Source organism: Heterodontus francisci, chromosome 9, assembly GCF_036365525.1.
Source record: "Heterodontus francisci isolate sHetFra1 chromosome 9, sHetFra1.hap1, whole genome shotgun sequence".
NCBI classification, from domain to species: Eukaryota; Metazoa; Chordata; class Chondrichthyes; order Heterodontiformes; family Heterodontidae; genus Heterodontus; species Heterodontus francisci.
The window spans coordinates 59,858,014-59,930,102 of NC_090379.1; positions in this window are offsets into that span (position 1 = coordinate 59,858,014).

The following is a 72,089-nucleotide window of genomic DNA, read 5'->3' on the forward strand; positions in this document are numbered from 1 at the left end:
GAGTTTTCCCCTGATTCCCATTGACTTCAATTTTGCTAGGGCGCCTTGATACCTTATCAAGGCAGCATTTGGCCAAATGTCATCAAAGACAATCACTCTCACCGCACCTCAGTAACCTGTTCACTAGTTGTTTATTTATCTCATTTTCTATCCTAATCTATTCATCCTTGGTGGTACTTTGCACAATTGTATGTTGCCCCTTCCCCAAATCTGTCTCTTAATTAAAATAAAGGTCAATATAAATTCTACAGTTGGGGTCTACTGTCTCTGGCATCGAGGTTTGGCCTAGACCACAATGATTACAACATCCAACTGATTATAAGAGTCCTAGGTGAAGGCAGTTTGGGCAGCCTCACTCCAGTACTTGATGGGCTGAACTACACGACACCAAAATGCCCACCATTCAGCACAAATTGTCAATCTGCTTTAAAATTGCTACAAGTATGACTGAGACTGGAAAAGGAAATATCAGATGGGTGCACTAGGATGTATTTTTCAAAATTTGTGATTAAGATACTTCTCTAGAATAGAGTAGAGAAGCTTTATTTCATATCTAACCTGTGCTACGTTAAACCTGGGAGTGCTTGATGATGAAACTAATTGTATTCCCCTGTGACTTAATTTGTGAATGTGAGTAAGCAAGGAAGCAAACCACGTGGAAAGAAAGAACAGTGCCTTATCCATTACAATTACTACGCTGAGACTTTTGCACAAACTAAATAGATGCAAATAAATTGTTGGAATAAAACCCCCAATAATTGCTTGTAGAATTGTGAACACCTTGTTTAACAAATAACCAGATAAACCTGAGCAGAATTACACAGTAGGTAACAGAAACAAGAGAAACGTGTTTCAAAGTTCCTCGCAAAGGTTAATTATTGAAAGAAAGGAGAAGATTTGAATGGATCACAACAGAACATTTTCCAGTTCCACCTGGGTGCAGCTGTCACTATCACCTATTTCCATGGTGTAGAGTAGAGGTTGGGGCTGACCAGGAGCACAGATGCCTCAGGAGGTACAGTGCTGGAAAAAGAAAAGATCTCAGGGAGCAGATCTAATGCACCTACTTTATTGTGTTGGCCATGACAGCGCATGACGAGGCTCAGCCTCACCAAGGGCACCATGAAAAAAAAAATGACAGGTACACAACCTGGTTCATGAATATCTACAGCCTCAATCAAGCATCCACAATCCATTACCACAGGCACTTTTCAGGTAATCACAGAGAACAAAACAGCTGTTAGTCATTATGTCATTTACTGCTGCATTAATCAGGTAACTGAAGCTCTGCTTTGTCATGCACCAACCTACATGCATGAACAGAAACATTGAGACTTTTTCCATTATTGGTAGCTTTTCCAATGTAAAGGTCATTGTCTGTATGCATTTAGTCATTTAGGCTCTCACCAAGAGTGTTGACCACAATAGGAAGAGCAATAATTCCCTTAACATGCAAATTGTCTGTGAACCGCACCAGCAAATAATGCATGCTTGTCACAAAGTATACATGGTGCTTTCATTCTGAGGCAAACAAAGATATTACAGATCTTTGAAGAAGGTTCAATGGAGGCTGGGCTCCTTGGAGAGATGGGCTGTGCAGTACGTCCATTCTTGACACCTCTACCAAATTTCCATACTCCAGCAGAATATAGATACAGCAATGTAATGGTGAATGAAGTTCCTCACGCAACAGATATTTGAGGCTCTAAACACTGCAAAGGGACATTTTGATGTCTTCGAACTCATCCTTCTGTATTAGAACAAATCTTTTCTCATGTTCAGTTAACACCTTCTGGGAAGCTTCACCGTCAGTTGCAAACCGTACCACTTTTAACTTTAAGAATAAGAGCAATATGGATTAAGGCACAAATTGAAATTCAGACATTTTGGAGGAAAAACTAGCTCTATAAATTTTACTGAATTTTTAATATGTTAATCATATCAATATTAAGAAAGGTCAATTTGGCAATACTAAACTCACACATTACTAGCATTAGTAAAGAAATACTAAACTTGTAATCTATGTATGTCCTTATGTCCATACCTGTCATTAAAAGAATGTAACCTTTTCCTGGTGGCCTTTTAAAACAGATTTTATGAAGTTCTGGATTTCCTTCCAGTATCTCATTTATTGCAATCAGAATCCATCTACTCCACTCTGTTTCGTCATGCTCTTTGCCCCTGTTGTGTAGCAGCTGTCTGCTCTGTGCTACCAAATATATCATTTCTTTTGTTGATCACTGCATCACTTATCACCTTCATATCCCTGTCAGCAGATTCAGTTCTTCAAATTGGATGGTAAGCTTTTACAACAAAGTGATGCTCTTTCTTTCTCACTCCACAGCTGACTGTGTGCATTTTTCATCATTTATATCAACAGCTGGCTGAAAGCATGAAAGGGATTATTACAGGTGTGATAGGATTGGCTTGTTTCTTAACAGGCCCACTACTAAATTCATGTTTCATGGAGTCAACTAGAGAAAATGTTTGATTGGTGGTCGCTAAACTTACAAGAGAAATAACAAAATAGAAAAATATTCTCTTCAGTGTCAAAATTGGAAGGATGTTTCATTTTTCAACACTGGGACACTTCATCAAGATTAGTACAAAAAGCAATTCAACTAAAAGGGGGACTTTATATGGGTTTTCTTCAAATAAAATCAATTACTGTAAAAAACAAATCTTGCCCGCCTGTCACTGGACGAGTAATCAAGAGACCTGGTCTAATACTCTGGCGACACCGGTTCAAATCCCACCACGGCAGCTGGTGGAATTTCTTTCTTTTGGCCTCCTTGTCTCGAGAGACAATGGGTAAACGCCTGGAGGTGGTCAGTGGTTTGTGAAGCAGCGCCTGGAGTGGCTATTAAGGACAATTCTAGAGTGACAGTGGAATTTAAATTTAATTAATTCCTAAAAATCTGGAATTGAAAGCTAGTCTCAGTAATGGTGACCACGAAACCACTATCGATCGTCAGAAATACCTATCTGGTTCATTGATGTCCTTTAGGAAAGAAATCTGCCATACTTACTTGGTCTGGCCTACATGTGACTCCAGACCCACAGCAATCTGGTTGAGTCTTAACAGCCTTCTGAAATGGCCTAGCAAGACATTTAGTTTTACATACCGCTACACAAAAGTTAAAAAGGAATAAAACTGCATGGAACACCCAGCATTGTTGTAGGTATCAGAAGCGACAATGGCAAACCCAGCCCTGTCAACCCTGCAAAGTCCTCCTTACTAACATCTGGGGGCTTGTGCCAAAATTGGGAGAGCTGTCCCACAGACTAGTCAAGCAACAGCCTAACATAGTCATACTCATGGAATATACCTTGCATCCAATATACTAGACACCACCATCACCATTCCTGGGTAGGTCCTGTCCCACTGGCAGGGCAGACCCACCAGAGGTGGCGGCACAGTGGTATACAGTCGGAATGTAGTGGCCCTAGGAGTCCTCAACATTGACTCTAGACCCCATGAAATCTCATCGCATCAGGTCAAACATGGGCAAGCCAACCTCCTGCTGATTACCACCTACTGCCCTCTCTCAGCTGATGAATCAGTACTCCCTCATGTTGAACACCACTTGGAGAAGCACTGAGAGTGGCAAGGGCACAGAATGTACTCTGGGTGGGGGAATTCAATATCCACCACCAAGAGTGCCTCGGTAGCATCACTACTGAATGAGCTGGCTGAGTCCTGAAGGACATAGCTGCCAGACTGGGTCTGTGGCAGGTGGTGAGGGAACCAAGAGGGAAAAACCTACTCGACCTTGTCCTCACCAATCTACCTGTTGCAGATGGATCTGCCCATGGCAGTATTGGTAGGAGTAACCACTGCACAGTCCTTGTGAAAACAAAGTCCTGTCTTCACACTGAGGATACCCTCCATCATTGTGTTTTGTAGCACTACCACCATGCTAAATGGGATAAATTCAGAAAGATCTGGCAGCTCAAAACTTGGCATCCATGAGGTGCTGTGGACTATCAGGAACAGCAGAATTGTATTCAACCACAATCTGTAACCTCATGGTCTGGCATATCCGCCACTCTACACCATCAAACCAAGGGATCAAACCTGGTTCAATAAAGAGTTCAGGAGAGCATGTCAGGAGCAGAACCAGGCATAGCTAAAAATGAGGTGTCAACCTAGTGAAGCTACAACACAGGACTACATGTATGCCAAAGAGCAGAAACAGCATGCGATAGACAGAGCTAAGCGATCCCACAACTAACTGATCACATCAAAGCTCTGCAGTCCTGCCACATCCAGTCGTGAATGGTGGTGGACAATTAAACAACTAACAGGAGGAGGAGGAGGAGGCTCCACAAATATCCCCATGCTCAGTAATGGAGGAGCCCTGGACATCAGTGCGAAAGAAAAGGCTGAAGGATTTTCAACTATCTTCAGTGTTACGAGAGTGCTTCTATTTTTGTAAAATATGTTTTAAGGACTTATCGTTGAATTATGGACATTGATTCATCTCGAGGCTTGAAGAAATGCTGAAATTTGTGTTTTTTTTAAAGAGGTCACCAGAAGGTTTCCTGGACTTGGCTCATAAACAAGCCCTTACTGGAAGGCACCTGTTTTCAGATAAAATATCAGCAGGGAGCTTGTTGTTTTGACTTGGAGAAGATGTTTGCAGAGAAGTGATAGGTCAAGATTTATAGCGGTCAGGAGGCTTGATTCTTGTGACATTGTTTTGGTTTTGCTTTGGACAGTGAGTTGGAGTGTAAATTGCTTGGAAGACAGTTGGTTTTGCCTGCCAAGGAAACCCAGCTCATCTCTTTCTCTCCCTTTGAAAGAAACCCGGCATGTCCAGTGTGTCAGTCTCCTCTTTCTTCCTGTATTTGAAGACATCCTGCATATCAAATGTGTGGGAACTGAAACCCCTGTTGCTGCATTTCTGCTGTAAGGCCTATCTGAAGCCTCTGTAGTTGCATTTCTTGGAAAGCCAACCCAAACTGATCTTCAACATTGCCTGGAAAGAGCTGTACTAGGAAGATCCCGGTGACAGACATCCATACAGATTTGGGACACCAAACCAAAGCAACAGACATCTTTCCATATCTTCTCTTTTTCTTCAAGAATGAGCAAGTATTCAGTCTAAGTGTTTTTTTCTCTGTTTTCTTTATAACAGAGCTCAAACAAAAATCTCTTTTATCTCTTTGTGGGGCTAAAGTAAAAAAAGGAGATTTTATATTTAATTCTGTGTGTTTATGCTTTACTTCGTTACTGGTTAGGACTTGTTTTATAATCTTCTTCTTCTTTGGCTTTGGTGGACATCCGATCTTTTCTAGTAGTCTGAAGAGACCACATCTGCTGACGAGGTCAAAGGATTTGGTGAGATCAATGAAAGCAATGGAGAGGGGCATCTGTTGTTCGCGGCATTTCTCCTGTATCTGCATAGACTCAGCATAGATGCTGAGTAGGTGTGCTGGACCAGAGGCGGTGAGCAGTCGGATGGACAGTATGCATTCCGAGCCATTTGAGGGAGGCTCTATCATGCTGAGCAAGGAGTTTCTGATGGCGAAGCCCACTCCATGCTGTCTTGGTTCTTCAGGATCCCTACCCTGCGAGAAGAAGGTGTAGTCTTGCTCTGTTAGAGATCCACTCGCAGGGAGGCGTGTCTCCTGAAGTGCTGCAATGTCTACATTGAGTCTACTGAGCTCGTTGTTAATGATGGCGGTCTTCCGAGAATCGTTGATTTGTGTAAGGTCTTCCGACAGGCCAGGACACATAGTTCTGACGTTCCAGCTTGCAAAGCGAAGGCCTGGTACCTTCTTTCCTTTTTCGTGCTGTTTGGTGTGGTGTTGCAGTCCACTTTTCGGGCAATGAACCTGAGCTCCAAGCACCCATTGAAGCAGGTGGACTGTGGCGGGACAGAACCTTATTGACTGGGGGCTGCCCAGTTTGAGGCGGGCGGTAGCTGTCCAGTGAGGTGCGATGACCTCTCCCACCGACAAAGGCAACCTGTGGCGCCCATCTGTACGCCAATTGAGCTGGACATATAACCCGTAACTGCTGCCTTCCGTGTTGTTTTGGTCGCTGTGAGGCGACTATGGAGTGACCTCTCCATGGCGCATGCCTGGGCGAATGTATGGAGGTTGAGAGTTGCCCAAGCATCAAAACCCCCCTCTCGGCCTTTCTGGTGGGGTCCAAAGGAGTGCAGAGCACGACGTTTGGCACTGGTATGGCTGCAGGAACTGCTGGAAACATGCCAAAGGTAACACATGACCGCCTATGGGGTTCCGCTCCGGATTTTCTGTTAGGGTTTACTCCCTTTGTTTTATAATAAACTGATAATTTTGTTGTTTATTTAAGAAACCTGGTTGGTGTGTTTTATTCTGGGAAAAATAGAGTATATGATTGACCATTTAAATATATGTTGTGACCTGTGGAGAAGTGCAACTCCTCCCGCTCGGTCGTAACATCAACCAGAAGTGCCGAGTGGATGATCCATTCTGGCCTCCTCCTGAGGTCCCCAGCGTGACAGATGCCAGTCTTCAGCCAATTCGATTCATTCCACGTGATATCAAGAAACAGCTGAAGATACTGACTACTCAAAGGCTATGGGTGCTGACAGCATCCCGGCTCTTGTAGTGAAGACTTGTACTGCAGAACCAGCCGCAGCTATAACCAAGCTGTTCCAGTACAGCTACAACACTAGCATCGACCCGACAATGTGGAAATTTGCCCAGGTATGTCCTGTCCACAAATAGCAGGACAAATCCAATCAGACCAGGTACCGTCCCATCTGTCTACTCTAAATCATCAGCAAAGTAATGGAAGGTGTCGTCGACAGTGCTATCAAGTGCCACTTAAATAGCAATAAGCTGCTTACTGATGCTCAGTTTGGGTTCTGCTCAGCTCCTGACCTCATTACGTCCTTGGTCCAAAGATGGGCAAAAGAGCTAAACTCAAGAGGGGTGATGAGAGTGATTGCCCTTGATATCAAGGCAGTATTTGACCGAGTGTGGCATCAAAGAGCCATAGCAAAACTGAAGTCAATGGGAAGAGGGAAAACTCTCCACTGGTTAGAATCATACCTGGCACAAAGGAAGATGGTTCTGGTTGTTGGAGGCCAAACCTCTCTGCCCCAGGACATCACTGCAGGAGTTCCTCAGGGTAGTGTCCAAGGCCCAACCATCTTCAGCTGCTTCATCAATGACCTTCCCTCCATCATAAGGTCAGAAGTGGGGATGCTCGTTGATGATTGCACAATGTTCAGCACCATTTGTGGCTCCTCAGATACTGAAGCCGTCTATGTCCATACACAGCAAGACCTGGACAACATTCAGGCTTGGGCTGATAAGTGGCAAATAACATTCATGCCAAACAAGTGCCAGGCAATGACCATGTCAAACAAGAGAGAATCAAACTATCTCCCCATGACATTCAATGGCATTATCATCGCTGAATTCCCCCACTATCAACATTCTCAGGGTTACCATTGACCAGAAACTGAACTGGAGTAGCCACATAAATACTGCGGCTACAAGAACAGGTCAGAAGCTGGGAGTTCTGCAGCAAGTAGCTCACCTCCTGATTCCCTAAAGCCTGTCCACCATCTACAAGGCACAAGTCAGGAGTGTGATGGAATACTCTGCACTTGCCCAGATGAGTGTGGCACGAACAACACTTAAGAAGCTCAACACAATCCAGGACAAAGCAGCCCATTTGATCAGCACCCCATCCACCACTTTAATCATTCACTCCCTCCCCACTGATGCACAGTGCCAGCAATGTGTATCATATACAAGATGCACTGCAGCAACTCAATTCGCCTCCTTTAACTGCACCTTCCAAATCCACAACCTCTTCCACCTAGAAGGACAAGGGCAGCAAACACGTGGGAACACCTGCGAGTTCCTCTCCAAGCCACACACCATCCTGACTTGTAAATATACTGCCGTTCCTTCATTGTCGCTGGATAAAAATCCTGGAACTCCCTCCCTAACAGCAGTGGGTGTACCTGCACCAGATGGACTACAGCAGTTCAGGAAGGCAGCTCACCACCATCTTACATAGGAACATAAGAAATAGGAACAGCAGGCAGCCATTCAACTAGATCATGATTGATCTTCTACCTCAATGCCATTTTCCTGCATTATCTCCACATGCCTTAATATCTAGAAATCTGTCGATATCTGTCTTGAATATACTCAATGACTGAGCCTCCACTGCCCTCTGGGGCACAGAATACCACAGATTCACCACCCTCTGAATGAAGAAATTCCTCCTAATCTTAGTCCTAAATGGCCTACCTCTTATTCGGAGACAGTGTTCCCTGGTTCTAGATCTCCCAGCCAGGGGAAACATCTTTCTCTGTTAAGCCCTGTAAGAATTTTGTATGCTTCAGTGAGATCACCTCTCATTCTTCTAAACTCTAAAGAAAATAGCCCAGTCTCCTCAATCTCTCCTCAGAGGGCAATCCCATCATCCCAGGAATCAGTCTGGTGAACCTTCATTGCACTCCCTCTATTGCAAGTATATCCTTCCTTAGGTAGAGAGACCAAAACTGTACACAATACTCCAGGTGCGGTCTCGCCAAGGCTCAATACAATTGCTGAAAGACTTCTTTACTCCTGTACTCAAATCCTCTTGTAATGAAGGACAACATACCATTTACCTTCCTAATTGCTTGCTGCCACCTGCATGTTAGCTTTCAGTGACTTATGAGCGAGGACATCCAGGTTCCTTTGGACATCAACACTTCCCAATCTCTCACCATTTAAGAAATACTCTGTATTTCTGTTTTTCCCACCAAAGTGGATAACTTCACATTTTCCATATTATATTCCATCTGCCACATGCCTACTCACTTAGTCTAAATCCCCTTGAAGCCTCTTTGCACCCTCCTCACAACTCACATTCCCACCTAGTTCTGTGTTATCGGGTAAAGCCGGCACCCGACGATATGTGTTGGGCTTGGGCCGGATCCGACACACTCCATCACCACCTCAGGTAAGTGACTTCATTGCTAATTTACTTTTTTGATTTTAAAGGTGGTTTTGCTGCAGTTATTTTAAGATTGTGCAGGTAAGGAACAGTGAAAAATGGAAGGTAAGTTAACTGATGGTCGGGTCGGTCAGGCGCGGGAAAAAAATGGAAGGACTCAGGCCGGGTCGGGCTCGGGGTCAAATGGAGTTCTGTCGGGCTAGGGTCGGGTCTCATTTGCAGACCCGAACAGGTCTTTATTATTAGGGAACTTGGAAATATTGCATTTGGTCCCCACATCCAAACCATTGATACAGATTGTGAATAGCTGGGACCAGAACACTGATTCCTTGCTGTACTCCGCTAGTCACAGCCTGCCAACCTGAGAATGACCCATTTATTCCTTCTCTCTCTTTTCTGTCCATTGAACAATTCTCAATCCATGTCAGTATATTCCTCCCAATCCAAACTTTGCTTACTAACCTCCTGTGTGGGACCTTATTGAAAGCCTTCTAAAAATCCAAATACACCACACATACTGGTTCCCCCTTATCTATTCATAACAAGTCTGTTAAACCCGATTTCCCTTTGATAAATCCACGTCGACTCTGCCCAATCCTACCATCATTTTCTAAGTGTCCAGTTATCATGTTTCCCTACTACTGATGTCAGGCTAACAGGTCTGAAGTTCCTCATATTCTCTCTCCCTCCTTTCTTCACAAGGGCAATTAGGAATGGGCAACAAATGCTGACCTGACCAGTGTTGCCCACATCCCATGAAACAAAAAAAAAATTATCTTTCAGTTAGGAGGAATGTATTCATCTTTTTCTGGTCCTTATCAGCTGCTACATAACTCATAGGAACAACAGAAATACATGTGAGCAGTGTTTCATCTATTTCCTGCTGCAATTTCAAGGAACTTCACTCACAAAATAAGCAAATCATTTCGTTAAATATCACTATATACAGATTAGAGAGCAGAGTTTGTTTCTGAAATCCATCTTTTGTTGCCCTACAGCTAGAAACTGCACAGAACCACTGGCAAAAGAAACATTCACTTGCATTTACATTAGATGTTGTTCAGAATAATGTAGGTATAGTTTCAGAGTTTTCTTCTTAAACATCGACTTCCGGTAGAACTTTGATACTCACTTTCCCAGTCAGCTAATGCTTACTTACTAAAAGTACGTACTTAACTAAATAAACAGTTGTATTGGATTTGTTATATTTAGAGTATTACAATGTTTGTTTTCTGACCATCAAGTCAGTAAAAAAGCAGGGTTATCTGTCGCTATAGTATTGCACTGAGACGTGCCAAGTTTATTACTTCCATTCACAATTCAAATAAATATTGCTCCACTATTTAAAATTAGTCTGCTCCACATTTCATGCTCAGGATTATTCTAAATTTAACTCATTATTTTTCCTTCATCATTGCAAGTCATCTTTATAAAGGAGAAAGGTCAAATCTTTAGGCACCGGGTACTTAATATTTTAATCAGTCACGTTTAAAAATCATTACCTCATCAAGCCTGCGAGGCACTAAAAGATGCAATCAAATTTACATAATATACTCTGCAACTTAGTAAGAAATCCTTTAGGGTACTTAGAACAAATGTGTACAAAGATATACGTAATCCAATCTCATTTCAGCCTTTGCTGTTTTAAATCTGTAAAATTAATGAATCATGATACTATAAATTACTGTGAGAGTCATGGCCATAATTTTGTTACTTTTAACCTAATTTTTTCAAAATTGCCTATAGGCATATGTGTTAATGAACAAGCAATAATGCAAAAGTTGAAAAGATGTCCTACTTGACAAAGAAATGTAAAATCCTATTAGTAAGATCAAATACATGCACAGACATTCTTAAGAAATGGATAATTCAAATAAAGGAGAAACTGTAAGGCTAACAAATCAATTGACAATGCATTGAATGTAATCACCATTGTACTCCAGGTCAGTACATAGGATTAAACACATTGGTTCAGAAATGTAAGAGGAAGTAAGGCACTGTCATAACATTAAAGCAGGAGAAACATCATACAAAATGGTTACCTTACCACTATGATTTTTGTAGTGGTTATTCAAGCTTATTTAGTTGCAGTTCAATTTTACAGATAATTATGAATCTGTGTTTTAGGAAGATAGTCAGGAATGTATAAATTAATGGGATACATGGAGATAATTCAGCGGATAGGTTTTGAAAATCTTATCCTGAACATTTTCTGAAAGAATCACATGTTGAAGCAAAAATTACTTTTGTTATTTTTTATGTCAACATTTGAGCTTTGAAATCCACAGCTGCTGATACAAGATCTCTCATGACAGAGCATCTTCAAAAGAATGTATAATTTGTCATTTTTCCCCTTTAATCATGGTACAGCAATATTAGTTCAGTCTTTGCATTTTAGAGCTTTTCTGGAGTCAACATTTTGTTTCACTTGAAAAGTGAACTGAAATATCATTCAAACCACAATATTGTTTGAATTTTTGAGATCTGGTCTCATATTTTAATCAACTATGGTGTAGATTGGAGCTGGGGAGGTACAGGTATGAGCACTCCAGGCACAGACCCTGACTTGTTAGGAGTCCATAATCAGGTAACAGCACATATGCATTAAATTAATAAATGGATGAGCATGGGCTGCATACAATTTCCCATCACACACTCCTGAAGAATAAACCTCTGCATCTGGAGTGCACAAGTAGAAAATTTATCCTCTGATCGGATCCTTAGCAAAAGTAGTTCAGGCTAAGATAATTGAATCAAAATCTAATTGAGGTAGATATTAACTAAGATAAAATACATCCACAGGATGTGTCATGCAAGCTAGAGGGAGCGGAATGGAGCGTTGTACAAGGGGAGATTTTCTGGGGTTGAACTGAACTGGCGTGCCTGTAAAGGAACCTGTCCAATATGCCTTCCATTTAAATTAAATTAATTAAAGAAAATGGGGGCAGGTTTCTTCACAGGCATGCACTCTAGCTTGTCCTATTTGCCAATATTAATTGCGCCCAGACCAGATGATCCAGACCCAGGAATATCTCCCTTGCTATCTGAAGCACAGCAGGTCAGGACTGAATATGGGAAATAGTAAGATGGATGAACATTCTCCTCTTTGATTTTATTTCCAAGGGACCAGCGAGTCCCCCAAAATTGGATTTTTGTGCATTCCTACTCTTTTTACCTTCATAGCCTTCAGGCACTTTGGTTCCTCTCTCTGGACTTTCCTTTTTGTCTTTGCACTTCTATGCTTTTAAAAACTTTTACAAATTTTTTTTATAGTCACCCCTCCTAATTTATCCCTTTAATACTTCACACCTACTTACCTATCTATTTCCATTTGTGAAGTGCCTTGGAAGTTAAATTAAAGAGTTATATAAATGCAAGTTGTTGTTGCTATTGTTGCAGATGCCTATTTAAATGAGGTGAATCAGTATCTGATGCAGTCCAACACATGTTGACATCACAGAGCGTTATGGTTCTTTGAGACCTCACAAGACCCAATCATGGGGCTATTTTCACTGCATAAAACTGATAATGTCATTAAAAGTGACTTTCAAATGGCTCAGTTATTATATCTGCTTGGAGTAATCAATGAATACAGTGTTAAGTCTGTTAAAGGTTTTATTTCAGTTTTTTGCATCAACATACTGACACAGACAGACACCAGGGCAGTGAGCACTTTTAGGCTTCATATTTGTTAAAGGATAGAAATACGGATAGAAAAATATGATATGGATAGAAATTCCAGAGAAATGCTCTTAATAGAAACACTTTAGTAATAAGCAAACCATTCCTTTTATCTAATTGATCTCAGCCATTGTAAAGTGTAAAAGGAACCAGGCATGCCTCAGGCACTCCAATTAACCCTTTGAGTAGCAAGAGCTTTTCAGCTTTGTAAGATAACTGTGCTCCACTCCTATCATACCTCACTTGTGCTCATTCTCCAGGCCTTTCTGCTCTGATCAGCCTCAACCCCCATCTACCATTCACTTCTCATATGCCCCAAACCCATCCCCCCCAGCCTAAATATAGACTTCCACTCCTTTCTCTAAGTAGCAACATGGAAGATTTCCTGATTTATGTTTAAATTATGAATAAATTGAGTCAGTAATCCAGCAAGTCTGGTCAGCTGGAGTGGTGGATGTGATGGTGAATTTAGCATATCTGTCAATCTGGGAACAAGATCAGGCTGCAGGTGGGCAGAAATACACAGCTGTCAACAGCTGAGTCAAAATGGAGGGCATTGTGTGGTAAGTGAAACATTACACAAAATGCAATTTAACAGTATTTTTAATTCAGTATTTTATTTGGAAAAGCACATTCAATAACAATGTCAAATCAAGACATTTGGAGGTGAGATTCCTCTGTAGTAAAATAATTGACACAATATAAACAATGCCTTTATGAAATCTTCACTATTTCTTTTAATGTTGAAGAGTTTGACTCAGATCTTTCGGTTTGTGCACACGTTCCATTCCACACACATGAAAGGTTAACAGCTGCACAGAGAACAGTTGCAGTGCAAATTTTGCCAGAAGTTTGTGTCACCCTGGAGGCAATTTATTCAGATCTATACATAGGATTTCAACGTAAAAGGATTAGAGGAGCAAAGAAAATTGACTATATCTCTAGGTTACAGGGAAGGCAGCAGATTCCAGGAACAAAAACACTTGATAGTGTTATGCCTCCACTGAGCCACTCCTCGAATTTTTTTCTCAGATACAAACACCATATGCATCACAGCCAGAGCAATGGCAAGAGCTTCACATTGCGTCATGATGTGTGTCATTCCACAGTCTCTCCCTGCATCCATATTGCCTAGTCATCCCAGAATGGTGAAAATATAATTAAATTGTTCAAAAATATTCAGCCAGCATTATACAATATAAACAATATATTTTCAGCACCAGAAAAATGAACAATTTGTGTTGTGCCGTCACGTATCTGACAAATACATATGATGCATTCACAAGAGTGTTAAACATAACGTAGCATCACCTTACCCCAAACCAGAACAACCAACCAAGGTCTGCAAGTTCAGTCTGTAGAGCCTGTGTCTCTGCAGTTATGTAAATTAGAAGCCTGCAGTCAGTGTTACTTTATATTTTCTGCATGTGTTGAATAGCTTTTCACCACAACAGTTAACAAGACTTTCAGTTAAGTGGAACAATGTGTTTAAATAAAAGCAAGTGCTCAATACTAAAAGAGGCAATTTATTCCTTTAAGAGAACATTGCAGGAACCAGCTGAAATAGATTGCCGTTATCTCCAGGAGGATAATTAAAAGGTACAACACAAACTGCTATGCAGTACTGCTGCCAAATCTTCCACAAAATGACTAGGGAAGCAATTCAATAATTAAATACATCAATAAGGAGAAATAACACAAAAATATTAAAAACCCAGTGAACTCAATTATTATTGGATAAATCATAACCCAGTTCTTGTATTGCAAGTCAATGCCCAGATGCTGTCAAATTGGATGATGAAAGATGCCTGTGCTCTTTACCCAGGTGACTCTGAAGCACACAAATAAATTGAGACATGAGTTGCATGGCCTCCATGGGAGGAGTTGTCAATGCTGCAGTCTGGAATGTACACAGCCTTACACTCATCTCAGCATGGGATGAGAAATATTGGATTTTATTTTCTGCCCTGCGCAAATAAAAATTAGGAAGACAGAAAGCTGGAATGAGGCCCTTGCTTCGTCCTGGTGAAGTGTACAGAGTCAGTGGCACAAGTGTTTGGAGCTGCCGTCTCTCTCCAGAGGCTGCCATTCATTTCTGTGGGAAAAGGACCTCTTACGTGATGATTGTTTCTGCTCAAATTAACAAGACATGAATAATAACAAAAACTAATACCCTGCTAAGTGTTTGAACTTTTATGCTGAATGCTAATACAGCAGTCACCTATGAGCCTTTTGCTGCCTGAAGGAAAGTGATGGGGCAACAGAGAGGCAGGCAGACAGACAGAGAGAGAGATGTAGTATGGCACCGTTCACCTTCACAGTCAGCAGCTCAGATCTGAGCTTTACATCTGTTTGTGTAAACATGGGGTTGGCGCACTGTTTCACACTGGTGACAGCTGAAGGCAGCATTTCTCACTGGCCTTTTCATGACTCAGACCCAAAAAAAGATTAAAGGGATAGGCACTGATCAGCATTTGGTTTAATATTAATTTACCCCCAAACTGTAAACTCTAATAAAGACAACATATGCTGATGGTTTCACTAAGTAAAAAGCATGCTTTCATTCACTTAATCTGTAACTTTGACTATAGCATTTACCGAGTGTTTACAACACAAAAACACAATTTTATACTCTGCCTTTTCAAGCTGTTCCAAAATATATAATTGTAAAGAAAATGGACCCAAATCCATGCAAACAGGTATTTTGTCTTTTGATTAAAATTCACAAAATAATCAATAACTGCTTCAGTTTTCTTATTCAGTATCAAATTATGGCTTTTCACACATCAACCCCCACCAACCCTACACAATGCAGAGTTTAAAAAAAATCTTTTTCCTATTATAAGAGTTCATATGTTTGTTCAATCAGGTACATTTTGAGAGATGCGCTGAAACACACAACCTTTATTACTATGAACTCTTCATTTGACTAGAAAACATCTGATCCAAAACGGACAAGGCAGTGGCATCTTCTAATACACTGCCTTGAATTTCATTCCTAATACCAGTGTTTTGCACCTGAGAGCCACCACTGTGCTCTTGGAATCTGACATGATTTCTTATCACCACTGCTTCCCCCCTCCCCCTACAACTCCAATCCCCTAGTATCCTTCCAAATATAGCCCAGACCCTCACAAGATAGGCACAAACCAGGGAGATCATTAAATTCAACTGAGCTCATCCATCCAGTAAGAACTCTTCGTTGTAAAATCCAGGATTCCTGAAGTGATTCCAAGTATTTACCTTCCCCTGTATTATCTGGAAGTCCATTCCATGTGTTGATCACTGTATGGAATCTATCTTGACTTTAGGCTGTTCCAACAGCATGAGTTTGATTTAAATTTGACAGGTGACCTGTGGGGCTCCAAAAAATGTATTTAATTTTTATTTAGAGATACAGCCCACCGGGTCTGTGCTGACCAATAACCACCCATTTATACTAACCCTGCAGTAATCCCATATTCCCTACCACCTACCTACACGAGGGGCAATTTACAATGGCCAATTTACCTATCACCTGCAAGTCTTTGGCTGTGGGAGGAAACCGGAGCACCCAGCGGAAACCCACATGGTCACAGGGAGAACTTGCAAACTCCGCACAGGCAGTACCCAGAATCGAACCCGGGTCCCTGGAGCTGTGAGGCTGCGGTGCTAACCACTGCGCCACTGTGCTTCCCTTGTCCCGATGCATCTCACTGGATTGAGGCCTCAAAATCAGGTAGAATAGCTGCCAGAAAGTTCAGTTGTGGGAGGTAACAATCGCAGAAAGTGGCCCAGATTATTTTTGTAGGCTAAGAACCATGGCTTTGGTTCCAGCGTGGTTAAGAAAACCTCCTACTCATCATCACCTAACAGCCTCCTGTCCAACTGATAAATCAGTACTCCTTCATGTTTAAGATTATTTAGAGGAAGCTCTAAGGGCATGCAAGGGCATGGAATGTACTCTGATTGGGGAGTTTAAACATCCAACACAAAGAGTGGCTTGGTAGTACCATCACTAACCAAACTGGCTGAATTCTGAATGATATAGTACCAGATTGGGCCTCCAACAGATGGTGAGGGATCTAACACAAGAAAGTAGCCTACCAGAGTCATTTATCGCATAGAAGGAGACCATTGATAGAAATCTTTGCATCCTCATTGGCTACAGGTGAGGTCCCAGAGGACTGGAGAATAGCCAATGTTGTTCCTTTGTTTAAGAAGGGTGGTAAGGATAATCCAGGAAATTATAGACCGGTGAGCCTTACGTCAGTGGTAGGGAAACTATTAGAGAGGATTCTTCGGGACAGGATTTACTCCCATTTGAAAACAAACGAACTTATTAGCGAGAGACAGCATGGTTTTGTGAAGGGGAGGTCGTGTCTCACTAATTTGATTGAGTTTTTTGAGGAAGTGACGAAGATGATTGATGAGGGAAGGGCGGTGGATGTTGTCTATATGGACTTTAGTAAAGCCTTTGACAAGGTCCCACATGGCAGACTGGTGCAAAAGGTGAAGTCACACAGGATCAGAGATGAGCTGGCAAGATGGATACAGAACTGGCTCAGACACAGAAGACAGAGGGTAACAGTGGATGGGTGTTTTTCTGAATGGAGGGATGTGACTAGTGGTGTTCTGCAGGGATCAGTGCTGGGACCTTTGCTGTTTGTAGTATATATAAATGATTTGGAGGAAAATGTAGCTGGTCTGATTAGTAAGTTTGCGGACGACACAAAGGTTGGTGGAGTTGCGGATAATGATGAGGATTGTCAGAGGATACAGCAGGATATAGATCGGTTGGAGACTTGGGCGGAGAAATGGCAGATGGAGTTTAATCCGCACAAATGTGAGGTAATGCATTTTGGAAGGTCTAATGCAGGTGGGAGGTATACAGTAAATGGCAGAACCCTTAGGAGTATTGACAGGCAGAGAAGGCATTCGGCATGCTTGCCTTCATTGGTCGGGGCATAGAGTATAAAAATTGGCAAGTCATGTTGCAGCTGTACAGAACCTTAGTTAGGCCACACTTAGAATATTGCGTGCAATTCTGGTCGCCACACTACCAGAAGGACGTGGAGGCTTTGGAGAGGGTACAGAGGAGATTTACCAGGATGTTGCCTGGTCTGGAGGGCATTAGCTATGAGGAGAGGTTGGAAAAACTCGGATTGTTTTCACTGGAACGACGGAGGTGGAGGGGCGACATGATAGAGGTTTACAAAGTTATGAGCGGCATGGATAGAGTGGATAGTCAGAAGCTTTTTCCCAGAGTGGAAGAGTCAGTTACTAGGGGACATAGGTTTAAGGTGTGAGGGGAAAAGTTTAGAGGGGATGTGCGAGGCAAGTTTTTTACACAGAGGGTGGTGAGTGCCTGGAACTTGCTGCCAGGGGAGGTGGTGGAAGCAGATACGATAGTGACGTTTAAGAGACATCTTGACAAATATATGAATAGGAAGGGAATAGAGGGATATGGGCCCCGGAAGTGCAGAAGGTGTTAGTTTAGGCAGGCATCAGGATCAGCGCAGGCTTGGAGGGCCGAATGGCCTGTTCCTGTGCTGTACTGTTCTTTGTTCTTTATTCAGCCCATCGAGTCCATGCCAGCTCTCAGCAGAGTAATCCAGTCAGTCCCACTCCCCTGCTCGATCCCTGTAGCCCTGAAAGTTTATTTCCTTCAGGTGCCCATGCAATTTTATTTTGAAATAATTAATTGTTTCTGCTTCCTTTGGAAGGTGCTGTCAAAGGAGCCTTGGCAAGCTGCCGCAATGCATCTTGTAGATGGTACACACTGCTGACGCTGTGTGCCAGAGGTGGAGGAAGTGAAAGTTTAAGGTGGTGGATGTGGTGCCGATCAAGCAGGCTGTTGTGTCCTGAATGGCATCGAGCTTCTTGAATGTTGTTAGAGTCAGTCCATGATAAGATTGATAGCAGTGACTATTGCATAGTCCTTGTGAAGACAAAGCCTCATCTCCACTGTGAGGACAACTTCCACCATGTAGTAAGGTGCTATCACAATCCTAAAATTAAAGACAATTTGTGGTTCATCAGCAGCAGCAGAATTGGAAACCACAACCTGTTACCGCAATGTCTGGTATATCCACACTCCTTGATCATCATTAAGGTAGGAAACCAATGCTGGTTCAAGAGAGAGTGTAGAAGGGCATGCAATGAGCAGCACCAGGCATACTTTAGAATGAAGTACAAACATAGTGAAACTACTACACAGAGCTACCTGTATACTAAACATCAAAAGCAGCAGGCTTATAGGTAAAGCAGAGGAGCCAAACAGCCAATAACTCAGAGCAAGTTGAGAAGGCTCCATGAACACTTCCATCCTCAACCATGGCAGATCCCAGCATGAGTGCAAGGGGCAAATCAAAGTGTTTTGCAAATGTTTTCAGTCAAAAATTTCAAGTAGACAACTCTACTCAGTCTCCTCACAAGGTCCCACAATCACAAATGCTGGTGTCTGATGAATTTGGTACAACACGGATATATAGACTTTGGGAACAATCAAGGTACATTCCCAAGAGGGGAAAGTTAGGACAAACAAAGCTGGAGCTGCCTGGATGATGAGAAAGATAGAAAGTAAGATGAAGCAGGAAAAGGGTGCATATGACAGATGTCAGGTTGATAATACAAGTGAATTATAGGCTAGATACAGAAAGTTCAGAGAAGTGAAAAAAGAAATAAGAGCAGCAAAGAGAGAGTATGAGAAGAAACTGGCAGCCAATAAAACAGAATCCAAAAGTCTTCGATAGGCATATAAATTGTAAAAGGGTGGTAAAAGGAGGAATAGGGCCAAATAGAGAGAAAAAGGAAATTTATGCATGGTGGCAGAGGACATGGCTGAGTTAAATAAGTACTTTGCACCTGTCTTGACCAAGGAAGAAGATGCTGCCAACTTCATAGTGAAAGAGAGGTAGTTGAGATAGTAGATGGGCTAAAAATTGATAAAGAGGAGGTATTAGGCTAGCTGTACTTAAAAGTTGATAAGTCACCAGGAACAGATCAGATGCATCCGTAGATACTGAGGGAAGTAAGGGTGGAAACTGTGGAGGCACTGGCCACAGTCTTCCAATTCTCCTAAGATATGGGGTGGTGCCAGAAGACTGGAGAATTGTACATGTTACAGCTTTGATCAAAAAAGTCTGTCAGAATAAACCCAGCAACTACAGGCCAGTCACTTGAATCACAGATGCTGCCAGACCTGCTGAGTGAATCCAGCATTTCTTGTTTTTGTTTCAGATTTCCAGCATCCGCAGTATTTTGCTTTTACTTGAATCACGGTGGTGGGAAAGCTTTTAGAAATGATAATCCAGGAAAAAATTAGCAGTCACTTGGACAAATGTGGATTAATTAGGGAAAGCCAAAGGCAACTCATGTTTAACTAATTTGATTGAGTTCTTTGATGAGGTAATATAGAGAGCTAATGTGGGTAATGCAGGTTGATGTGGTGTACATGGACTTCATAAGGCATTTGATAAAGTGCCACATAACAGGCTTGTCAGCAAAGCTGAAGCCCATGGAATAAAAGTGTCAGTGGCAGCATGGATATAAAGTTGGCTGAGTAACAGGAAAACAAGAGAAGAGGTGAACAGTTGTTTTCAGACTGGAGGATGGCATATTGTGGGGTTCCCTAGAGGTCGGTATTAGGACCACTACTTTGCTTGATCTATATCAATGTGGTTGACTCTGTGTTCTCTGAAATGGCCTAGCAAGACACTCAGTTGTATCTAACCACTTCTCTTCTTTTGGGCCTCCTTATCTCGAGAGACAATGGATACGCGCCTGGAGGTGGTCAGTGGTTTGTGAAGCAGCGCCTGGAGTGGCTATAAAGGCCAATTCTGGAGTGACAGGCTCTTCCACAGGTGCTGCAGAGAAATTTGTTTGTTGGGGCTGTTGCACAGTTGGCTCTCCCCTTGCGCCTCTGTCTTTTTTCCTGCCAACTACTAAGTCTCTTCGACTCGCCACAATTTAGCCCTGCCTTTATGGCTGCCCGCCAGCTCTGGCGAATACTGGCAACTGACTCCCACGACTTGTGATCAATGTCACACGATTTCATGTCGCGTTTGCAGACGTCTTTATAACGGAGACATGGACGGCCGGTGGGTCTGATACCAGTGGCGAGCTCGCTGTACAATGTGTCTTTGGGGATCCTGCCATCTTCCATGCGGCTCACATGGCCAAGCCATCTCAAGCGCCGCTGACTCAGTAGTGTGTATAAGCTGGGGGTGTTGGCCGCTTCAAGGACTTCTGTGTTGGAGATATAGTCCTGCCACCTGATGCCAAGACTCTGTGTTCTCTGAAATGGCCTAGCAAGACACTCAGTTGTATCTAACCACTACGAGGACAATAAGGCATGAAACCGGACGGACCACCAGGCATCAACCTAGGCACCAGAAATGACAACTGCAAACCCAGCCCTGTCAATCCTGCAAAGTCCTGCTGACTAACATCTGGGGGCTTGTGTCAAAGTTGGGAGAGTTGTCCCACAGACTCGTCAAGCAACAGCCTGACATAGTTATATTCACCGAATCATACCTTACAGACAATGTCCCGGACACCATCCCTGGGTAGGTCCTGTCCGACCGGCAGGACAGACCCAGCAGAGGTGACAGCACAGTGGTATACAGTTGGGAGGGAGTTGCCCTGGGAGTCCTCAACATCGACTCCAGACCTTATGAAGTCTCATGGCATCAGGTCAAACATGGGCAAGGAAACCTCCTGCTGGTTATCACCTACCGTCCCACTCAGCTGATGAATCAGTACTCTTCCATGTTGAACACCACTTGGACGAAGCACTGAGGGTGGCGAAGGCGCACAATGTACTCTGGGTGGGGGACTTCAATGTCCATCACCAAGAGTGGCTGGGTAGCACCACTACTGACCGAGCTGGCCGAGTCCTAAAGGATATATCTGCTAGACTGGGTCTGTGGCAGGTGGTGAGGGAACCAACAAGAGGGAAAAATATACTTGGCCTAGTCCTCACCAATCTGCCTGCCGCATATGCATCTGTCCATGATAGTATTGGTAGGAGTGATCACCGCACAGTCCTTGTAGAGACATCCCATTGAGGATACCCTCCACTGTGTTGTGTGGCACTACCACCGTGCAAAATGGGATACATTTCAAACAGATCTAGCAATGCAAAACGGCATCCATGAGGTGCTGTAGGCCAACAGCAGCAGCAAAATTCTACTCAACCACAATCTGTAACCTCATGGCCCAGCATATCCCTCAATCTACCGTTACCATCAAGCCGGCAGACCAACCCTGGCTCAACGAAGAGTGCAGGAGGGCATACCAGAAGCAGCACCAGGCATACCTCAAAATGAGGTGTCAACCTGGTGAAGCTAGAATCCAGGATTATTTGCATGCCAAATAGTGGATGCAGCATGCGATAGACAGAGCTAAGCAATACCATAACCAACGGATCAGATCTAAGTTCTGCAGTCCGGCTACATCCAGTCATGAATAGTGGTGGACAATTAAACAACTAACTGGCGGAGGTGGCTCCACAAATATCCCCATCCTCAATGATGGAGGAGCCCAACACATCAGTGCAAAAGATAAGGCTGAAGCATTTGCAACAATCTTCAGCCAGAAGTGCCGAGTTGATGATCCATCTCGGCCTCATCCTTAAGTGCCCAGCATCACAGATGCCAGTCTTCAGTCAATTCAATTCACTCCACGTTATATCAAGAAACGACTGAAGGCACTGGATAATACAAAGGTTATGGGCCCTGACAACATTCCGGCAATAGTACTGAAAACTTGTGCTCCAGAACTTGCCGTGCCCCCAGCCAAGCTGTTCCAGCACAGCTACCACACTGGCATCTAGCCAGCAATGTGGAAAATTGCTCAGGTATGTCCTGTACACAAAAAGCAGGACAAGTCCAACCCGGCCAATTATCGCCCCATCAGTCTACTCTCAATCAGTAGAGTGATGGAAGATGTCGCCGACAGTGCTATCAAGTGGCAATAACCTGCTCACTGATGCTCAGTTTGGGTTCCACCAGGGCCACTCAGCTCCAGACCTCATTGCAGCCTTGGTTCAAATATGGACAAAAGAGCTGAACTCGAGAGGTGAGGTGAGAGGAAAGAAAAGGAAAGACGTGAGGGCATTGGAGAGAGTACAGAAAAGATTCACAAAAATTATTCCAGGATGAGGAATTTCAGTCATGAAGATAGATTGGATAAGTTAGGACTGTTTTCCTTGGAGAAGAGAAGGCTGAGAGGTGATTTGATAGAGGTATTCAAAATCACTCGTGAAAGAATTGAGAATGAGAGGGCACAGATTTAAAGCATTTGGTAAGAGAAGCAAAAGTGACATGAGGAAAAAGTTTTTCACGCAGCGAGTGGTTAAGCTCTGGAATGCGCTGCCTGAGAACGTGGTGAGGCAGGTTCAATTGAAGCATTCAAAAGGGAATTAGACTGTTATATGAAAAGGAAGAATGTGCAGGATTATGGGGAGAAGACAGGGGAATGGAACTGAGGGAATTGCTCTTTCAGAGAGCCAGTGCAGACATGATGGGCCGAATGGCCTCCTTCTGCACTGTAACAATTCTGTGAGAGTGACTGCCCTTGACATCAAGGCAGCATATGACTGAGTATGGCATCAAGGAGCCCTTGCAAAACTGGAGTCAATGGGAATCAGGGGGAAACCTCGCCGCTGGTTGGAATCATACCTAGTGCAAAGGAAGATGCTTGTGGTTGTTGGAGGTCAATCATCTCAGCTCCAGGACATCACTGCAGGAGTTCCTCAGCGTAGTGTCCTAGGCTCAACCATCAGCTGCTTCATCAATAACCTTCCTTTAATTATAAGGTCAGAAGGGCGGCACAGTGGCGCAGTGGTTAGCACCGCAGCCTCACAGCTCCAGCGACCCGGGTTCAATTCTGGGTACTGCCTGTGTGGAGTTTGCAAGTTCTCCCTGTGTCTGCGTGGGTTTTCGCCGGGTACTCCGGTTTCCTCCCACCACCAAAAGACTTGCAGGTTGATAGGTAAATTGGCCATTATAAATTGCCCCTTGTATAGGTAGGTGGTATGGGAATATAGGGATAGGTGGGGATGTGGTAGGAATATGGGATTAGTGTAGGATTAGTATAAATGGGTGGTGGATGGTCGGCACAGACTCGGTGGGCCGAAGGGCCTGTTTCAGTGCTGTATCTCTAAATAAAACATAAAATAAATAAAAGTGGGGATGTTCGCTGATGATTGCACAATGTTCAGCACTATTCGTTACACCTCAGATACTGAAGCAGTCCATGTATAAATGCAGCAAGACTTGGACAATATCCACGCTTGGGCTGATAATGGCAAGTAACATTCGCGCCACACAAGTGCCAGGCAATGACCATCTCAAACAAGAGAGAATCGAAGCATCTCCCCTTGACATTCAATGGCATCACCATCGCTGAATCCCCCAGTATCAACATCCTAGGGGTTACCATTGACCAGAAACTGAAATGGAGTAGCCATATAAATACTGCGGCTACAAGAGTGAGTAACTCACCTCCTGACTCCTCAAAGCTTGTCCACCATCTACAAGGCACAAATCAGGAGTGTGATGGAATACTCTCCACTTGCCTGGATGGGTGCAGCTCCAACAACATTCAAGAAGCTTGACATCATCCAGGACAAACCAGCCTGCTTGATTGGCACCCCATCCACAAACATTCACTCCCTCCACCACCGACGCACAGTGGCAGCAGTGTGTACCATCTACAAGATGCACTGCAGCAATGCACCAAGGTTCCTTAGACAGCACGTTCCAAGCTCACGAGCTCTACCACCTATAAGGGCAAGAGCAGCAGATGCATTGGAACACCACCACCGGCAAGTTCCCCTCCAAGTCACACACCATCCTGACTTGGAACTATATCGCCGTTCCTTCACTGTCACTGGGTCAAAATCCTGGAACTCCCTTCCTAACAGCACTGTGGGTGTACCTACCTCACATGGACTGCAGTGGTTCAAAAAGGCAGCTCACCACCACCTTCTCAAGAGCAATTTGAGATGGGCAATAAATGCTGCCTAGCCAGCGACGCCCACATCCCCGGAGCGAATAAAATATAATTAATGACCTAGACTTGGGTGTACAGGGCACAATTTCAAAATTTGCAGTTGGCACAAAACTTGGAAGTATTGTGAACTGTGAGAAGGATAGTGATAGACTTCAAGAGGACATAGACAAGCTGGTGAAATGGGCAGACACGTGGCAGATGACATTTCATGCAGAGAAGTGATACATTTTTAGTGGGGAAAATAAGGAAAGGCAACATAAAATAAAGGATACAATTCTAAAGGGGGTCCAATAACAGAGAGACCTGAGGGTATAAGTGCACAAATCGTTGAAGGTGGCAGGGCAGGTTGAAAAAACAGCTAATAAAGCATACAGGATCCTAGGCTTTATAAATAGAGGCATAGAGTACAAAAGGAAGTAAGCTATGATAAACCTGTATAAAACACTGGTTCGGCCTCAACTGGAGCATTGTGTCTGATTCTGGGCACCACACTTTAGGAAGGATGTGAAAGCACTGGAGAGGGTGCAGAAATGATTTTTGGGAATGGTTCTGGGGATGAAGGACTTCACTTACGAGGATAAATTGGAGAAGCTGGGCTTGCTCTCTTTGTCGAAGAGAAGGTTGAGAGGAGATTTGATAGGGGTATTCAAAACCATGAGGAATCTGGACAGAGTAGATAGGGAAAAACTATTCCTACTGGTGGAAGGGTCGAGACCCAGAGGACACCGATTTAAAGAGATTAGCAAAAGAACCAGAGGCAACATAAGAAATATTTTTTATGCAGCAAGTGGTTAGGATCTGGATGGCACTGCCTGTGAGTGTGGTGGAGGCAGATTCAATCATGGCTTTCAAAAGTGAATTGGATAATTATCTGGAGAAATGATTTGGAGGGCTATGGGGAAAAGGGAGGGGAGTGGGACTAGCTGAGTTGCTATTGCAGGGAGCAGGCATGAACATGATGAGCCGAATGACCTTCATCTATGTTGCAACCATTCTATGATTCTATATAGTGTCGTTCCTTTATTCCTTATCTCTGGGGAAGAACTTTACCACAAGGACTGCAGCTGTTTAAGGAGTAGACCCACTCCCACTTTCTCAGGGCAACTAAGGTTGGTCAATTTATATGGCCTTGCCAGCATCATCCACATTCTGAGAACAAAAAGACTATCTCTACAACACAGCAACTTTCCCTCCCCACCCACACATCCAATTTGGTATCATCTGCAATCCTCCCACACCTTGCTATTAGCTTTTTCTCCAATCAGCAGGGGTGATGAGAATCTGCATGATGTGATCTCAACTTCAAAATTGAAAAAGCAGGTCTGAAGATGGAATTTGAAGGAGTTTGGAGTTGGGAAGAAGAGAGGAGGAACTGTGAAAGTACATTCCAGACAGTCAATGATGCCTCCCTAGATGTGTTGCTGAGGTCAGTGAGGTGCTGGAGAAAGATACTCCTCACACCCATTTTTCTTGCACGCACACCCATCCTTCTCTGTCTATACATTTCCTCATATCCCCTTCTATCCATCTGTCACTGCCACTCACCGTCATCCTTATGCAATTTCATGCCACTCCCAGATAGACACAATCACCAAATGCACTCTATTCATCAGGTGAACACGTCAATATGGTTACTCTTAGGTCTGCTCTTTCCCCTGTTGAAGGAGAAGAGAGCAAGGAACATGAAGGAGAGGGACAGAACCAAAGGTCGGACTCTACAGATCTGAAAGCTCAGAACTGCAGAGGAAAAGACACTGGGGATTAGTGGCATTTCGGTGTCGCTGGCCATCAGAAATGGGAAGATGGGGACCTCCCAGCTTCCAAGTGGCACAAATATCAGTGACCCACCTGTCATACAGCACATGGTGACTTGATTTCAACAGCGAGCATGGCCCTCATCTCTGCTCCCTTAAGTCCAGAGGACACAGATATAGCAGACAACTGGTTTAGCCATTCATTGCCAGATCTGGCTGGACTATTTAGAGCACTATTGGGTCCTGCTGTTATCTGCCAAAACTGCTCTATTCCAGGATCATCCTGGAATGCAAAGATAAATCCCGCCTTCTTTTCTGTACTACACAAAGTATTCTTAAACCCCTCTCCCCTGCCTCCTCCACCTTCACCTCCAACAAGTGCGAGGAGCTCATTCGACCTCCTGCTCTTTCGACCTTATTGCCACTAAACTGCTGACCATCCAACTTCCCTTCCTGGTTGCCACGTTAACTGATTTTGTTAATGGTTCTCTATCTTCAGGTGCTGTCCCTCTGTCCTTCAAATCTGCCATCATCACCCCTCTCCTCAAAAAATGTACCCTTGACCCCACTGTCCCATCTCCAATCTCTCTTTCCCCTTTAAAGTTCTTGAATGTGTTGTTGCCTCCCAAATCTGTCCATCTTTCTTGAAACTCCCTTTTTGAATCCCTCCAATCAGGTTTCTGCCCCACCACAGTACTGAAACAGCTCTTATCAAAGTCACAAATGACATTCTGTGACAAAGATAAACTATCCCTCCTCATCCTTCTCGACCTGTCTGCAGCTGGGTGGGACTGCAATCGCCTGGTTCCATTTTTTTCTATCTCATTGTAGCCAGAGAAACACCATCAATGGCTTCTCTTCCCAATCCGGGACCATTACCTCTAGTGTCCCCCAAGAATATCTCCTTGGCCCTCTCCTATTTCTCATGCTGCCCCTCAGCGATATCATCTGAAAACATAGCATTAGTTTTCACCTGTACACTGACGACATCCAGCTCTATCTCACTACTACCTCTCTCGACTCCTTCATGGTGTTTACACTGCTTGGCATACATCCAGTACTGGATGAGCGGAACCTTCCTCCAATTAAATATTGGGAAGACTGAAGCCATTGTTTGGGGTCCCTGCTACAAACTCTGTTTCCTAGCCACCGACTCTATTCCTCTCTCTGGCAACTGTCTGAACCAGACTATTTGCAAACTCGGTGTCATATTTGACCGAGGTGAGTTTTTTGACAATATCTGCACCATCATTAAGACCACCTATTTCAACCTCCATAACACCGCCCGACTCCAACCTGCTTCAGCTCATTGGCTGCTGAAAACCTCATCTGTGCACTTCCTATCTTCAAACTTGACTATTCCAATGCATTCCTGGTGGCCTCCAACATTCTACCACCCATAAACTTGAGGTTATTCAAAACTCTGCTGACCATATCACACTAAGTCCCATTCAACTATCACCCTGTGTTCACTGATCCACATTGGTTTCCGGTTAAGCAATATCTTGATTTTAAAATTCTCATCCTTGTTTTCAAATCCCTCCAGGGCCTAGCTCCTCCCTATCTCTGTTATCTCCTCCAGCCCCACAATCTTCCGAGATATCTGCACTCATCTAATTCTGGCCTCTTGAGCATCCCCGATTTTAATTTCTGCACCCTGGTGGCCGTGCCTTCAGCTGCCAAAGCTATGCCTGAAGCTCTAGAATTTCCTCCCTAAAATCTTGCCTCTCCACCTCCCTTTTCTCCTTTAAGACACTTCTTAAAAACTATCTCTTTGACCAAGTTTCGGTCATCTGCCCCAATATCTCCTCATGTGGCTCGGTGTCAAATTTTGCTTTATAATGCTCCTGTGAAGTTCCTGTTTTATTACATTAAAGGCGCCATATAGATACGTTGTTGTCACAAGTGAAATATAATCACCTTCATAATGATAAGTTGCAACATTCTTGCCATTACTGATGCATTTTTAATTTCTTCACACAGGCAGCAGCATTCAGTGGATATTGTGGACAACAACCCCTCAGAGGATGTTATTCTCATGCTTATCATGCATACCATGCAGCAGCTCAAATACACACACTTCTGTGGGGCCAGTTAGGCAGATACTTGGGTTTTCACCTGGTGGCTCACACTCCACAAGTGAGCAAGAGCAGAGTATGGCAACACACTAGCAGTGTGGTAGCAGTAAAATGCAACTCAACCACAAGAGGGATGATGGCGAAAGGAGACATGGAAATTGGAACTCCACTCAAAACACATTCACTTCTCATCCATTGCCCCCCCCCCACCCCACCCCCTTATGTCCTAATGGCTGAGTCTGCACCTGCAAAGGTGTAGGTGGAGCAGCCTTTGGCAGGACACTCATGGGTTCCTATATCCAGAGGATGTTAGACAAAGCATCTCAGCAGTCAGAGCAGGGATCTGAGCAGCCTGATTCTACCCCTGCTGAAGCCATAGGGGTTGCACCCAATAGGAGCAGAAGGAAAAGGAAAAGCAAAGCTTTGCAGTTGCACAAAGGTTTACACATGGGTGTGTGAGAAAATGTTATGTTGTGAAGCTTCTGTTCTTTAGTTCAATCACATAAATTACATTCTTGCCCATTTGTGATTGCTGGGTGGCAAATCACCTTTTAACTTGTTTGATGATGAACGGGATTACATCAATTGACAAGGACCAACAGGGGGATGTGAAAGGGGTGGTTTATTGTTTGCAGGACTGCTTTGTGTCAGTGGCATTAGAGGGGATGGGGAGGGTGTTCAGGAAGAATGATCATTGTATGTGCATGTGACATTGGTAGACTGGTGCTACCTAAGTGAACCTTGGATTAATAAGGTCATTCCTGGTGTCCCAGGCAACAATGTGAGGAGCTGTAACTGCACTGTCCTCAGGTCTGAAGATGTCAAGGAGCTTGGACTGTCTCAGGATGAAAGCATCATGGCAGCTGCCCGGGTACCATGCATACACCTGCAGAAATATCTTTTTATGGTTGAACGCCAGCTACACATTGATGGAGTGGAAGTGATTGCAGTTGATGAGTACTTCTGGTTGATCTGGGAGTGCCTGAATTGTCACGTTTGTAGAGTCAGTGATTCTCTGCACCTGTGGGAAGCCAGCAGAGACATAAACCCAAGCGCCCCCTCATTCTGACTGGCATCACCGCTGGCAAGGTTCACATAATTGCCAGCCCTGTCAAACAAGCCAGTAATCAGCTATCTTATACAATTGTGGTCCACCAACTGGGAGATCCTGGTTATGTCTCCAGCAAAGTCCTGGAGGGATCTGGAGGCAAAAAATGTTGAGGATGCTGGTCACTTTGACAGCCACTGGTAACGCTTGCTCACCAGGTTCAGCAGGCAATCATCTGGGAGGCTGCAGATGTCTGCCATCACCTGACACAACAACCTGAGCCTCCTGAAACTATGCTGTTCAGTCAGGTCATGAAAACTCAGCCTCTGGGCTGGATTTTATGGTGGGCAGGGGGGGAGCCATCCACTGGCCGAAAAGTCAGTGGCAATCCCGCCTCCACCAGTCCTGGGGATCCAGACCGGATTTTACAGTCCCCAGGTCCTTAATTGGTCTTGGGCAGGACTCCCACCTCATTGAGGCAGCAAGTCCCACCTAATGGAGCAGTGGTCACTGCTGGGACTGCAACCCAGCTTCAGGATGAAGATGACGGAGAGCACAGGAAAAGAGGTAAGCCTTTGGGGCCTCGCTGGGGTCAATCGATTGGGCCCCGGCGGGGCAAGGGAGGGTCAGTTAGGGGGGTGGGGGGGCGTGTTGGGCATTGGGAGTGGTTGGGCTTTGTGGGCAGCCCTCCGTGGGGCACAGGGTGCCTGATCAGGAGGACCCCCTCCAGCCCACCAGAAGGCCACCTAGTTTTATCAGACGGCTTAAAGGGAAGGTGCTGGAACCGTTTGTGGAAGAGAGTCTGAACAGGAAGAAGAGTGAATTATGATGCAACAGGGAAGACAGAATACTGCAAGGTTCTCTCATGCTGCACTGGACACCATGGTGGAGGAGCAGCAGAGGAGGTGACTAGGAGGCCCTACAACCAAAATGAGCAAAGACATTGGGAGCAGATAGCTATGGTGATCAATGCCAGGAGTCAAGCCCTGAAGATCTGGGAGCAGAGCTGCAAGTGGATAAATGACCTCACACAAGTGGTCAAGATCAAAAAATGTAACTTCAAATGCCACATTACCAACAACTGCGCCACTAGCCTCACACACTGCTTAATGTACTACACACACATCACTCTATGACCCACAATCTCCATCAATTTTGACTCATAACTAACATTCATAGCTTCACCTCACCCACTTAGCACTGCTACAAGCCCCACACCCATATCTCACAAAATATACACACTGCCAGCTATTCAGCCATGACAGCCACATCATCCAAACAAATTGCACCACATTCACTGTCTGTTAAGAACGCTGGACTTTTTAGCATGATTGTTTTAAAAACTGTGATTTTTAATGTGGTTTAAGATGCAGTTAGAGAAGTCAGGTGACCTCACATCAACTCTGCTTAAAGACAAGACAGGGATCTTGGTTATCAGGACAACAAAGAACCCAGATCAAAGACCTTTTTGAAAAGCAGAGACTACAGGGATATTGCACCTGAAGATCAATGGGTGTCACTCTCCCAGAATTTCAGATCATAAACAAGGAGTCAGTGACTCTGAGAATGGAAATGTGAAATGCATTGCTAACACCTGGAAACAATAGAAAGGCTGAGTGGCTCTGCTGTACCCAGACTTGTGGACTTCACATATTGGAAAAGACAATTGGCAATTGAATTTTGATTCCAGCTAAATTCAACAGATTTTCAGAAGATAAGCAGGCTGGAAGGAATACAGTGGTGGCAGCCTCAGAGAGGAAGAGAACGAGAGAGAAGGAACCCCTGCTCTCAGAAGACACATACAGTGAAAGGCTGCAAAGACTTGAACCTGTTTTGAAAGTTGAGGTTTGTGGAGAAGAAAAAGACCAACAGGATCACAAGGCATCGCCTTATTCATGGAAGTCCAGGTCAAAAGCACTCAGAAAAAGTGAGTGAAGAGTACATTGACTTTGACAAAGGTCTGGGAGATCCAACACATTGCAACTGGGAGGAGTTTGGGACTTTTAACTGCAAAGATTTTGCTATCAAGGAGGACTGCGTCACGTATAAGTATGGTGTGAGGTTTTCAAGTGTTTTAAAAAGTGAGAAAAATGCCTTGCTCTGTAATTTGGGGTATCAGCTACTTACAAAGTAGTATTTAGTTAATGGCTATTTCTTTCAATTTAGTTGTTATAATAAAAGTCTTAAAATGTGAAATCTTGTTGTGTAATTCTTTAAATTGGTCTGGGGAGTTCATATCTTGTGTTTTAAGATTAATGGTCTTTCTGAGGTTGTAACAAACTTGGGGCTCGGGTCTGGGATATGAATTCAGAGGCTGTAAAATGGGTACATCGGAATTTGCTAGAATTTAAACGAACAAGATTTCACCATTACTTTTGCTGTACTCAAAGAAAGGTCAGCATGTCTACTTTTAATGCTCAAGCCTTTGTGGAACACAGTTAACAATGGATGCGTTAATGGCTGTAGCAGAGCAAGTGGGGGTTAGTTTAAAATCAAAAGCCAAAAAAGCAGAAATTATTGAAGTATTGGCTCGGCATTTTAACCTTGTGGCAGAAAAGGGTGATCCTGGTAACTCTCAGATTGAGTTAGCTAGCATTCAGTTACAAATGAGGCAACTAGAACTTGAAAACGAAGAAAGAGAAAGATACAAACAGTTATGACCAGAACTGAGAAAGCTTGAATTCGAAGAGAAAGAAAAAGAGAGTTACAAAGAGAAAGAGAAGCCAGGAAATTTACACTGGACAAAGAAAAGCTTAGATTATGCAAACAGGGAGTGGCAGGAAGGTTGGAGGATGAATCTGATTTAACTCCTGGTTTTGATTTGGCAAGGAATATTCATTTAGTGATTAACTTCAGTGAGGAAGGAGTTGAAATGTACTTTGTGCCCTTTGAAAAAATTGTTACTTTTGAAATGAAAGAAGGAATGGGAATTGGCCGAAAGAAAGTTGGACAATTTTATTGGAAGTTGTGTTAGTGGGGAAAGCGTTAGAGGTATATTCAACACTTTCAGAGGAACAGTCAAGTGTTTACAAAATGGTTAAAACTGCAGCTCTCAATGCTTATGAGTTGGTACCAGAAGCTTACAGACAAAAATTCAGGCAGCTAAAAAAGAAACAGGGCCAGACATTTATATAATTTGCGAGAGAAGGAAATGTTATTTGATTGATGGTATAGAGCCATGAAGATTGAGCAAGACTTTGAAAGCCTTAGGGAAGTAATCCAAATGGAGGAATTTAAAAATAGTATCCCTTCAGGAATAAGGTCCCACCTGGAAGAATGTAAAGTTAGTAAAATAAAGACTGCCGTAGCAATGGCCAATGATTATGAATTAATTCAAAAAAGCAGTAGTTACAGGATCCAATTTGGAAACTTTCAGAGGTGGTGAAAAGATAGGAAGGTGGATAATGAAAAGAGATTTGTTTTAGTAAGAGAAAGGGTAAAGGAGAGGGTACAGGAAATGCTCAGAGTGGTAAAAAAGATAGTCAGGAGACTAGGTTGTATCAAAAGGACCAACATGTCATTTTTGTTGTAAAAGAGGGCATATAAAATCAGAATCCGGGAAGTCAAAAGGCAAACAGGTAGCTGTGGTAGGTTTGCCAAAAGCCTGTCCTAAACAGGATGCCCCAATAGATGGCATTGCTGAGAAGCCAGTGGCTTTGGCGATGGTGAATAGTGAGTAGAGGTGTGCTCTCCTGTGTGCTAATGAACTAGATCAGGTCCCTGAATGTTATAGAAGTTTTGTGTTCAGGGGTAAGGTGTCCTCATATTTGTCAGATGAGGTAGGCAAGGTGACTGTGCTGCTTATAGATACAGGGGCAACCCAGTCATGAATGTTAGCAAAGGATGTAGATTTTCTCCCCAGGTAGTGCAATGAATGAGAAAGTCATAGTTCGGGGCATTGATCGGGGTTATTTTTCCATTCCATTGCATAAGGTTAATTTGCAATGTGATTTAATCCCAGTCTGGAAACAGTGGGAATCGTCCCTGATTTGCATATAGAAGGGGTGGATTTGTTGCTAGGGAATGACTTAGCTGGGGATAAACTACTGGCCTCTCCAGTAGTTTCAGAAAAGCCAGCTGAGGTTGTTGAAACTGAGGTTTTGCAGGAGGAATTTCCTGGAATATTCCCAGATTGTGTAGTAACAAGATCCAAGGCTCATAGGATTAAACAGGATAAGAAAGACTCAGGTGTTGTGGAGGACAATTCAGATGTTTGGTTGGCTGAAACTTTTTTCAAGGATTTGGATGGGGACGTTGGTGGAAAAGGCTCTAAGGCTAACAATGGTGAATTGTTTAGCAGGTCGTCTTTGATTGAGGCACAACAGGCAGACCTGATTTAAGAAGTTTGTCTCAAACAGCATGTTCTGAAAAGATCCCTGAGTGTTATTATATTAAGAATAAAATTCTAATGAGAAAGTGGACTCCTCCCCAGAGGTCCACTGATGAGAATTGGGCTATAGTTCATCAGGTTGTTGTGAATTGCCTATGAGATCCCAACGGCAGGTCATGTGGGTATTTGAAAGACTTAGGCCAAGAAAAGATAGCATTTTTACTGGCCAGGTTTGCATAAAGATGTAGTTGAATTTTGTGGAAGTTGCCATACATGTCAGGTGGTCAGGAAGCCCTATTGATACCAATACATGACTTTTGACAAACTGTTTAGTTGGGTTCTTGTGAATTGTGTCGGACTCCTACCCACAACACAGTCAGGTCACAAGTTTCTCCTAACCATCATGGATTTGTGCACAAGATTTCCAGAGGCAATACCTTTGAAAAAGATCACAGCATAAGTTGTGATTGAGGGATTAATTCAGTTTTTCACTAGATATGGATTACCAAAAGAAAGTCAGTCAGACCAGAGCCCAGATTACATGTTGGGGTATTTCAAGAGGCCATGTGTAATTTGGGTGAGACAGCTCAAAACATCTTTGTGGTGTCAGTCTCAACAGAGCTTGCTGAGTGCTAGGGCCAGCAGTGATATTCCCTTCTTTAATATGTTACTTGCAGCCTTGGTAGTTTTCACAGCAGATTCCTTCTTGGTAACGGCCTTGATCAAGCCTACAACCACAGTTTGTCTCACATCATGGACAGCAAAAAATCTACAGGTGGGTATTCAGGGAAGCTCTCCACAAACATGGGCTTGGTTGGAATTGTATCTGCAATGGCCCGCAGATCACAAAGTGTTTTGGAAAGGTATCACAAAACCCTAAAAAGTATGATAAAGGACTCCATTCCATTCTCCCAGTTTCTCCGTCTCCGTCTCATCTGCTCTGATGATGCAACCTTCCACAACAGCGCTTCTGATATGTCTTCCTTTCCCCTTAACCGAGGAGTCTCCCCACTATGGTTGACAGGGTCCTGAACCATGTCTAGCCCATTTCCCGCACCTCTACCCTCACCCTTTCCCCTCCCTCCCAGAACCACAACAGGGTTCCCCTTGTCCTCACTTTCCACCCCACCAGCCTCCACATCCAAAGGATCACCCTCCGCCATTTCCGCCATGTCCAGCGTGATGCCACTACCAAATGCATCTTTCCCTCATCCCCCCTGTCAGCATTCTGAAGGGATCGTTCCCTACGTGACACCCTGGTCCACTCCTCCATTACCCCCAACACCTCGTCCCCTTCCCACGCAATCGCTGGAAGTGTAATACCTGCCCTTTTACCTCCTCTCTCCTCACTATCCAAGACTCCAAACACTCCTATCATGGGGAGCAGCGATTTACTTGTACTTCTTTCAATTTAGTATCCGCTGCTCACAGGGAATTCATGAGGGAACTCCTCTTTGCTGACGATGCTGCACTAACATCTCACACTGAAGAGTGTCTGCAGAGACTCATCGACAGGTTTGCGGCTGCCTGCACCGAATTTGGCCTAACCATCAGCCTCAAGAAAACGAACATCATGGGACAGGGTCAGAAATGCCCCATCCATAAATATCGGTGACCACACTCTGGAAGTGTTTCAAGAGTTCACCTACCTAGGCTCAACTATCACCAGTAACCTGTCTCTCGATGCAGAAATCAACAAGCGCATGGGAAAGGCTTCCACTGCTATGTCCGGTCTGGCCAAGAGAGTGTGGGAAAATGGTGCACTGACACAGAACACAAAGGTCCGAGTGTATCAAGCCTGTGTCCTCAGTACTTTGCCCTACGGCAGCGAGGCCTGGACAACGTACATCAGCCAAGAGTGACGTCTCAATTCATTCCATCTTCGCTGCCTCCGGAGGATCCTTGGCATCAGGTGGCAAGACCGTATCTCCGACACAGAAGTCCTCGAGGCGGCCAACATCCCCAGCTTATACATACTACTGAGTCAGCAGCGCTTGAGATGGCTTGGCCATGTGAGCCGCATGGTAGATGGCAGGATCCCCAAGGACACATTGTACAGCGAGCTCGTCACTGGTATCAGACCCACCGGTCGTCCATGTCTCCGCTTTAAAGATGTCTGCAAACGCGACATGAAGTCCTGTGACATTGAACACAAGTCGTGGGAGTCAGTTGCCAGCGATTGCCAGAGCTGGCGGGCAACCATAAAGGCGGGGCTAAAGCGTGGCGAGTCGAAGAGACTTCGCAGTTGGCAGGAAAAAAGTCAGAAGCGCAAGGAGAGAGCCAACTGCGTAACAGCCCTGTCAACCAATTTTATCTGCAGCACCTGTGGAAGACTCTGCCACTCCAGAATTGGCCTTTATAGCCACCCCAGGCGCTGCTTCACAAACCACTGACCACCTCCAGGCGCTTACCCATTGTCTTTTGAGACAAGGAGGCCAAAGAAGATCCGCTGCTCACAATGCGGTATCCTCTACATTGGGGAGCCTAACGCAGATTGGGTGACGGTTTTGCGGAACACCTTCGCTCAGTCCGAAAACATGACCCCGAGCTTCCTGTCACTTGCCATTTCAACACAACCCCCTACTCTCATGCCCACATATCTGTCCTGGGCTTGCTGCAGTGTTCCACCGAACATCAACGCAAGCTCAAGGAACAGCATCTCATTTACCGATTAGGCATGCTACAGCCAACTGGACTGAACATTGAGTTCAATAATTTCAGAGCATGACTGGTCCCCCTTTTTATTTTTCCATTTTTATTTTTTATATTTATTTTATTTTAGTTTGTTTCATCATTCATTTTTTTACTATGTGCCAGCCCACTGTTTTTTTTCATGTTTTTGCTTTTGGCCAGGGTTGTTCATTATTCTGTCATTTAACACCCTCTCTGCACTAATGCTTGTCTTTCACCACACCATTAACACACCCTTTGCCTTTGCTCCATGACTTTCTGGTCAGCTATTCTCTGTGGCCCTTTGTCCTAACAACACCTTCCCTTCTGTTATCTTTAGCTCTGCCCCTGCTTTATTTGCTTAAAACCTATTACATTTCTAACCTTTGCCAGTTCTGATGAAAGGCCACTGACCTGAAATGTTAACTCTGCTTCTCTCTCCACAGATGCTGCCAGACCTGCTGAGTATTACCAGCATTTTTTGTTTTTATTTATGATAAAGGCCTATTGTTTTGAGTATCCTCATGATTAGGATAAGGGGGATATCATTTTTATTATTTGCCACCAGGGATACACCAAATGAGTCCACTGGTTTCAGTCCATTTGAATTGATCTATGGGCATGAGGTTAGGGGTCCCCTTAAATTCATTAAGGAGAGATTTTTAGCACAGGAAGAGGAAATTATTCTCTTAGATTATGTGTCAGAATTTCGAGAGAGATTCACAACAGCGCACCAGAAGTGTACGTGCCCACCGCAGACAGCATTTTGGAGCCAAAATGCCACTTGTAGCACTAAAAAACAGGTGTTAAACAGCTGAATTTTGCGGCCTCATTTTTTTACATATCATCCCATAATCTGTTACTCTTATATATATGCTAGTAATAGGGGAAAACCCAAATCAATTGCATGAAGCTTACTTTGACTGATTAGATCCATTATTCAGGAGTAAAACGATACATCTAATATAGTGACAGAAGCCAGTCAGTAACAGAGAAATGACAACTGAGCTACATTTATGTGATATTAAAGTTCATCATTATTATAATTTGTATTCAATGACTTAATTTATGTACTAATTATTTTTAATTGCAAAATACCACGGGAGGATTAAGTGTGACCACTTCTAACCTTGGACACTAGTAATGTCATCCAATATGTAACATCTGTGACTCCTCCCTTAATTGTTTGCATAATGAGTTTGAGCAGTTTCATTCAGCTACTAGTGGGAGCAAGACTCATCTGACAAAATAGCCAATAATCCAACAAAATGATACCAGAGAAAATAGCTTTACAATAGAAAGCTTAACTGAATCCAAGATTTGTGGATCAGAAAATGGGGCTGGGATTCTTGCTACTGGCTCCAGCTAACCCTATAAATCAATGGATCAGTGGATTGGGTAGTCCTGCCTGTACAAGTGAAAACATACCAGTTCTGTGTGCTGGTAAGCTATGCAGTTTTAGTTGGTTAAACTTCAGCAGTACCTCTTGCGTGTGCCTAGGTCTTGGCTCTTATCAACCTGTGCCCAAATTCTTTGGGCTTAGCTAGGTGGGGTCTCACTGCATGGAGAAGGTATTGAATGCATATCAGCCATATGGAAACACTAATTCGGCAGACTTCTCTCAGTAGTTTGTTTCAGAAACTCTTTTTAGCACAGTGGTGGATTTCTATGTATATCCAACACTAGGCTGACTAAACATAAAAGGAGATAAGGGCATTAAAGAAATAAGAACAAACCTGTAGCATCGGACCAGGAATAGACCATTCAGCCTCTAGAGCCCATTCTGCCATTAAATCAGGTTTATGGCTCATTTGTACCTCAACTCCATTTACTTTCCTTTGATCCATATGTTTGATATTCTTCCCTAACAAATCTCTATTGATCTCAACTTTGAAAATTTCCATTGACTCCCACCATCCAGTCTTTTGAGAGTGAGAATTCCAGGTTTCTAGTACCCTTTGTGTGAAAAATGCTTCCTGATTTCACTTCTAAATGGCCAGACTCTAATTTTAAGTTTAAGCCACCTTGTATAGGATTCCCCCATCAGAGGAAACAGTTTCCCTGTATTTACCACAATGAATCTTTTTTATCATTTTAAACAACTTGATTAAATGACCCCTTCATTTTCTAAACTTCTAAACCTAACCATGATATGCAATCTATCTTCATAATTTAACCCTTTCAACCCAGTATCATTCTGATTTATCTGTATTACATAGAATTACATAATATACAACACAAAAATGGGCCATTCAGTCCAACTAGTCCATGCTGGCATTTATGCTCCATTCAAGCCTCCTCCTCTCTTTCCTCATCTCATGCTATCAACATAACCCTCTATTTCCTTCTCTCTCATATGCTTATATAGCTTCCCCTTAAATTCATATATAAAAGTATTTGCCTCAACTCCCAGTGGTAACGCATTACTCATTATACATTACTCTCTGGGTGAAGAATTTTCTTCTGAATTTCCTTTTTAATTTTTCTGATGACTATCTTATATTAATTGCCTCTAGTTTTACTGTCTTCCACAAGTAAAAACACTCTGTGCCCACTGTATCAAAGCCTTTCATCATTTTAAAGACCTCTGTTAGGTCACCCCTCAGTCTTTGTTTTTCAATAGCATACAGACCCATCCTTTTCATCCTTTCCTGATAGGTATAACCTTGCAGTTCTGGTATCATCCTTGCAATTTTTTTCCAGTGCCTCTACATCCTTTTTTCTATAATACGGCAACCAAAACAGTACACTCCAAATGTGGTCTAACCGAGGTTTGATGCAAGTTTAGCACAACTTTTCTACTTTTCAATTCTATCTCTCTAAAAATGAGCCCTAGTGCTTGGTTTGCTTTTTTATGACTTTATAACCCTGCGTTGCTACTTTCAGCAATTTGTGTATTTGTACTCCAAGATCCCTTTGCTCATCTATTCCCATTTAGGTTCTTATTTTCCAAGTAATATGTGTGCTCTTTATTTTTCTTAACTGAAATCTAATACCTCACACTTATCTATGTTGAAATTAATTTGCCAATTATGTGCCATTCTTCAAGTTTATTAAAGTCTTTGTATAATTGTTGCAGACTTCCTCAATATTGACCATGCCACCATCCACACACCCCACCCCCCAACACACACCCCATCCCGACCCCTATAATTTGGTGTGTACAAATTTAGAAATTGTGATTGATTTCAAAGTTTAAATCATTAATATAAACAACAGTGGTCTCAGCACGGATCCTTGTGGGACCCCACTTTCTGCCTTCTGCCACTTTGAATAGCTACCTTTAATCCCTACTCTCTGTCTTGCAGTCAACTAGCTATCCATTCTGCTACTTGTCCTCTGACTCTACATGCTCTGACCTTATTCATTAGATTTATGTGTGGTCTTTATCAAAGGCCTTTTGGAAATCTACATACAATACATTTATTACAGTAACAGAGAGTCATAGAGTTATATAGCACAGAAACAGGCCCTTCGGCCTATCATGTCTGTACTGGCCATCAAGCACCTATCTATTCTAATCCCATTTTCCAGCACTTGGCCCGTAGCCTTGTATGCTGTGGTATTTCAAGTGCTCATCTAAATACTTCTTAAATGTTGTGAGGGTTCCTGCCTCTGCCACCCCTTCAGGCAGTGTGTTCCAGATTCCAACCACCCTCTGGGTGAAATTTTTTTCCCACAAATCCCCTCTAAACCTCCTGCCCCTTACCTTAAATCTATGCCCCCTGGTTATTGACCGCTCTGTTAAGGGAAAAAGTTTCTTCCTATCTATCCTATCAATGCCCCTCATAATTTTGTATACCTCAATCAGGGACCCCCTCTGCCCTCGCTACTCTAAGGAAAACAACGCTAGCTTATCCAGTCTCTCTTCAGAGCTGAAATGCTCCAGCTCAGGCAACATCCTGGTGAATCTCCTCTGCACCCTCTCCAGTGCAATCACATCTTTCCTATAGTGTGGTGCCCAGAACTGTACACAGTACTCCAGCTGTAGCCTAACTAGCATTTTATACAGCCCCATCATAACCTCCCTGCTCTTATATTCTATGCCTTGGCTAATAAAGCCAATTATCCCATATTAAAGCAAAATACTGCGGATGCTAGAAATCTGAAATAAAAACAAGAAACACTGGAAATACTCAGCAGGTCTGGCAGCATCCATGGAGACAGAAGCAGAGTTAACGTTTCAGGTCAGTGACTCTTCTTCAGAACTCCTGAAGTACAAGTATCTCATATGCCTTATCTACCTGTGCTGCTGCCTTCAGTGATATATGGACAAGTACACCAAGGTCCCTCTGACACTGTACTTCCTAGGGTCCTATCATCCATTGTATATTCCGTTGCCTTGTTAGTCCTCCCAAATGCATCACCTCACACTTCTCAGGATTAAATTTCATTTGCCACTGCTCCGCCCATCTTACCAGCCCGCCTATATCATCCTGTAGGCTTTCCTCCGCACTATTTACGACACCACCAATTTTCGTGTCATCTGCGAACTTACTGATCATACCTCCTATATTAACGTCTAAATCATTAATGTACACTACAAACAGCAAAGGTCCCAGCACTGATCCCTGCGGTACTCCACTGGCCACAGGTTTCCACTCACAAAAACAACCCTCGACCATCACCCTCTGCCTCCCGCCACTAAGCCAATTTTGGATACAATTTGCCGAATTACCCTGGATCCCATGGGCTCTTCCTTCTTAACCAATCTCCCATGCGGGACCTTATCAAAAGCCTTGCTGAAGTCCACGTGGACTACATCAACTGCTTTACCCTCATCTATACATCCAGTCACCTCCTCGAAAAATTCAATCAATTTTGTTAGACACAATCTTCCCCTGACAAAGCCATGCTGACTATCCCTGATTAATCCCTGCCTCTCCAAGTGGAGATTAATCCTGTCTCTCAGAACTTTTTCCAATAGTTTCCCTACCACTGATGTTAGACTCACTGGCCTGTAATTACCTGGTTTATCCCTGCTACCCTTCTTGAATCATGGTACCACATTCGCTGTCCTCCAATCCTCTGGTACCTCTCCTGTGGCCAGAGAGGATTTGAAAATTTGTGTCAGAACCTCTGCTATCTCCTCCCTTGCCTCACATAACAGCCTGGGATACATCTCATCTGGGCCTGGGGATTTATCCACTTTAAAGCCCGCTACAACAGCTAATACTTCCTCCCTTTTAATGCTAATTTGTTCAAGAATATCACTATCCCCCTCCCTGATCTCTACACCTACATCGTCCTTCTCCATAGTGAACACAATGAAAAGTAATCATTTAAACCCTCACCTATGTCCCTCCAGCTCCACACACAGATTGCCCTAATGGGCCCTACTCATTCCCTGGTTATTCTCTTGTCCTTAATATACTTATAAAACACCTTTGGATTGTCCTTTATCTTGCACACCAGTGTTTTTTCATGTCCCCTCTTTGCTCTGCTAAATACTTTTTTAAGTAGCCCCCTATACTTTCTATATTCCTCTAGTTCCCCAGCTGTTTTCAGTGCTCTGAATCTGCCATAAGCCTCTTTCTTTTTTCTTATCCAATCCTCTATATCCCTTGACATCCAGGGTTCCCTGGACTTGTTGGTCCTACCCTTCACCTTTACGGGAACATGTTGGCCCTGAACTCTCACTAACCTTGTCTACTCTCTCTGATACCTCTTCAAAGAATTAAATGAGGTTGTTCAAGCAAGACTTTCTTTTTTGAAATCTGTGCTCGCTTTTCATGATTATATTTTTGGTTTCTAGATGTTTTTCTATTTTCTCCTTTCATAGGGATTCCATTATCTTACCTACCATTGATGTTAAGATGGCTGATTTATAATTCCATGACGTGTTCTATCTCCTTTCTTAAATGTAGATATAATGTTAGCTATCCAACAGTCCTCTGGTGCTGCACCTTTTCTAAAGAATTGTTAAATATGTGCAATGATGCCTCTGCTATCTTTTCCCTAGATTCTTTTAAAGTGCATGGATGCAATACATCCAGAGCAAGATTTTATTATCTTTGAGTTTATTATTTTATTTATTATTTCTCCTCTATTTCAAATGCGGTTATATCATTTCTAATCTCATCTTCCGATGTCATGTCCATCTAATCCATCTCCCTGGTAAGTACTGAAGCAAAACAATTATTTAATATTTCTTACACTTTGCAATCACTGCCTCTTATTTAACCCTGCCCATCCCTTTGTGGCCCTATTCTCATCCCAACTTCTTTTATTTATTTATGTGCCTGTGGAATATTTTACTGTTTTGTTTATATGTTCCTTGATAATTTAATTTTATAGTTCCTCTTTGCCTTCCTAATCTTTTTGACTTCACTCCTAATCTCTTCATATTCTACCTGCATTATATCCCCTCCAAGGCCAATAGATCTTTCCTGAGATGCAATGCCCAAAACGAACTGCAATATTCTAGATGGGGGTCTGACCAAGCTCTGTGCAATTGAAGCATAAATTCCTCACTTTTGTATTCTAACTCCCTTGAAATAAAGGTCAACATTCCATTGTCCTTTTGATTACTTTTTGTACATGTACAGGTACATTTGTGTAGTTGGACACCTAAATCCCTTTTCTTCTCCATCCTTTCACCATTAATAAAATATTTTGATTTTCTTCCTCAGAACCAAAGTAAATGGCCTTACACTTCCCCACAGTGAACTCTATTGGGCACAGTTTTTTTTTCTCACTTAACTAGTCCATCCCTTTGTAACTCTCTGCTTCCTGCTTACTGTGCTTCCTAACGTCATGACACTTGCAAATTTCAATATACAACACTGTTCTTTCATCCAAATCATTAATAAATGTGGTGAAAGGTTGAGGCCCTAGGACAGTCTGAGTAACTCTTTCCTTAAAGTCTCACATGTTACATGGCACATCTGACAGTTTAGCACTCCCTCAGTACAACACTGAAGTGTCAGGCTTATTATATGCTCAAGTCCTGGCAACCTGCAACCTTCGGCCTCAAAGGCAAGAGTGTTACCAATGAACATACGAAGTAAGAGCAGGAATAGGCCATTCGGCCCCTCAAGCCTGCTCCGCCATTCAACTAGATCATGCGGATCTTCTGCCTCAACATCATTTTCTCACACTATCCCCATATCCCTTAATATCTTTACTATCTAGAAATCTATCGAACTCCGTCTTGAACATACTCAATGACTGAGACTCCATAGCTCTCTGGGGTACAGAATTCCACAGATTCACCACCCTCGGAGTGAAGGAATTCCTCCTCATCTCAATCCTAAATGGCCTCCCTCTTGTTCTGAGACTGTGTCCTTAGGTTCTGGAACCCCCCCTGCCAGGGGAAACATCCTTCCTGCATCAACCCTGTCGAGCCCTGTAAAAATAGTGTACGCTTCAATGAGATCACCTCTCATTCTTCTAAACTCTAGAGAAAATAGGCCAGTGTCTTCATGCTTTAAAGCTTGCACCTCAGTTGGTGGGGGAAAGGTGGTTGCTGAGGAAACAATACTATAAAGAGTTGCTGAGCATTTTGTCAAAAAAGGTCAGCTCAGCTATTTCAGTTCACAAAATACTCTGGATAATTTCATTAAACTAAGCAAATTAAGCATTTCTTTGCAACTCTTTTGGAGTGTTTTTAAAGCTTCCAAGGCATGCTGTTCAACCTGTACCCAACTTCTAACTCATCTGTGCATTACTGATAGTCAGGCTTAAATAATGCAGCTTTTAAAATTAGACTAATATCTTGTTTTTAACTTCAATTCCTTGCAGGACTCAGCAAAACTTTACAAAGTTTTCTATCCTTGGAAGTTTTACTTTCAGTTATTCACCTTCCCCAATAAATTAAATAAGTCGGGTAATGGTGTAGGTCGGTGCCGTTTACTTAATGGGTCGAGTGGCCTTTTTGCATTCCATACTTTACAGGTGTTGCAAGACTCCATGCCTTGGGCAGGGCCTCATTTGTCAAAGCACGATTGGAGAATTAAACAAGGAGGTACTCACACCCCATTCATGGTGCCCCTTAATTTCCAACAAATAAAATGAATTAGTGGAAAATTGGGAGGATCTGAAATTGTGCACACAGAGCTCCTATTCATGCTCCCTTCAAGCGAGGCTACACATCAGGAATGGACCCTTGCAAAACTTACTCTTATGTTTTAATTTGGCACTCAGTTAACAATCTCAGAGGAGTTACATGGATGGGTGATGTGAGAAATGACAATGCTGAAGTGACACAGAAGTGCCAACTGAGGGTAAAGAGAGCTTTACTTTACATCTGATCATGCTTTATCTGACCTATTTCTTACATTGGATGACAAAAGGGATTGTAACTGCTCCTTAAAACAGTTTACAACTGTTTTTCAGGATGTCACACTTAACATTAAGCAGTTAACTATAAAAGCAATGAAATGGCATGCAACTTGGGGGGAGTGGGGGCGGGTTATGAGAAGCCTTAGATTGACTAAGATTGCCATTTACCTTCATTGAATGGGACTTCTAAACAATATGCAATAAAATCAAAGAGGGTTTTCAAGATTAGAAAGGGATTCTGTAAACATTGAGTCATGATTATCAATCACCAGCCAGAATGAAGGGATATAGATACAAGACCTGAAAGCAACATTTCCCTCTAGCTCGCACTCTGACCAAGGTTTTGAATTTTTGCCCAATGCAAATACACATCAAAACAAGACTGCCTCCAGCCTGCCGTCATATGTAAATACAAGTGTAAAAATAAAGTTCTCAGAAAACAGCACAAAATGGGTACAAACATTTCATATTTTTTCTAATATTCATAAAATCCTTTTATTATAGTCCATTGCAAGTATCATTTACCTCCAGAATATTTTGCACTGCTCCATTTTAATACTGCTCAAATGTCTTTAGATTACAGCATAGAAATTCGATCACTCTATACCTCTATTACAGGCGTAAAATGAGTGCCAAAGTCCCATTATGGCCCCATGCCTGGGCTAGAACTGTGCTGTCACGATTGTATGTGTGGGTTTGAGTATTAGAGAATATATGGTACTTGGAAGGGAAATGGAAAGTAGCTTTGTGGTTTGGGGTAAACACCTGACCTGGGGGTTGTTGTAAAGTCAGATAAGCCTATGCTGCTGTAGTGAGAACAGTGAACAGAACTCTACAGAAGTCTTTAATAAAATATTTGTTAAAGTTAAAGTTGTGATTTTAAATGTGATTCATTTCAGCCTAAGATGTGACATTGGCAACGACGTAAATTCGGAGATATTTAGGATTGTGTAATGGCATCTGATGGAGCCGATATGTCTGCAGTCCGGAGAATTGAGCCATTTGATCCGACGGGTGATGCCAGTTCTGTCAGCGTGAAATCGAAAGCATGGCTGGAGGAGTTTGAAGTGTATGCTGACAGATGCAGTTTATTTTTGGATGGGGTGACAGAGGTGCAGAAAGCCTTATTACTGTTCAGTGCATCAGTGCGGGTGCATCAGTGAGGGAGACTTTCACGGGAGAAAAGGCGGATTATGAACATGCAGTGAAAGCTTTGAAGGACCATTATGTGGTGACGCCAAATGCCACATTCCAAAGATATGTTTTCCATCAAATGAGATAGAAAGAGGGGGAAACAGTAGCCCAATTTGTGACTCGTTTGAGGCAGGTGTTGGATGGATGCAATTATGTTGCAACAGATTTGAATAACCAGATAATGCATCAGGTGGTCCAACATTGCGAAGCTGTGGTTACAAGTGAGATTCATTTCAGCCTGAGATGTGACATGCGCTACTTGCCAAATTGGATAAGTCTCCTCTATTGGGAGTCTAGCGCATGTACCAGAATGTTTCTGGAAGCTCAGTATAATATTAAAGTGAGATACTCTGGCTATACCCTCGGAATATGGTGGAAGCAGTTGGCATTGATTCACTCCAATGCAAATAAGATAGATTTCTTTCAGAAAATAACATTTTGGGATAGAGTAAGCTGAATTTTATTATCCTACCGCTGGGAGCACAAAATGATGTTTTCTTCTATTTATTCATGGGATGTGGGCATCACTGGCTAGGTCAGCATTTATTGCCCATCCCTAATTTCCCTTGAGAAGGTGGTAGTGAGCGGCCTTCTTGAACCGCTACAGTCCGTGTAGGGTATAGGTCCAACCACAGTGCTGTTAGGAAGGGAGTTCCAGGATTTTGACCGCACGGCAATGAAGGAACGGCAATATAGTTCCAAGTCAGCAGGGTGTGTGACTTTGAGAGGAACTTGCAGGTGGTGGTGTTCCAATGCATTTGCTGCCCTTGTCCTTCTCGGTGATAGAGGTTGCATATTTGGAAGGTGCTGTCGAAGGAGTCTTGGTGAGTGCTGCAGTGCATCTTGTATAAGGTACACACTGCTGCCACTGTGCATCAGTGGTGAAGGGGGTGAATGTTGAAGGTGCCAATCAAGCGGGTTGCTTTGTTGCTGGATGGTGTCGAGCTTCTTGAGTGTTGTTGGAGTTGCACCCATCCAGGCAAGTGGAGAGTATTCCATCACACTCCTGACTTGTGCCTTGTAGATGGTGGACAGGCAGTAGGGAGTCAGGAGGTGAGTAACTCGCCGCAGAATTCACAGCCTCTGATCTGCTCTTGTAGCATTTATGTGGCTGCTCCAGTTCAGTTTCTGGTCAATGGAAACCCCCAGGATAGTGGGGAATTCAACGATGGTAATGCCATTGAATATCAAGGGGAGATAGTTAGATTCTCTTTTGTTTGAGATAGTCATCGCCTGGCACTTGTGTGGCACGAATGTTACTTGCCACTTATCAGCCCAAGCCTGGATGTTATCCAGGTCTTGCTGCATCTGGACATGGGCTGCGTCAGTATCTGAGGAGTCATAAATGGTGCTGAACATTGTGCAATCATCAGCGAACATTCCCACTTCTGACCTTATGATGGAGGGAAGGTCATTGATGAAACAGCTGAAGATGTTTGGGCCTAGGACACTACCCTGAGGAACTCCTGCAGTGATGTCTTGGGACTGAGATGATTGACCTCCAACAACCACAACCATCTTCCTTTGTGCTAGGTATGACTCCAACCAGTAGAGGGTTTACCCCCATTCCCATTGACTCCAGGGGCTATGGCTCCTTGATGCCATACTCGGTCAAATGCTACCTTGATGTCAAGGGCAGTCATTCTCACCTCACCTCTGGAGTTCAGCTCTTTTGTCCATGTTTGGACCAAGGCTGCAATGAGGTCAAGAGCTGAGTTGCCCTGGTGGAACCCAATCTGAGCGCCTGTGAGCAGATTATTGCTGTGCAAGTGCAGTTTGGTAGCACTGTCGACGACGCCTTCCATCACTTTGCTGATGATCAAGAGTAGATTGATAGGGCAGTAACTGGCTGGGTTGGATTTGTCCTGCTTTTTGTGCACTGTACATAACTTGGGCAATTTTCCACATTGCCGGGTAGATGCCAGTGTTGTAGCTATACTGGAACAGCTTGGCTAGGGGTGCGGCAAGTTCTGGAGCACAAGTCTTCAGTACTATTGCAGAATGTTGTCAGGGCCGATAGCCTTTGCAGTATCAAGTGCCTTCAGCTGTTTCTTGATATCACGTGGAGTGAAACGGATTGGCTGAAGTCTGGCATCTGTGATGCAGGAGACCTTAGGAGGAGGCTGAAATGGATCATCCACTCAGTACTTCTGGCTGAAGATTGTCACAAATGTTTCAGCCTTGTCTTTTGCACTGATATGCTGGGCTCCCCCATCATTAAGGATGGGAATATTTGTGGAGCCTCCTCCTCCTGTTAGTTGTTTAATTGTCCACCACCATTCATGACTGGATGTTGCAGGGCTGCAGAGCTTAGATCTGATCCGTTGGTTGTGGGATCGTTTAGCTCCGTCTATTGCCATCTGCTTCCGCTGTTTGGCATGCAGGTAGTCATGTTGTAGCTTCGCCAGGCTGACGACTCATTTTAGGTATGCCTGATGCTGCTCCTGGCATGCCCTCCTGCACTTCATTAAACTTGGGTTGGTCTCCCGGCTTGATGGTAGCGGTAGAGTAGGGGATATGCCAAGCTATGAGGTTACAGATTGTGGTTGAATACAATTCTGCTGCTGCTGATTGTCCACAGCACCTCATGGATGCCCAGTTTTGTACTGCTAGATCTGTTTGAAATCGATCCCATTTAGCAGGTTGGTAGTGCCACACAACACGATGGTGGGTATCCTCAATGTGAAGACGGGACTTTGTCTCCACAAGGACTGTGCGGTGGTCACTCCTACCATACTATCATGGACAGATGCATCTGTGACAGTTAGATTGGTGAGGATCGAGGTCAAGTAGGTTTTTCCCTCTTGTTGGTTCCCTCACCACCTGCCGCAGACCCAGTCTAGCAGCTATGTCGTTTAGGACTCAGCCATTTCGGTCAGTAATGGTGCTACCGAGCCATCCTTGATGATGGACATTGAAGTCCCCCACCCAGAGTACATTCTGTGCCCTTGCTACCCTCAGTGCTTCTTCCAATTGGTGTTCAACATTGAGAAGCATTGATTTATCAGCCAAGGGGGGCAGTAGGTGGTAATCAGCAGGAGGTTTCCTTGCCCATGTTTGACCTGATGCCATGAGACTTCATGGGGTCCGGAGTCAATGTTGAGGAAACCCAGGACAACTCCCTCTCGACTGTATACCACTGTGCCGCCACCTCTGGTGGGTCTGTCCTGCCGGTGGGACAGGACATACCCAGGGATGGTGATGGTAGTGTCTGGGACACTGTCTGTAAGGTATGATTCTGTAAATACGACTATGTCAGGCTGTTGCTTGATTAGCCTGTGGGACAGCTGTCCCAGTTTTGGCACAAGCCCCCAGATGTCAGTCAGGAGGACTTTGCAGGGTCTACAGGACTGGCTTTGTCTTTGTCATTTCCAGTGCTTAGGTCGATGCCGGGTGGTCCGACCAGTTTCATTCCTTTTCTTAGACTATATAGTGGTTTCATACAACTGAGTTGCTTGCTAGGCCATTTCAGAGGGAATTTTAAGAGTCAACCACATTGCTATGGGTCTGGAGTCACACGGCCAGACCAGGTAAGGATGGCAGATTTCCTTCCCTAAAGGACTTTAGTGAACCAGATGGGTTTTTTACGACAATCGACAATGGTTTCATGGTCACCATTAGACTAGCTTTTTAATTCCAGATTTATTAATTGAATTCAAATTTCACCATCTCCCATGGTGGGATACAAACCCATGTCCCCTGGGTCTCTGGGTTAGTAGTCCAGTGACATTACCACTGCGTCCTCCCCCATGAAGCCGTGATTATACGACGGGCAGCCATTTAACATAATGGCGATGGCCATCTCCCATTCATGTGGTGAGGCGGCAGTGGAGACGACGTTCACGACGTTACCTTATGTTGGAGCAGGCGCTGGCTCCATATTTAAAAGGCTGCCAGCCCTGCATGTGCCATCTCTATTCTCCTTGGACCTTTGGCTCTTTCAAAGCTCAAGTAAACTTGTCTGGGAAAAGAAGTGTGTAAATTTTGGTTCTGCCGGATGCCTGCATTAGCTCTGTAGTCAGCTAGAGTAGTCTGGCCTATACACTCTGGAGTGGGGTGGAGGGGGGGTACCTATGCTGCATGCCATTCACTTCCTGTGGAGCCTAACTAGCTTGGGCTCCCTCTGTTGCTCCACGTCCAGCAGTAAACAAAGGTACTAAGAGAAACCTATTGCAGCTTTTTTAGAATTAGGTGGAGAGTGGAGAGAGGGATCACAGCACTGCCTTTATAAACAGCCTTTCATGTCTTTGGTCACTGGGGAGCTCCCCACCTTTCTTCAAGTAATAACATGAGATCTGTTATATTCACCTGAAAAAGTAGATGAGGCTTCAGTTTAATGTCTCAGCCAAACGACGGTGCATCTAACAATGTAGAATTCCCTCAGTACTGCACTGCAGTGTCAGCCTAGATTGTGTGGACAGGTCCAAGAGTAGGACTTGAACCCACAACCTTCTGATTCAATAGCAAAATTGATACCAGAGTCAAACTAATGATAGTAAAACAGTTTCCAGTAGTGGGAAAAATAATTAATCACATCATCTGAGAGGTAATCTTGTGATTAAGCACCTTATAGTGTTCCAGACTCAATATTGAGTTCAACAATTTCAAATCATGACCTCCACCCCCATTTTTGCAGATGTCAGCTGTCGGTGATGATTCTGCTACTTCCATTTACACCTCCTATAGATACATCTTGTGTTTCTTTACTTGTCCCATTACCATCTCCTTTTGCCCTACACCATCATCCCTTTTGTCATTTAATCTCTCCTGTCTTCCACCCTATCACAGACCTTCCCTTTTGTTCTTTACCCTCTCTCCCCTTCCCCTGTCTCTGTATCTCCTTAAAACCTGTTACAACTCTAACATTTTCCAGTTCTGACAAAAGGTCATCAGCCTGAAATGTTAACTCATTTTCTTTTCTCTCTCCAGAGATGCTGCCTGACCTGCTGAGTATTTCCAACGCTTTCTGGTTTTGTTTCAGAGTTCAGCATCCACAGTATTTTGTTTTTGTATTCATGCTAATTCATGGCCACTTTTCTTCCGGGGATGCCCAGCTTAAAGATGTTCTGCTCCTACAGGATTTCCGTATGTCTCTTTTACCATTGCTTTTGGTTTCCCTTCTCATGTTTGATCAGTTATTGTCCAAAACTTACTTTCATAGCCCCATCTCTTTCCTCAGCAACTGTCTCCTGCTCTGACTTATTCCATGTGGATTTCAACAGAAGTTACACCCTTCATGTTTCCAGATATCTCCAAGATATTCAGCATTCCTCGAACCACTGCTCTCTCCACATCCTGAGATCCACGCTCAACTCCATGCGCGTGCTCTCGATCTCTCTCTTCAGCAGCACCAACTCACTGACTCAACGTTGTTCTGGTCCATAGTTTCATTTCATCCTTCATCTCTTTAACCAAAAACTTATTTCTTCCTTTCATGCATCAAGGATCACAAGCTTCAATAAGTCTTGGTTACCACCCCAGATCCTTCTTCCCCTTCAGTTCCATCTGACACCATCCCTTCTCGCTTTCTCACCCCTTACTGTGTTTTCACAATCCCCTCTGACCTTCCCATTTCTGATGCTGAAAGATCTGTCTTCAGCAAAAGCTCAGCTTCATCCCCTCTCACCCCCACCTCAATGAATTTTCAGCTCAGCATGATGCTGAGCCCTTCTTCCATAGCTTTCACCTCAGCACCCACTTCTTTGACCAGGAGTCTTCCCCTAACCCTGTACAATGGACCCTTTCTCCCATTTTCAGAATTTGCGTTCCACCTGGACCCCTCCCTCTGGCCTCTTATCCTCTCGAGAGCTTTTTATCGGGAACTTCTGGTGTAACATTGGCCAACTCAATTTTTCTGCTCCCCTCACTTACTCCAACCCATCCCCCTTTGAACTTGCTGCACTCTGTTCTCTCAGGTCCAACCCTAACATTGTAGTTAGAACTGCTGACAAGAAAGGTGCCAGACTGTGTTTGGTGAACTGACCTCTACTTAGCACAGGCCGCACACCAATTCTCTGACACCTCCTCCTACCTCCCCCTGGACCATGACCTCACCACTGAACATCAAGCCATTGTTTCCAAGACTGTAACTAACCTCATGTCCTCTGGAGATCTTCCCTCCGCAACCTTCAATCTCATAGTCTCCAAATCCAAACAGCCCACTTCTACCTCCTTCCTAAAATCCACGAACAGGACTGCCCTGGTCGACCCATTGTTTCAGCCTGTTCTTGTCCCACAAAACTTATTTCTTCTTTCTCCCCTTATCCAGTCTCTTCCCACCCACATCTGCAACTCTTCAAACACCCTCTGCCATTTTGTTCTTGCCTCCTCCCTGCTATCCCTGCCTCTGTCCTTATTTAAAACCTGTTACATCTCTCAATTTTCCCAGTTCTGACAAAACCTTGAATATTAACTCTTGTTTCTCTCTCCATAGATGCTGCCCGAGTTGCTGAGTATTCCCAACATTTTCTGTTTTTATTTCAGATTTCCAGCATCCGTAGTATTTTGCTTTTGTAGTCAAGAAATAGGTTTTTGGTGAATTCTCCCAAAATAACTGCTGAGCTTTTAAAAGCAACCTTTCCCTTTTACTTATCACCTAGCAACACATTGCACATTTTATATGGGCGTGATTGACGTTCAGTGATAATGAGACAGTAATGAAGGAAAATGGGACAGCTGACATCAGCAGGTTATTACTGCCCCATTTCAATACACTCATCCACTTTAGGGCAGGAACTTCCATTGTCTGCAAATTATAGTGGAAATTTGGGTGGGTACAAAAATGGATAGAAATCCAGTACATCTCATGGCAATATTACCCAAAAATTGAGTGATAAGAAGTGGCTTGTGTGCTTTTTTTCAAAGATAAATACATTCGGAGAACTCTATGTGCCAGCTCATGTATGTGCATGCATAAAGAGACTTAGCAGCTCACTAAATTAAAACATTGCTAAATTTTAAACAAACCTCACAAGTGACTTTAATCTCAAGAAGACACAGGGTTTCTTTTACAAATAAGCATGCTGAGAATCATACGTATGCTCGTGTATACATAAATATGTGCACCCATAGATTTACCAGCTCGATCCCAATAAAATGCTTCATCGGGTTTTGACCAAATATCATAAGTAGCTTCCTCTCATTAAACACTGCATGAGTTCCTTTTGAAAATAAACTTGCTGGGATCTAATCATCCATGCATTTTTAATGTTAATTTAATTACTTAGGACAAGTAAATTAAATTAAAAACTAAATACACTCTAACAGATTACAAAAAGAAAACTGCACCATATACTTCCATTAAGGAGGCACACAGCCACACAGGAATATAATGTGGCAATAATGGAGACCTGACTCAAAAAAGGGCAGGACTGGGTATTAAATATTCCTGGATACAAGTGTTCAGGAAAGATAGGGAAGGAAAGAAATGAGTAGGGGTGGCTGTAATGATTGAGAATATTACAGTGCTGGAGAGAGAGAGGATGTCCTGGAAGGGTCAAGGACAGAATCTATCTGGTTCGAGCTGAGAAACAATAGAGGTAACAATACACTATTGGCTGCATTCTGTAGGCTACCAACTAGTGGAAAAAATATAGACGAGCAAATTTACAGGGAAATTAAGAGAGGTGCAAAAACTATAGTGATAATGGAGGACTTCGATTACCCTAATACACACTGGGTTGGTAATCATGTAAAGGACAGAGAGGGGGAAGAGTTTCTGAAGTGTGTTCAGGAGTATTTTTCCAGCCCAAGGAGGGAGGAGGCATTGCTGAATCTGGTTCTGTGGAATAAAGTGGGTCAAATGGATTAAGTATCAGTCAGGGAACTCTGAGGGAACAATCAACATAGTATCATAAGGTTTTGGTTAACCATGGAAAAGGACAAGGAGCAAGCTAACGTAAAAATATTAAATTGGAGAACGGCCAATTTTAGTGGGTTGAGAACGGATCTATCCCAAATAAACTGGAATCAAAGATTGCAGGCAAAACTGTAATGAAACAATGGGCTGCCTTTAAAGAGGAGACAGTTTGGGTACAGTTGAGGTACATACCCAAGAGGGGGAAACATAGAGCATCCAAAGCCAGAGCTCCCAGGATAACGAGAGAGAGAGAGAGAGAGAGAGAGTAAGATGAAACAGAAAAAGGTAATGTATGACAGATGTCAGGTTGATAATACAAGTGAGAATCAGGCTGAATATAAAAAGTTCAGAGGGTAAGTGAAAAAGGCAAAGAGCAAGTATGAGAAGAGACAGGAAGCTAACATAAAGGGGAATCCAAAAGTCTTCTATACTGTATACAGTATTGGTCTCCTTATTTAAGGAAGGATATAAATGCATTGGAAGCAGTTCAAAGAAGGTTTACTAGACTGATACCTGGAATGGATGGGCTATATTATGAGGAAAGATTGGACAGGCTAGGCTTGTATCCGCTGGAATTTGAAAGAGTAAGAAGTGACTTGATTGAAACATATAAGATCCTGAAGGGTCTTGACAGGGTGAATGTGGAAGGATGTTTCCCCTTGTGGAAGAATCTAGAACCAAGGGTCACTGTTTAAAAATAAGGAGTCATCATTTAAGAGAGAGATGAGGAGAAATGTTTTCTCTCAGAGGGTCGTGAGTCTTTGGAACTCTCTTCCTCAAAAGGCAGTGGAAGAACAGACTTTGAATATGTTTAAGGCAGAGGTAGATAAGCAAGGGGGTGAAAGGTTATCAGGGGTAGGTGATAATGTGGAGAAATCAGTTCAGCCATGAACTTATTGAATGGCGGAGCAGACTCGAGGGGCCGAGTGGCCTACTCCTGCTCCTAATACGTATGTTCGTATGTAAATAGTAAAAGGGGAGTAAGAGGAGGGGTGGAGCTGATTAGGGACCAAAAGGGAGAGGGCATGGCTAAGGTACTATATGAGTACTTTGCATTGGTAATTACCAAGGAAGAAGATGCTGCCAAAGTGGAAGCCCGTGGAATAAAAGGGACAGTGGAAGCATGGATATGAAGTTGGCTGAGTGACAGGAAACAGCGAATAGTGATGAACGGTTGTTTCTCAGACTGGAGGAAGGTATGCAGTGAGGTTCTGCAGGACTCGGTATTAGGACCACTGCTTTTCTTGATATATATTAATGACTTAGACTTGAGTGTGCAGGGCACAATTTCAAAATTTACAGGTGGCATAAAACTTGGCAGTATTGTGTACTGTGAGGAGGTTAATGATAGACTTCAAGATGACATAGACAAGCTGGTGGAAAAGGCAGGAACATGGCAGATTAAATTTAGTTCAGTGAAGTGTGAAGTGATGCATTTTGGTAGGAAGAACAAGGAGCAACAAAGAAAATAAAGGATACAATTCTGAAGGGGGTGTAGGAGCAGAAGGACCTGGGGGTATATGTGCACAAATCATTGAAGGTGGCAGGGCATGTTGTGAATGTTGTTAAAAAGGCATAAGGGATCCTGGGCTTTATAAGTAGAGTGTTACGACCAGGTGAGAAAGAGGGTCTAGGGTTCCCTTTCAGCCTTCACCTGGTCTTAATGTAACAGGGTTTAATTTTAAACACACCGTGTTTTAGCTGCCGGTTGATGAATCCTTGTTCACCGCTTTCCAATTATAAGGCAAAGAAACCAGCACAAACAGGCTTTCTTAGGTTTAAAAAAGAAAAATTGAAATTTACTCTAATTTGGTTAATACCTATGGATACACGACACGTCCACGCTAGAATGCATATGCGATATACACATGCAGATAGGGACAGAAAGAGAGGAAAAATAAAGTGGAAATGTTTGAGGCAATCTCTGAAGAGGGCTTTTTGTTACTGTGCTTCAAGCTCGCTGTAGAGTCCTTGATTGTAGGTAGATTTTGCTTTTCATTGGGGCCCAGTATTCTTCTTAAACCTTGTTCCCTGTAGGAGACTTCTCTCTCTTGGGGTTCATGTGCCTTCAGTGGACTTTGGAGTTCCATGAGAAACAGATGGGAGCAGACAGGAGAGGCTGTGGCGAGCCAGCCAGAAGAGGTCCTTTCAATCCAGGAGCAAACAGCTTTCTGCAGACTCTCAGTTCAAAATGTACAATTCAGAAAAAACCCAGACTGCCGAGCAGGTTAGTCATGTGACTAACTGGTTTGACGACGTCTGTTTGTGGATTGTATTGGAGCAGGGGTAGCTCCTTTGCTCCAAGCACTGTCTGTTAATATGCAAAAATGTCTTTCCAGCCAGGGGCCTGGCAATCCCTTGACACAGGCCTTCTCTTTTTCCCAGCAACAATTTGAAATTTAATGTCCATGTGGCAAAATGAATGTACCTCATTCTTGGCAGGCGGGGGCCTGCATGACAAAAGGCATAGTGCCGGATTTACGCTTTCAGGTTAGGACCACGATGACCAGAGCATTTCCAGGTCCTGACCCCACACTGCATCAGCTACTGCTATAATTGCAGTGCTCATATAGAATAGTAAAAGTAAAATGCACCAACAGGGGCATTGCATTTTATGCATTTTACTGCTCATGGCTAAGAGCGATCTGCTTCTTATTGACTAAGCCTGTTCACTTTAGTCAATTTATTCAAATTGCAGTAACTATTTGAAAATTTCCATTTGTCAGATTTTTTTTGTAATATTTATCATTTAGATATATATAGTATAGCTGGAAGATGGCAGGATCCCCAAAGACACATTGTACAGCGAGCTCGCCACTGGTATCAAACCCACCGGCCGTCCATGTCTCCGCTTTAAAGATGTCTGCAAACACGACATGTAGTCCTGCGACATTGATCACAAGTCGTGGGAGTCAGTTGCCAGCGTTCGCCAGAGCTGGCGGGCAGCCATAAAGGCGGGGCTAAAGTGTGGCGAGTCGAAGAGACTTAGCAGTTGGCAGGAAAAAAGACAGAGGCGCAAGGGGAGAGCCAACTGTGTAACAGCCCCGACAAATAAATTTTTCTGCAGCACCTGTGGAAGAGCCTGTCACTCTAGAATTGGCCTTTATAGCCACTCCAGGCGCTGCTCCACAGACCACTGACCACCTCCAGGCGCTTACCCATTGTCTCTCGAGATAAGGAGGCCAAAGAAGAAGAGCTGATCAGCTTTGATTAGTCAAATATTAGTCACTGACATGTATTTAAATGAATCTCCTGAAAATAAATACTGCATTTAGTAATCCCAAATATCCTGACCATAGAACTTTTCAGCAACTAACCAGGCTATATCTTTCAAAATAAAAACCAAAAGTGCTGGAAATACTTAGCAGGTCAGGCAGCATCTGTGGAGAGAGAAGCAGAGTTAACGTTTCAGGTCTGTGACATTTCATCAGAACTTGCAGCACTTTTGATTTTTATTTCAGATTTCCAGAATCTGCAGTATTTTGTTTTTATATCTTGCAAGACTTGCAGTAATAACATCATAGCCAATAATCCTTCACTGTAGATGTTATCCTGCAACAACATCAAACACATTGGCAAGTAACACCTACAATTATAGCCACCCTAAGCACTAAGATGGGGTAACACTCAACACTTACTGGTGTTCTGTTGGAAAATATATCATAGAGTCATTTCAAGCCAATAATCTCATTTTAGGGGTCACAGAACAATTAAACTACTCAAGGTTTTCACTTACAGCTTATGATTTCATCACAACCTTTCAACAAAATCACTGCCATGTGCTCAGTCCCAGCTAACCAATATTTTATATATAAATTGGTTGTTATACTAACAAATCTATGTTCGAAAAAAAATTCTGAAATATAAAATTATAATTTCAATTTATTTCTGTTATACTTACAGTGGAACACCCTTAATTGCAACCGCTTGGGACAACCTTGTAAATTGTCCCTTTTATTCAATGTACCAAATTCCCCTGTTCAAATAAACCTATTACCATAATAACTGTCAATCTGAATCTGTATGGTCTATTCAAGGTTTGTACGTATATTAGCTCACTGAATAAGACACAGTTAGTTCTTTGTTTTGAACTACTATAAATTTTCATTTTGCTGTTTACAGAAATCATCACTCAAGATGAAAACCTTTCTGCAAACTTTAAATGTAAGGAAAATATCTCACCAGGGGAAACACCAAAAGAGACTGACATCTAAAAACTGTACATGTTGGAAATTTGTAAACATCTAAGAGACAAAGATGCTTTGCGTGGAACCTTCATCTAAACACAAGCATTTTCAACAAGACGCTTACATATTCCCAATGCACCAGCAAAAATCTGTAAAATTGTCAGTTGTCCATGGGGAAAGGGATGAAATAACTCACTTTACTTTCCATCTAATAATTTGGGGATCAGCACAAGAAAATGACCATGATATAAATCTCCAACTGGTTCATTAATGCCCTTCAATGAAGGGAACCTGCCACCCCTACCCAGTCTGGTTTACATGTGACTCCAGCCACACAATGGTTGACTCGAAGACTGGGATTTTATGTGGCCCCCTGAGGCAGGGCTGGAGGCAGTGGGTGGGAGTTACGGAGTATCGTAACAGGTGGTGGGGGTGAAGGGCCTGCCGCTTCCTTGTTGTCAAGCGATCTCCCCAGGAGCAGGATAGGCGGACAATGGGATATTACCAGCAGCAGGGGAGGGGAGGGGAGGCCTCCACCACGCAGGGAGGATGCTTTCTAACACGAGGCACCCTCCCTGTGGGCTTGGGAGGGGAGGTCCCTCCTTCATGGGCAATTTGTGGCCCACGGAGAACCCCCACCAGGAACCACTTAACCTCCACCCCCACCCCCCACCCCCAGGATTGCATGACCACCCACCAGGTCCCCCTCGGCAGGACCTTCCAGATTGTCCCAAGCATTGCTGCCTCACCTACCTCTGGTCCGGGGTTCAAGCTCTGGGCTTGGGTCCGAGGCCTCTGCAGTACCAGCAGTGGCCACTGCTCCCTCTGATTGGCCAGCTGTCTTGGAGGCAGGATTCCCATCTTTAAATTGATGGGGATCCTAGTGCAGGAAACTTGGAGATTAAAAGACTGGAACAAAGAACAAAGAAAATTACAGCACAGGAACAGGCCCTTCGGCCCTCCAAGCCTGCACCGATCCAGATCCTCTATCTAAACATGTCACCTATTTTCTAAGGGTCTGTATCTCTTTGCTTCCTGCCCATTTATGTATCTGTCTAGATACATCTTAAAAGACGCTATCGTGCCCGCGTCTACCACCTCCGCTGGCAACGCGTTCCAGGCACCCACCACCCTCTGCGTAAAGAACTTTCCACGCATATCCCCCCTAAACTTCTCCCCTCTCACTTTGAACTCGTGACCCCTAGTAATTGAATCCCCTACTCTGGGAAAAAGCTTCTTGCTATCCACCCTGTCTATACCTCTCATGATTTTGTACACCTCAATCAGGTCCCCCCTCAACCTCCGTCTTTCTAATGAAAATAATCCTAATCTGCTCAACCTCTCTTCATAGCTAGCACCCTCCATACCAGGCAACATCCTGGTGAACCTCCTCTGCACCCTCTCCAAAGCATCTACATCCTTTTGGTAATGTGGCGACCAGAACTGCATGCAGTATTCCAAATGTGGCCGAACCAAAGTCTTATACAACTGTAACATGACCTGCCAACTCTTGTACTCAATACCCCGTCCGATGAAGGAAAGCATGCCGTATGCCTTCTTGACCACTCTATTGACCTGCGTTGCCACCTTCAGGGAACAATGGACCTGAACACCCAAATCTCTCTGTACATCAATTTTCCCCAGGACTTTTCCATTTACTGTATAGTTCACTCTTGAATTGGATCTTCCAAAATGCATCACCTCGCATTTGCCCTGATTGAACTCCATCTGCCATTTCTCTGCCCAACTCTCCAGTCTATCTATATTCTGCTGTATTCTCTGACAGTCCCCTTCAGTATCTGCTACTCCACCAATCTTAGTGTCGTCTGCAAACTTGCTAATCAGACCACCTATACTTTCCTCCAAATCATTTATGTATATCACAAACAACAGTGGTCCCAGCACGGATCCCTGTGGAACACCACTGGTCACACGTCTCCATTTTGAGAAATTCCCTTCCACTGCTACTCTCTGTCTCCTGTTGCCAAGCCAGTTCTTTATCCATCTAGCTAGTACACCCTGGACCCCATGCGACTTCACTTTCTCCATCAGCCTACCATGGGGAACCTTATCAAACGCCTTACTGAAGTCCATGTATATGACATCTACAGCCCTTCCCGCATCAATCAACTTTGTCACTTCCTCAAAGAATTCTATTAAGTTGGTAAGACATGACCTTCCCTGCACAAAACCATGTTGCCTATCACTGATAAGCCCATTTTCTTCCAAATGGGAATAGATCCTATCCCTCAGTATCTTCTCCAGCAGCTTCCCTACCACTGACGTCAGGCTCACCGGTCTATAATTACCTGGATTTTCCCTGCTACCCTTCTTAAACAAGGGGACAACATTAGCAATTCTCCAGTCCTCCGGGACCTCACCCGTGTTTAAGGATGCTGCAAAGATATCTGTTAAGGCCCCAACTATTTCCTCTCTCGCTTCCCTCAGTAACCTGGGATAGATCCCATCCGGACCTGTGGACTTGTCCACCTTAATGCCTTTTAGAATACCCAACACTTCCTCCCTCCTTATGCTGACTTGACCTAGAGTAATCAAACATCTGTCCCTAACCTCAACATCCGTCATGTCCCTCTCCTCGATGAATACCGATGCAAAGTACACGTTTAGAATCTCACCCATTTTCTCTGACTCCACGCATAACTTTCCTCCTTTGTCCTTGAGTGGGCCAATCCTTTCTCTAGTTACCCTCTTGCTCCTTATATATGAATAAAAGGCTTTGGGATTTTCCTTAACCCTGTTTGCTAAAGATATTTCATGACCCCTTTTAGCCCTCTTAATTCCTCATTTCAGATTGGTCCTACATTCCCGATATTCTTTCAAGGCTTCGTCTTTCTTCAGCCTCCTAGACCTTATGTATGCTTCCTTTTTCCTCTTAGCTAGTCTCACAATTTCACCTGTCATCCATGGTTCCCTAATCTTGCCATTTCTATCCCTCATTTTCACAGGAACATGTCTCTCCTGCACGCTAATCAACCTCTCTTTAAAAGCCTCCCACATATCAAATGTGGATTTACCTTCAAACAGCTGCTCCCAATCTACATTCCCCAGCTCCTGCCGAATTTTGGTATAGTTGGCCTTCCCCCAATTTAGCACTCTTCCTTTGGGACCACTCTCGTCTTTGTCCATGAGTATTCTAAAACTTACGGAATTGTGATCACTATTCCCAAAGTAGTCCCCTACTGAAACATCAACCACCTGGCCGGGCTCATTCCCCAACACCAGGTCCAGTATGGCCCCTTCCCGAGTTGGACTATTTACATACTGCTCTAGAAAACCCTCCTGGATGCTCCTTACAAATTCTGCTCCATCTAGACCTCTAACACTAAGTGAATCCCAGTCAATGTTGGGAAAATTAAAATCTCCTATCATCACCACCCTGTTGCTCCTACATCTTTCCATAATCTGTTTACATATTTGTACCTCTATCTCACGCTCGTTGTTGGGAGGCCTGTAGTACAGCCCCAACATTGTTACCGCACCCTTCCTATTTCTGAGTTCTGCCCATATTGCCTCACTGCTCGAGTCCTCCATAGTGCCCTCCTTCAGCACAGCTGTGATATCCTCTTTGACCAGTACTGCAACTCCTCCACCCCTTTTACCTCCCTCTCTATCCCGCCGGAAGCATCGATATCCTGGGATATTTAGTTGCCAATCATGCCCTTCCCTCAACCAAGTCTCAGTAATAGCAATAACATCATACTCCCAGATACTAATCCAGGTCCTAAGTTCATCTGCCTTACCTACCACACTTCTTGCATTAAAACAAATGCACCTCAGACCACCACTCCCTTTGCGTTCATCATCTGCTCCCTGTCTACTCTTTCCCTTAGTTACGCTGACTTCATTATCTAGTTCCTTACAGGCTTCAGTTACTACCTCCTTACTGTCCACTGACTTCATTTGGTTCCCATCCCCCTGCCACATTAGTTTAAACCCTCCCCAACAGCGTTAGCAAAAGCACCCCCAAGGACATTGGTTCCAGTCCGGCCCAGGTGTAGACCGTCCAATTTGTAATAGTCCCACCTCCCCCAGAACCGGTCCCAATGTCCCAAAAATCTGAACCCCTCCCTCCCTCCTGCACCATCTCTCAAGCCACGCATTCATTCTGACTATTCTTTCATTTCTACTCTATCACGTGGCACTGGTAGCAATCCTGAGATTACTACCTCTGAGGTCCTACTTTTTAACTTGGCTCCTAACTCCCTAAATTCTGCTTGTAGGACCTCATCCCGTTTTTTACCTATATCATTGGTGCCTATGTGCACAACGACAACTGGCTGTTCACCCTCCCCTTTCAGAATGTTCTGCAGCCAATCTGAGACATCCCTGACCCGTGCACCTGGGAGGCACATACCATTCGGGAGTCTCGTTTTCGACCACAGAACCGCCTATCTACTCCCCTTACAATCGAATCCCCGATGACTATAGCCCTTCCACTCTTTTTGCCGCCCTTCCGAACAGCAGAGCCAGCCACGGTGCCATGAACCTGGCTACTGCTGCCTTTCCCTGGTGAGCCATCTCCCTCAACAGTATCCAAAACGGTATACCTGTTTTGGAGGGAGATGACCACAGGGGACACCTGCGCTGCCTTCCTGCTCTTTCTCTGCCTTTTGGTCACCCATTCCTTTTCACCCTCAGCTATCCTAATCTGCGGTGTGACCAATTCACTAAACGTGCTATCCATGACCTCCTCAGCATCGCGGATGCTCCAAAGTGAGTCCATCCGCAGCTCCAGAGCCGTCATGCGGTCTAACAAAAGCTGCAGCTGGACACACTTCCAGCACGTAAAGGAGTCAGGGACATCAGCCGTGTCCCTGAGCTCCCACATTGAGCAAGAGGAGCATAACACGGGTCTGAGATCTCCTGCCATTTTCAATCTTAAGCTTAAGTTAGTCTTAACTTAGATAAACGAAAAAGGAACGAAAAGTTTTTACCAATCACACGAAAAAAAAAGAAATAGAAAAAGCCTTACCTTATCTGCACACCACCGAGTCCTTTTTTTTTGGCTAGAGGAGGAGGGTGGGTGGGAGACACTACAGGTGTAGTGTCTCGGGTTCAGCCGCTGCCCAAATATATAGGACTTACTTACTCAGCTGCCACCTCCCTCTCCCTGTCGCCGCTGCAAAAGGAAACCGGCAAAACAAAAAGGTAAGTTTATATAAGTTGTAAACTCACTTACCCAGCTGCCACCTCGCTCTCCCTGTCGCCGCTGCAAAAAGAAGGAGTATTGCTCCAGTTGCAGGTGCGAAAAGGCCAAGGAGGGAATCCCCCCACCTTTTCGGCCAGGTGCCAGGAGTCCCGCCTCTAACACAAAATCCAGCCCTAAATGTCGTCTGAAGTGGCTTCCACCAGCTTTTCAGAATAACTCAGGATGGACAATAAATGTAGTCTTACCAGTGTCACTCATGTCCTGAGAACGCATTTTTATAAAATCAGGTAATCTCAAGGATTCCTTGAATCTATTTGTATTCCCACTGGGAATCATACAAAGTATGGAATCATTGGGAGGAAAGTATTGGCCATAAGTTTTGTAAACCAGCCATTGTCTTCCATTCAGTTTGTTCATTACACCGTAACCAGAAGCCTGGGTTTGAAAAGTTAGAGGGTCAATGGCAAAGAAATGTTAATAATAAACAGGGTGAGGTGTATTACTCTGTCCAGTACAAGCTTAACATTCTTCCACCTATATAAGCCTCTCTAATTTATGAGGTGCTTTCAGTAACTAAAATCACACTATTGTGAAGGCCTTTATGTGTTTAGAATGTAATGTTCTGCCAAATGGAATGGTGTCAAGGAATATATTTGGAGGAGGGGAAATCTAAGTTTAAAATGAAACTTCATATTTAAATAAAGTTACATTCCTGAACTCATTTACAGTAAAACTATTAGGATTATTGTAAGTTTAGTTTTTACAACATACATATTTTTACTATAGATTCCAAAAGAATGTTCTGTTTATGTAAAGTTTCTGAAGATTTTTTCCAGAATAGGCCGAGGGAGGAGAGAGCAGTATTGTCATGCACGGAAGGCACAGTGGCGCAGTGGTTAGCACCGCAGCCTCACAGCTCCAGCAACCCGGGTTCAATTCTGGGTACTGCCTGCGCGGAGTTTGCAAGTTCTCCCTGTGTCTGCGTGGTCTTTCGCCGGGTGCTCCGGTTTCCTCCCACCACCAAAGACTTGCAGGTTGATAGGTAAATTGGCCATTATAAATTGCCCCTAGTATAGGTAGGTGGTAGTATAGGGGAATATAGGGACAGGTGGGGATATGGTAGGAATATGGGATTAGTGTAGGATTAGTATAAATGGGTGGTTGATGGTCGGCACAGACTTGGTGGGCTGAAGGGCCTGTTTCAGTGCTGTATCTCTAAATAAATAAATAAAGGAGCCGTGATGAAATAAACAATGAAATGGAAGAATTCTAAATTTAATAAGTCAACTGTTAAACAAAACCACAAGAACATGGACACTTGTACCACAGTCAAAATGGAGTAGCAGTCAGATCACCCCTCTTGTACTGGAAATCAACAAACCTGTCTGTAAAAATGGAACCCATCAACCTTGTCTAAAATAGCTCTGGGGAGAACTCTTTGAATTAGAGCACGATTACATATTTTTAACTCTTATCAACATGAATGAACTAACAAAGGATTCTGGAGATAGACGGACTCACAGCCCAAACCAAAATTGAATGGGTATGAAGTAGCATTCTGTTAATAGAATGATCCCCATTCAGAAATCAATTGATAGTCATGGTCTCCACATCCTGGTCCATTGTGTGGTTACACTAGTGGAGAGGGCCATGTGTCTCCCAGCAAAAAATATAGTGTGATAGATTTTTCCCTTTAAAAAGGTAACCCTCTGGTGAAGGAGGGAAGATCAAACCAACACCTTCAGAAAAGTGGCCAGTCAGAGGCTGTGAAAAAGATCCAGCCAAACAAGAAAAACCCTGCTGAACAATAACTGAACAACCACTACAATAGAGACATCACCACAGATTTTCCATCTGTGAAGGTAACAACATCCACACCACCAGCTTTGTGCTGAATTGTAACCACTAGAACTCTACAACACCTCAACAAGTTCAAGACTACAAACACCCAGGCCTGCACCTTTAAAAGAGACAGTCCTTCTGAGAAGATTCATCAGGTTTGCTGTAAACCACGAACACTTACTTCACTTTGAACTTTAAATTATTTACCCTTTTCTCTCGATATATCTATTCTTGCATATGTGTGTGTTTGAATATGTGTGGGGTGAGGTTGCGACCATTTCGGGAATTGTGTAAAAATAAACAGTTTTTTTTAACCTACTAGAAAACTTGTCATTTGCCTGTTTATTTGATCCAAAAGACGCTTGGGGCTAATGCAACATTTTAACAGAACACAATTGCAGTCAGTTGGGAAGTGAACAGTGGGAACCACCCACATCTCTTTCCACCTGTCCGTAACTGTATGCTATTCCTTATTTATCCTTATGGTGATATAAAGCCAGGACTACACATGCAACAACTCAAAGACTGTGATGTTCGCAAAAATATAGATGCAACACATTGCAATAACACTACTTGGCTGTCATGAATGGCACCTATAGGAATTTCACAGTAGCAGTGCTGAGAAATAGTCCAGAGTAAACTCAACATATGACATCCATTAACTCTGTATCCAGAAGCATCATGTAAATGTACCTGTAAATGTACCTACAATGTCTTACCAACTTGATGAAGCTCAATAACTTTTTAAATATTTCTTATTTAAAATTTACATAGTGTTTTTTGTGTTTGTGTGCCTGGTGTCCTGGCCAATATTTATCCCTCAACTAAAATCACTTAGAAAACAGATTATCCGGTCATTGTGCAACCTTGCTGTGCACAAATTGGCTGCTGCATTTCTTACATTACAACAGTAAGTACACTTCAAAAGTACTTTATTGGCTGTAAATTGCTTTGAGACATCCTGAGGCTGTGAAAGGCATTGTAGAAATTCAAGTTCTTTCTCTTTCTTTCTTCAATGAAACTGATGAAATGTGGCTCAACCTTAGCAGTATGTGAAAGCGTAGAATACTGACATGGCACATACTCACCCAGTTCTGTACATTACCCTTTACTATAAGTGAATTGCTGTTCTATCATGAAACACAAAGATAAATATAACAACTTTATCAAAAAAAAAGTTCAATCCTGTCATGTAAAATAAATTAATTTTCAATATACAAAAATCAGAGTTTGCAAATAATACTAATCTGATCTAACAGGAAACTTGCTGCACCACTCATTTCACATTCTTAGATATATGCTCAATGACCTTTGCAATTAGGATGCTACAAAGAGGTAATGCAGTAGAATCTTGGCTGACTGCTTAATACCGATCTAAATGCTAGAGGTTCAAGTCTCAGGAGCTCTTGTCAACTGACTTTGCTTGTTTAATGCAGCTGGGCCACATTTGATCAGGACTCAACCAGGCTGCTGCGAGTCTCCCTGACAATGCAGCACCTTGACTGTGGGATAGGGGAGTGATTTTAAAAAGAAATTCCCTCTGTTTGCCAGCCACAGTATTTCACTGATGCTGATTTTGAAATAGTAAACAATTCTGAACTGTCCAATTCCTCCAGCTCTAGAAGATTGTCTGAGAGGAGAAAAGGGAACAAAATACACAAATGAAAATGAATTTCAGATTTGAATTGGGGAGATGGTGAAAGCTCCAGTCCAAACTGCCTTATAAAGTTGAAATAAGAACGCTTGAATAGCATTACTGAAGCACGAACAAGGTCTGATTAAAATGCAAAATGCTCACCCTATGATTCCATGCAAATGCAGTAACATGGTCTTTGGGCACTTACTGCAAATACCTGCAAAAGGGCTGTTTCCATTGTATTAATTTAACATTGTGCAGAATGCACCTAGTATGCTGAAAATGTTAATTTGTGAAATGTTGAAAATACCAAACTAATGAGAAGATTACAGCAGGATTCTTTGTTACATTAAAAAGACATTTAGCATTCCAGAAAACTCCATATGAATAAATGAATGCTGACCCATACAGCAGGTTTTCAATGCGCACAGCTTAAAATTCAATAGCCACTTTGTCGAGGCATCCAAAATTTAAAGTTAATTAATAAGCTTGCTTCTGGTTTCCATAGATTCCTTTCAAATGCAAGTACCATAATAGGCGAACAGTAACTTATGCAAAGTTCTCATTAAGCAGCCCCTTCAGTGGTCACAATGATTGAAAGGGGAGATTAAAAGCATATGCTGTGTCTACCATTTATATTATCCTTTCGCCAATTTCATCATTAACTTCAATTCCTATGTCTGTAATAACTCTGATTAACTGCAAGAAAGAACATGATACTTTCTACGTGATCATGAAGTAATCTTATAGTTTTTATTTATAACTTTATAGCTATAAATAGTTTACAGTTTAGAGATACAGCACTGAAACAGGCCCTTCGGCCCACCGAGTCTGTGCCGACCATCAACCACCCATTTATACTAATCCTACACTAATCCCATATTCCTACCACATCCCCACCTGTCCCTATATTTCCCCTACCTATACTAGGGGCAATTTATAATGGCCAATTTACCTACCAACCTGCAAGTCTTTTGGCTTGTGGGAGGAAACCGGAGCACCCGGAGGAAACCCACGCAGACACAGGGAGAACTTGCAAACTCCACACAGTAGCTTATAACTTTTAGTTATTATAACATATGCACTACCTGTAAATACTTAGTGTTTTGCCTAAAACTACCCATTGTGTACATACAGTACATTCATCACCTACAAAATAACTGTGCCATTATAAATTGTTTGCAATATAGAGCTTCTTGTCTGTAATGTTAAATCATGTTAAATTCTTGTATTGAAATAAATATTTGCATTCACTAGGATTTTTTTGCTATTATGTAAATGTATTAATTTGTTATATTGTTCTGCAGTTCATATCACAAAAAGAAAAACATTATACAATGAAAAGCTCTGAGGAGAGAATTTAAATTCAATTGTCAATGTCTTTCAAGGCATATATAAAGAGGCTTTATTAATAAATCTTAGCCAAAAAAATATGTATTTCTTAATACAGTCTCAAATACCTTCAAGAGCATCTCAGATTAGGGTTGTTAATCATCCAGGATTGTCCTCGAGTCTCCAGGAATTAAAAATTAATCTGCTGGACCCTGCTATGAGCAACCCAGAAGGAAAATCAAAGGGGCATTAAATGAATGTGTATTTGTTTCAATTTCTTTGAACACTGTTCATTAGTTATAAAAATATTTGAGTTGGGAAAAATGACTGTTTGCCTGGACAGGATAGTTGGAGGCAGGAGGTCATGTGATGAAACCTCCAGGAATACCAACCACTCAGATCCAGTTCATTAATTTCTACAGTCTCGCAATTAATTCCAGCAACAGTATCATTAATACTATTCATGTCAGCAATAGAAAGATCAGGGCACAATAGATCAGAAAGGCCAACTATGCTGGAAAAACAACTACTACCCAAAAATGACATTTAAATGATACTGTGGGGCAAATGTGGACGTGTACAATCCTTTCAGAAATTAACATTACACACAGCACTGGACAATCAGAGTGCACTAATATCACCTGGAGCCAAAACGCCAACAAAGGTGACAATAAGAGAATTGCAGAAAGATGGCAATAATGATAGAGTGCTCATAATCAAGACGACTTTTGGATCAGACCAAGAATTACATGGCTTTTGGAGATTATTATGGTAATTACTAAACCTGAGGTTAGTTAAACCAGTAATAGGCAACTCTAAGCTAGTAATGATGATAAAGCAGAAACAAAATTGTGCTGCTATTATCAGGGTGAGGTTTTAGGTGGTGCAGTCTTTTGTAGTTCTTAATTTGTTAATGGTTCTGTTTCTTGAATTTAGCATTGCTCCTTTCAAATCACCAGAGGCTAACTTAGAACTTCGGGCCTGAATGGCAGAAGGTCTGGCTGCCAATGGTGGGGTGAAGGAAATCGGAACTGCACAGAGTTCAGATTTGGAGGAATGTTGAGGTCTCAAAGGGTTGCAGGGCTGGAGGAAGTTATAGAGATAAGGAGGGACAAGGGAATTGAAAATAAAGATGAGAATTTTTAAATTGTTATGTTGGAGGTGGAGAACCAGTTTCAGTCAATGAACAAAGGGGTGATGGGTGGATGGGACTTGGATCAGAATATGGGCAATAGAGTTTTGTATGAGCACTAGAGGGTGGATGATGGCAGGCTGGCCAGAAGAGCATTAGAATAGTTGAGTCTGGAAGTAACAAATGCACGGATGAGGCTGTCAGCAGCAGATAACCTGAGCCAGGGCTGGATATAGGCAATGTTAGAGAGTTGGAGGTTGGCAACTTGTGATGGAAAGACTTAGCTCAGGGTCAAATAGAATGCCAAGGTTGTGAGTAGTCTGGTTTAGCCTGTGACAGTAGCCAGGGAGAGGGATGGAATCACTGGAGAGGGAACAGAGTTTGTGGTGGTTGCTGAAGACAATGGCTTTGATTAGAGATACAGCACTGAAACAGGCCCTTCGGCCCACCGAGTCTGTGCCGAACATCAACCACCCATTTATACTAATCCTACATTCCTACCAAACATCCCCACCTGTCCCTATATTTCCCTACCACCTACCTATACTAGTGACAATTTATAATGGCCAATTTACCTATCAACCTGCAAGTCTTTTGGCTTGTGGGAGGAAACCGGAGCACCCGAAGAAAACCCACACAGACACAGGGAGAACTTGCAAACTCCACACAGGCAGTACCCGGAATCGAACCCGGGTCCCTAGAACTGTGAGGCTGCGGTGCTAACCACTGCGCCACTGTGCCGCCCACAATGATCTTCACAATGTTTAACTGGAGGAAATTTCAGCTCATCTAGAACTGGATGTTGAACAAGCAGTCTGGTATCAGACACAGTAGAACTGTTGAGAGAGGTGGTGGTGAGGTAGAGCTGGCTGTCCTAGGCAGTCTTGTGGAACCTGATGATATGAGTTTGAATGATATTGTTGAGGGGCATCAAAAAGATGAAAAAGAGGAGGGGACCCCGGATAAATCCTTGCAGGTAACGGTGTAAGACGAGAAGCCATTGCAACAGATCCTTTGATTGCAACTGGATAGTTAAAATTGTTATTGCTTTGAAATAAATTTCGGTTCATTTACTGCCAGATCGTTTTATGTTAAAATTTTAAACTCAAAATTTGAAAAGAAAATATCAAAGAGTAATTTCTGTAGGAGGAGAAAGAGCATATTTGGAGGTAAAAAATGGAGTGGGGCCGATTAGGGACCAGAAAGGGGATTTACACATGGAGATAGAGGGCATAGCTGAGGTATTAAAGGAATATTAAATATAATATGGACATGCACCTGAAGTGCAGTAACCGGCAAGGCTATGGACCAGTTGCTGGAAAGTGGGATTAGATTGGGCAGCTCGTTTTTTTCAGCCGGCACAGACACAGTGCTGTAATTTTTCTATGGTTCTAATACTTTGCATCCGTCTTTGCCAAGGAAGGAGATGCAACCCAGACAATGTTGAAAGAAGAGGTACGTCAGTCACTAGAAGGGTTTAAAATTGATAAAGACGATGTATTAGATAGGCTGTCTGTACTTAAAGTGGATAAAGCACCAGGACTGGATGAGATGCATCCAAGGATACTGAGGGAAGTGAGGGTGGAAATCACGGCAGCACTGGCTATAATTTTTCAGTCTTCCTTAGACGTGGGGTTGGTGCCAGAGGACTGGAGAATTGCAAACGTTACACCCTTGTTCAAAAAAGGGTGTAAAGATAAGCCCAGCAACTACAGGCCAGTTAGTTTAACTTTAGTCTTGGGAGAAATTCTAGAAAAAATAATTCGGGACAAAATTAATAGCGACATGGACAAATGCGAGTTAATTAAGGAAAGCCAGCCTGGGTTTCGTAAGGGAAAATCATGTTTAACTAACTTGTTGGAGTTTTTTGAAGAGGGAAGAGAGAGGTTTGATGAAAGCAATGCTGTTGATGTGGTGTGCATGGACTTTCAAAGGCTTTTGATACAGTGCCACACAACAGACTTGTGAGCAAATTTATAGCTCATGGAATAAAAGGGACAGTAGCAACATGGATACGAAATTGGCTGAGTGACAGGAAACAAAGAGCAGTGGTTAATGGATGTTTTTCAGGCTGGAGGAAGGTTTGTAGTGGAGCTCCCCAGGTGTCAGTGTTGGGACCCTTGCTTTTCCTGATATTTATTAATGACCTAGACCTTGATGTAAGGGCACAATTTCAAAGTTTGCAGATGATACAAAACTTGGAAGCATTGTGAACTGTGAGGAGGATAGTGTAAAATTTCAAAAGGACATAGACAAGTTGGTGGAATAGGCATACAGATGGCTGATGAAGTTCAATGCAGAGAAATGTGAAGTGATTCATTTTGGTAGGAAGAACATGGAGAGACAATATAAAACAAAGGGTACAATTCTAAAGGGGGTGTAGGAGCAGAGGGACCTAGGTGTAAATGTGCATAAATCATTGAAGGTGGCAGGACAGGTTGAGAGCGTGGTTAATAAAGCATACAGTATCCTGAGCTTTATTACTAGGAGCATAGAGTACAAGAGCAAGGGAGTTACGTTGAACTTGTATAAGACACTATTTCGGCCTCAGCCGGAGTGCTGCGTCTAGTTTTAGGTGCTGCACTTTAGGAAAGACGTGAGGGCATTGGAGAGAATACAGAAAAGATTCACGAGAATAGTTCCAGGGATGAAGAATTTCATATATGAAGATTGATTGGAGAAGTTGGGACTGTTTTCCTTAGAGAAGAGAAGGCTGAGAGGTGATTTGATAGAGGTATTCAAAATCATGAGGGGTCTGGACAGATTAGATAGAGAGAAACTGTTCCCACTCGTGAATGAATCGAGAACTAGAGGTCACAGATTTAAAGTATTTGGTAAGAGAAGCAAAAGTGACATGAGGAAAAAAATTTTCACGCAGCGAGTGGTTAATGCGCTGCCTGAGAATGTGGTGGAGGCAGTTTCAATTGAAGTA